The 60,948-nt window shown below is 35.7% G+C and overlaps 4 protein-coding genes and 1 long non-coding RNA gene across 7 annotated transcripts; 3 read left to right on the top strand and 2 right to left on the bottom strand.

Annotated features, from left to right (window-relative positions):
• Positions 1-1,257: 1,257 nt before the first annotated feature.
• On the top strand, positions 1,258-2,411 carry LOC133871280 (zinc-finger homeodomain protein 2-like). The gene has a single exon (XM_062308688.1). It carries the CDS (start codon positions 1,493-1,495, stop codon positions 2,249-2,251), a length of 759 nt encoding a protein of 252 aa, XP_062164672.1. The 5' UTR covers positions 1,258-1,492; the 3' UTR covers positions 2,252-2,411.
• A 6,040-nt stretch (positions 2,412-8,451) lies between these two features.
• On the bottom strand, positions 8,452-12,297 carry LOC133871918 (GEM-like protein 1). Its single transcript, XM_062309382.1, has 4 exons — positions 11,932-12,297; positions 11,728-11,829; positions 10,766-11,037; positions 8,452-9,179 (listed from the first exon to the last, which is right to left on the bottom strand). Exons 1-4 carry the CDS (start codon positions 12,215-12,217, stop codon positions 9,000-9,002), a joined length of 840 nt encoding a protein of 279 aa, XP_062165366.1. The 5' UTR covers positions 12,218-12,297; the 3' UTR covers positions 8,452-8,999.
• Positions 12,298-26,793: 14,496 nt separating this feature from the next.
• On the top strand, positions 26,794-30,576 carry LOC133870307 (transport inhibitor response 1-like protein). 3 transcript variants are annotated; one of them, XR_009900691.1, is made up of 4 exons: positions 26,821-27,587; positions 27,911-28,415; positions 28,505-29,462; positions 29,918-30,576. XR_009900691.1 is itself a non-coding variant. In XM_062307402.1 (3 exons), the coding sequence occupies exons 1-3, from the start codon at positions 26,968-26,970 to the stop codon at positions 29,267-29,269; spliced, it is 1,890 nt and encodes a 629-aa protein (XP_062163386.1). In that variant the 5' UTR covers positions 26,794-26,967; the 3' UTR covers positions 29,270-29,870. The 3 variants fall into 3 exon arrangements, 1 of the variants encoding a protein (XP_062163386.1); XR_009900690.1 differs by lacking the exon at positions 29,918-30,576 and adding an exon at positions 29,551-29,870; XM_062307402.1 differs by lacking the exon at positions 29,918-30,576 and having other exon boundaries at positions 26,794-27,587; positions 28,505-29,870.
• An 814-nt stretch (positions 30,577-31,390) lies between these two features.
• Positions 31,391-33,324, top strand: LOC133870417 (uncharacterized). Its single transcript, XR_009900721.1, has 3 exons — positions 31,391-31,518; positions 31,608-31,771; positions 33,166-33,324. It is a non-coding gene; the product is annotated as an uncharacterized LOC133870417 (long non-coding RNA).
• An 8,185-nt stretch (positions 33,325-41,509) lies between these two features.
• Positions 41,510-50,461, bottom strand: LOC133870100 (pyridoxine/pyridoxamine 5'-phosphate oxidase 1, chloroplastic). The gene is made up of 14 exons (XM_062307146.1): positions 50,200-50,461; positions 49,919-50,098; positions 49,786-49,824; positions 49,520-49,687; positions 49,333-49,438; positions 48,833-48,999; positions 48,474-48,716; positions 48,208-48,296; positions 47,248-47,298; positions 47,057-47,147; positions 43,699-43,803; positions 42,904-42,974; positions 42,425-42,520; positions 41,510-41,677 (listed from the first exon to the last, which is right to left on the bottom strand). The coding sequence occupies exons 1-14, from the start codon at positions 50,338-50,340 to the stop codon at positions 41,611-41,613; spliced, it is 1,614 nt and encodes a 537-aa protein (XP_062163130.1). The 5' UTR covers positions 50,341-50,461; the 3' UTR covers positions 41,510-41,610.
• Between the last annotated feature and the right edge of the window lie 10,487 nt (positions 50,462-60,948).

A 60,948-nucleotide genomic window follows, 5' to 3' on the forward strand; every position in this document is an offset into this window, starting at 1 on the left:
ATCTTTTCGTCAAAATACGTAATAGTTCAATGTCCTTTTGTGAAATTATCCCTTAACGTTAACATCTTTTGAATAGACTGAGTGAGGTGGCACTATTTTAGCTCTTAGATATATTTTTTTTAATAGGTGGCCTCCTCTTATATATTTAAAAATTGGAGGAAATGGAAAGGGTGTGGCACCCGAAATCTTTGACTCTAAACATCCTCTATATCTTTGAAATATTCAAATGTTGGACCAGATTTTAAACATATTCTGAAATCGACAGTCAAATAGAATTTTCTGCGAAACTTAAGTGTAAGTCATTTCTTTGAAAATTCACATTTCTGTCTCTCTCATTTGTTTTTAGATTCATGTGGCAAGCAAAATGAAATTCCCAAGTTAGTAGAGGCCAAAGTAGGCAATTACAATGTCAAGAAAAAACAAAAAATAGGAAGAAAAAAAAACAATGTTGTATATCATAAACATATTTTACAAATATCTTATAAAGTTGACGTGACAGAGTCAAATGATACAAATTTTATGTAGAACTCATCATTTAAAACCGGTTTGCATAAAGAGGGTGACCAAGATCGATCGAGCTTATATACTTATGGGTAAGTTTATACTTAAGCCACGTGGGACTCTTAGAATTGTAACATATCACCACGCTCCGCAATCGACATCTATGGCGACTCAATCTAAATCGTAGGTCGCCCTTCCATGACTCAAACCCGTAACATGATGCTTGGCTCTAATACCAAATAATACAAACTTTAGGTAGAACTTATTCTTTAAAATGGGCTTGTAATAAGAGAGTATCCAAGAACTCATATACTAACGGGCAAGTTTATATTTAAGTCATATAGAACGCTTAAAATCATAACATATAGTAGTTATTAGACCTTGACACATTAGCTTTCTACGTGTGAAATATTTATAAGATGTTTGTGTGGTTTAAAAAAAACAAAAACCAAGTAAAAGTGGAAGTTAAATTTACCCGTAAATCATATATTTTTCAACAAAAAAAAATATAAATTTATAATTCTTTTATATATTTTTTTACAATCTATTAACAGGTGTCAATGTTATTAAGAAGTGTTAAAAAAAATTTACGTGACTTCAACGATGTAAAAAAGTTTTATAAAAAATTTACAGATGCAGCCTTTTTTTTCTTTCTTTAATCCGGCCAGAAGAAGAAAAGGGGGTAAAAAAAGAGTGATTAATAAATTTTAGAAATGGTCACAAAATGGAAAGCATAAGAAAGGCTTTCTTCGAGTAAAGACACCTCTTTCCTGCAGGAAATTGATGACCACACTCTCCCCTCCTTATCTCCTCCTCCTTCTCCCTGCTTACAAGCTTAGATAAATAAATCAGTAATCATCGTATCATATGTAAAAATATATATATATATAAATAAAGTGAGGTTTTTTTAAAAAAAAAAACTAATTAATCTCCGGCAAGAGTGGTTGTTGATCGATTTTCTCAGTATAGATCTTCCCCCATCACAGAGAAAATGGAATTCGACGAGCACGAAGAGCAAGAAGAAGATATGATGGAGATTCCTACTCCACCGCCGGGGTATGAGTCGGTGAGTAACTCAGCCAGGCCCAAAATGGGGTCCAACCGCGGAGAGTCAACGAAAGGCGGCGACGGCGGCGGGAGCACGATGTCGTTCAGGTACAGAGAATGCCTGAAGAACCACGCGGTGAGCATAGGCGGGCACGCCGTGGACGGCTGCGGCGAGTTCATGGCCGCAGGAGAGGAAGGAACCCTCGACGCCCTCAAGTGCGCCGCTTGCAGCTGCCACCGCAATTTCCACCGCAAGGAGACCGACGGATCATCGGAGCCTTCCTTGTTGTACCGCCAATTCTCACCTTACTATCGCTCCGCACCGCCACCTCAGCAGGCAGGGTACCACCACTTCCGCTTGACGACGGCGTCGCAGCATCACAGGCCGCCTCTGCCTTTGCCGGCGGGCTCGGGGGGCGGCGGTCACAGCCGGGAGGGGGAGGACATGTCTAACCCTAGTAGCAGCGGCGGCGGCGGTGGCGGTGGCGGTGGCGGGAGTTCCGGGTTGAAAAAGAGGTTTAGGACGAAGTTTAGCCAAGAGCAGAAAGAGAAGATGCTTGCGTTTGCAGAGAGTGTCGGGTGGAGGATCCAGAAGCACGACGAGGCGGCGGTGGAACAGTTTTGTACCGACACTGGCACCAAACGCCATGTCCTAAAGGTCTGGATGCACAACAACAAGCAAACTCTCGGTAAGAAACCCTAATTTCTAATAATTATTTGTTCCACGTTCATGGGAGTGTGGAATCCATTAAAATCGTGCTGTAAATTGAACGGAGATCCATATAACGAGCTAGGGTTCTTTTCGATCATTATTATTGTTTTTGTTTTTGTTTTTCTAGTTTTCATACATATATTTTTCCCAAGTTTTTCTTCTTCTAGCTGATGGTCAGTGTTGGGATGGGTGATGATTTCTTGTATCTTGGTACTGGTACATATATTGTTGCCCATGATGAGCCCATTTTGCTCAAACTAGCTTCAATATTGCACTGAGTTGTATGGTGGTATACAATGATCATGATCATCATTCATCGTTATCATGATTGTGATTAAGGATCAAGAGAATTCCAAAAAAGTTGAATCAAACGTGGGTTGCATGCAATGCAAAAAGCTGCAGTTTCTGTGTGTCCCTATTCACACCTGTCATCTTCTCCTTCTTCCCTTCCATCTCACCGCTTCAGCTTTTACTCTCTCTCTCTCTCTCTCTCTCTCTCTCTCTCTCTTATTAACTTCATTCAACTTCCATTTGCACTCTGGACACTTCTGCAGTTACAAAAAATCAGTAAATTAAGAGTCAGATGACAGATGTACACAGTAGAGGGGTAAGGTGTATTTAGTGGATTGGGCCACGGACTGGGGTTAATGGGTTATATGCATCATCATACACCATTTGGTAGGTTATTTTCTTGAAAAAAATAAATAAAACACAACAATCATTTCTCTCTTCTTTTATAATTTTTTCGTTTGGTGGTGATAGTACCTCTCGTCCTCTATTATTTGCTGTTTTTTCCTGATCATCTGTCTTTGTGGCAGAAGCTCTGATTTTCTGTCCTCCCTTCGCTTTATTTCTCATGCTTTCCTTTGAATCCTATGCTTCCTCGTCTTCCTGATCAGCTACATTATTATGTTAAACTTCTTTTCTCTCTCTTTTCTTTTTCTTCCTTTACGTTTTTACTAATTACTAGTTTGTGAGAGTTTTACTGATCAACACGTTTAGTTGGGCTTTAATGTGACAGCGAAAGTTCTGACATCAAGCTGTCGGAATTGAAACTAACGGAGTCTTATGTAAGCAAGAAAATAGAGAAACAAATTCACATATGCAATACAAGTTGTGCCCTACATTGATGGCAAGTATCAACCAAAATCACTATCAAATTCAAGAATTAATGTGGATTTTTCAAACACTTTTAATAAAATCCCACGACCTATCTTGTGTACGACTGTGTTCTAAAAAAAAATTACAGTTTTGGAAATGCAAAAGAATTTATGATATGATTTTGCACATTAAGCAAGGGATGCGTTTTTTTTAAAAAAAAAATACACGATTTTAAAGATAATTTAAAGCATGATGTTTTCAAGCCTTAAACGTGTAACTACATTTTTAAAACATATATTTTTATTAACTGAATTTTCAAATTACTATTTTTTCAACCCGCACATTTTAAAATAGCGAAACGGACACTCGATCTCAGGAATCACAGCCATACAAGCCAATATCCAAGTCCCGGCCAGCTCAAAAATTAAATCTTGATACTCATTTTTTCAAAATTTTAATACACCCAATTAATTACCTAAATTTAATTGACATTTTCCAACGTTCGCCAAACTAGCTAGCTCTTTGAAGAACTCCACGGTCTACAAAGATCCTTCTGTTAATCACACATAATTAATTCTTCTAGCTACATGCATGGGAAAGACCATCTTGTGCCGAAGCCCTCACTTGGACCGATCGAAGTTATTAAATATTAATAAGCAATAATGATTTGTTGTCCTAATCAACTCCTATATCTAGCTTGGTAGATAACAATAAACACCATTTTATTTTATTTTTTCATAAGGAAGACAAATACTTTCCACCCACATATATCGAGAAAAGTCAAAAAGTAATTAAGTCAAAATAGAGCATTGGGCTTTGTGATCGTCATATGTTAAAACAACACGTTTTTAGAAGCTTTTGTTTTTTGGGTTAGTTATTTTGGACGCGGAAGTTGAGACTGTAATGCATTAACAATTCCACTAATTGTGTTTTAACTGGGGTAAACCAATAATTTTTTCACTGCGGTAAATTAAACCAAACTAGCTCATGAAACAAAAAGGACCTCAATGAATTAAGTTGATTTAGTTTCAAAGTAAAATATATAGATAAATAAGAGAAACAAACAAATGGTGCGCTTAGTTTGGGAAAGAAAATAAAATTCTCCCTTCTTCTCTTCACATTTTTTAAAAACAATCAACTTTAAAACATTCTAATTTTATATCACATCAATAATTGTTTTATTATTATTTAAATAAAAAAATTCACTATAATATAAAATTTTTTTTCTTTTTCATACAAATTCTTTTATTTTATATATATCGCATCTATTAATTTTTATTACTACTTTCAACTCCCACTCCTTTACTAAATGAGACCGGTGAGAGATGGATGGAGTGTGAGAAGAATGTGTGGGCAGAATTAAACTGAAAACAGTGGACATGTTGATGTTGGAGAAAGTCAAGTAAGGAATAAATAGTGTAAGTAAGGGAGTGTAGAAGCTGTCGGGAAAATGATCTTAAAGCTAGATTGCATCTCATGTTGCTGCTTTATTCTGTTGCACTAAGACATGTGGGCTCCCTCGTGAATGGATTGACATTACATTTACTTCCTCTATCCTATTTCTACCCCTATTTCCACCCCTATTTCCACCTTAGGTTTTTTCTAGACCTATTCTTTTAGGCCTTTCCACGTTATTTCTGGGGTTGAAAACTTCAGATCTAATTGTATAAAAGCCTAGGAAAAATGTAATATCAGTAGTTCACGTGATTTCACTGAGTTAGAAATAGTTTTTTTTTTTTTTTTTGATTTAATGACGGACTGAATTTAAGGGCGGTAATTTGTGTTTATATGTCGGATTTAGTTTGTATCAAGGTATAAATATAAGACTATATAAGTAAATTTTCTAACTCTACTTATTTAATTGAACGGGTCAAGTCATGGCCCTCAACCCTAACCTTCTAATTTTATGTTGGGCTCACAAGTAGTGTAAAAAATTGCTAATCATTACGTCTAGTATCGGTTGGGTTCGGGTCGTGTCGATGCATGTGTATAAGATTATGTTAGTAAACCCTGACCCGACTTAAACGGGTCAGAATTTTTAATCCTAATTCTTTAATTCCGTGTCTGATTCGAGAGTCATGTCAAAAATTGTTAGCCCTACCTGAAACTCTTTAGGGTAAAAAAAAAAAAAAAACAAAAACAAAAATAGGTCCCTAAATGCATTTTTCCATTAGTAAAATGAATGAAATTCGTTAATGTGTCATATCTTCACCAATAATATTGTAAATAAAAACTAATATAATCTTTTTTAAAAAAAAAATAAAGGGTGGCCGAACTCGTGAAAGAAACCCACGGGTGGGATTTTGTCGATTTGAGAGGGTGCCAATATTGTCTTGTACGGCGTCGTAGTTGGTATAGTGGAGGTGCTGATACTTTAATTACCCATGCCAAGTGGACCATAAGTAAATTGAAAGGTCTAGTGGTGAATGTGTCCGGAATAGACAGCAGACCACATATATAAGGTAATTTATCATCGTTTCAGCCATGGGTTGTTTGATAGATATGGATATATATGCACAAAGGAAGTCATTTTCTAGGTACGAACAATGCACCAGTTTCATGTCGACCCACCCTGGTTTACCTTGGGTCTCTTCCATTTTGACCCGGCTACGCCTGGGTCTTCTCTATGGAGACATTTTAGTTGGGGTGGTTCAGTCGCTCTTTAAATTTATTTTTTTATGTTTTTTTTTTTAAATTAAAAAAAAAAAAAACACGTGTCGCAGTATAATTGATAATGACATAACACATTAACGGATTTCATTCAATTGCTAACATAAAATGCATCCAGTGACTTATATATATATTGTTTATTCCAAAGAGTTTTAAAATCACTTATTTTCAAACTCCATTGAGCTATGTATTTACAACCCAATAAACCCATAAGAACTAGTTTTACATTTTTAATTCCCTAAAAACATTCCTTCAAAAAAATGACATGAACTGAAATGATCGAATTCCCTCATCTAAATTAAATCCGACCTCCTATTGCGTTTCATCCTGGTATGAAAACATTAAAAAAAAAAAAAAAAAACAAGAAAGCTCAGTAATTAATATTATTCCCCAACCAATTTAAAACTACTTGGGTAAAAATGTTTTTCTTTTAAATACTTTTTCTTTTAAAAACACTTAATTCAGCATTAAAATATATATATTCTTAAACTATTATTCGTAAAACAGAACTTTGAAAAACATCAACTTCAGCATGGAAAGAAAATACGAAGCTTAAGAAAATCTCTTTTTTCATCTTATACTACAGGTAAAAACGTTTTCCTTCCAAACCATTTTTCTTGAAAAAATAAATAAATAAATTAGCACCTAAACTTGTACTTAGGAAAAAAATTATTCTTTTTCTCTTACTATGGCATATCAAACCTTCGAAATCATGGCATCATTCGTGGCCACGAACGTGCCCTCTAGCTAAATATATACTACATGTATTTGAATAACATCGGTCGCTACATCTTTGAAACTTGAACATAGTTTTCATAAAATACATAAAGGTGTAACATGCGATAACATATATAAACAAACATAAACATTTTATAGCTGGAACAAAATCATACCATAAAAACATTTCATAATATGGACAAGATCAAAGCCTTTATCAAAGCATGCACGTAGATCGAAGAAGTAATATCATAAACCGTCACAAAAATACCCTGGTTGTGCAACTGAGGGCTAGGGCTTTTTAAAAGAATATTTTTAAACTTGGTTTAATAAATTAATTAATACGTGGCCAGGGTGGAGCCAGCTTTTGCAATTTGGGGGGACAAATTGAAAAAAAAAAAAAAAAAAAAATTGGGTGGGGGGCAAAACTAAAAAAACCATAAAAATTAGAGGCAAAATTTTAATTTTAATTTTTAGATTTTTTTTGGGGGGGGGGGGGGTGGGGGGGAAACCTTAGGGCTTGGGGGCCCTTGCTACGTAAATAATGAGGCTAAAGATGTGCTTAAAATGCTCTGAAAAATTATTTCCATGCTATCATTATTAATAAAAATTAACTAGCATATTAAAATTATGATTGTAAATGAGTGGCCCAAATTTCAGGCCTGACGAGTTTTCACTGCGCCAGTATCGGGCACTGCATTGATAGCTTTCTATTTTGCTGGCAAGCATGGGCCCTGCTTGAGACCTTTTCCTATTTGGTCGTGGCCCTACTTGATACTTGAGTGTTCAGTGCGTCTTCATTTCCGACAGAAATATGGGCCACTCACACGTTTCATATCATGTGCAAGAACGAAGATTGGTCCTAAGGAGGCAAGGACTCTTTAAAATATACAGTAAAATTTGTGAAGATCCTGATAACGGTTCGAAATTAGAGTTCCTCCCGTCGGGGATCATATTTTGCTGCAACTTTTTCTCCTTTCTGGGGCTTCATGCAATGTTTTGGTTCTTCTGTCTCTATTCGTGTAACACGAGCTTTTTACACATGTCAATGTCAATGGGTGCCCAACACATACCAAATTGTGCTCCTATCTGGCCTTTTGAGTTCTTTTTCCTTGTACACAAGGCCTGGGGAAGTTTAAGAATTGTCTGCCAAATACCTTTTTCCCTAATACTATGGACTCTACTACACAAAACGATTCTGCAAATCCCTCAATCTTAACCGTCCGGTTTGTTATGAACGGCTAAAAATGAGCCAAGCAAATTAGCAACATGTCTTTGTTCAAATGTAGCTCTAATCAAAATCTTCCCCTTCTGTCCAATGTTCCAAAAAATGGTCGATCGAGCCATGCACAACTGTGAATGATGTGAAATGCATCACTCACTTCAGATCCTCACAACTGTATATGATCCAACCAGCAAGCTAGGCAAGTCAAAAAACCAAGGCAACCAAGAGATATCGTTCTACATATACAATCATAAAGAATATAGATAGATTAAAAATGATCAATAGTCTGAGGTGGAAGACCAAAAATTGCCAATTTGAGACACACACACACACACAGAGGGAGGGTGGGAGGGAGAGACGGAGGGAGAGAACATTGTAAAAAGACTAGTGAACATGGTGAAAGCAAATTGAATCTCATTTACAAACTGAATAGAAGGCCAAAAGGGGAATGAAATAATAAGGGGTACATTGGTCATAATTATCACCCAAGAAACAAATACAATATAATTAAAAATGTAGAATGTTTGGACATGTGAAATAATTAAATAAATGATATTACAATCTTAGTCACCTTTCACCTTCACCACAAACTTAATAATTTATGTACAGAAATTTCCTATAAACCGGGTTTTAAGAAAATTCCTCCAATCCAGTCTTTAAAAGTGTCATGTGTCCCTTAGTATGTGAAAAGCACAAATTTTTATAATAACATGTACTTTTCACATACTTTTTTAATAGCATTAATAAAAAAAACATGTGTTTCTCACATGCTTAAAAAACACATGATACTATTAGGGACTGGGTAGAAGGAATTCCTACAACCCAGTTTCATCACCAAACCAATTATGTCGCAGAGCCTTGATCACAAAAAATGAGTTCCAACAACAAGGAATACCCAACAGCATACAAAAATACATATTTTTTTTCTAAGATATCCCACATTCTGAGCAAGATATTTTATCTACATCAACTTGTTCGCAATATCATCCTCCTCCTGTGACATGGTCAACAGTTTGGCCTTGTGCATCATAAGCTGTGGGGCTGCACTGCTCCTTGAAGATTTTTCACTGCACTATCATAGTGTACAAAGCCCATAAACCAAAATTCATGGTTGTCGACAGAGATAACCTGTATGTACTTTTCCCCTGGCTTGACTTTGCTTGTCGATGGATTCACTGCCCTCAACTGATGTAATGGAATAACCACCTGTTTATGCACAAGAGAAAGCAGGCACACCAATATCATTAATCCATTGAAAAGAAACTCAATGAATGAAAGCCCTTAAAATTAGTAAACAAAAACAAAACGAACAAAACATACATTATTGCTTACTAAAAGAAAGAGGGATAAAGTTTGTAAAGTCCATTCAAGATCTAATCATTAGCAGATTGACCAAATTTATGGAAAACAGACGGCAGAAGTTTGACGTGCTACTGCAGAGCACAGGTCGCAAGAGTGTCTTAATAACTTTCATTGCATCATATCTGTTAACTGATCAATCCCAGGATATACAATAAAAATCATTGCATTATATGCTTAGGTTCGTTACTTCGGGATGGGTAATGAGGCCAAATGGATCTACCTTCTCACAAACAGCATGCATTACTTTCCTATCATTGATGTCCTGGGTAACCTTCAAATATTCAAAAAAGCCAATGTATCTCCACCCGCCACATCTCTTCTTTTGTATTAAAAGAACACGCAAACCAAAAGGTAATGGAGCACAGTTTCAAATTACAACTCAAAATAGCTTCTGCGATTTCTTTTCTAAGTTTTACTTCTTCCCTCATGATGATATTCACATTGGGTTCGTCATTTTGGTGCACATCAATAGCTTACCTAGTATTACGTATTAAACTACAGCAGGTCTTCTGAGGCATTGCAATGTTGTAAAATATAATTGTTCTATTTGAAGATTCTGCTTTCTCTTGTTTAAACGTAATTGTTATCCTGAAACCTCTACAGGGTTGTGGGTTCAGAGTTTTCACATCTAAGACAGGAATGTCATATTTTGGCATTATAAAGCAAACTTTGAGCATTCTATCACTCACTTATAAATCCTTTATCTGGAAAAATTTGGGCCAAATCTTATTTCCTCCCTTCCTCACAACAAGAATATATCACTAAAGATACAATCGGAGAAAAATTTCTTGCCTGACAACATGTCCACCCTTTCCATGGGAACAAATTATCACCTTTTCAAGCAGAACCAGGAAATATAAATTCAATTCAGTGTACAATTAAATACATTTCTCCAGTAGATATATTCCAAAAGGAAAGGGAAAAGGCAACAAAAGGGAGGGGGAAAAAGTGGGAAAAAAAAAAAAAAAAAACACTAAGGACAAAACTTAAAGTCTGGTACAAAATATTGTCGCTTAACCACAAATCCAGTAATTTCCTAATTTGAATTGTGACTGAGATAATTATAGTAAACCTAAATGGGCAAACAACCGTTAAAAGCTTTTGATAACTTGAAGGGTTCCACTCAAAATGCATCAATTATCATGCATTGCAAACTAACAAGTAGATTCTTTGACATCATTTTATTACTTATTCCTATTTCAACAATAAATTACTGTGTATTGGTTAAAAATCATCCTAGCACCACAGTTCAGGGAAACTCAAAAATCAAGATATCAACTCACATCACAAAAAACATATATTTAGCAATCCATCATCAAAGATAGGAATAATGTCGTTAACTTCAATACACCAATAACTGGCTCCTAACACCAACAAAGTAAGATTATAATTAATCAAATGCCAAGAAGTATAAAGAGCAGTCAGTATACCTTATAATAGCTCCATTCTTTCTGGCCACCCGCGTCATAAGAAAGCGGATTGTCACTACAAAATGCAAGCTTCGCTGTAGACAGATACATAGTTCCCATCACCGGTCCAGCAGACGTGGACAGATAGCATGCAAATGACTTCAGAAGCTTCTCCTCGGGCACGGTCTCAAAACTTTGTCGAAAAATCTTCTCATACCCACCTTCCGTGAGAACTTTTGTTCCTTGAGCAATCCTCCCCACAGCAGCATCGGCAAAACTAGGACCTGTTTTCACTGATCCAAGAAACTTCATAAGAGGACATTATCAAGCTTCAAATTTAATAATCATTTCAAAACCTTGTACCCACTTTTATCACCTACTATTACTGCTACAACATAAAAATAACTTTTACAGCATTTCAAGCATAAACGAGTTGTGAATGAAGAACATGAGACAGAGAGATGATAGTATTCAACAAAACGAAACCAGTCAGCACAAAAGCTTCAAAATTAGCAACTCATCAAACAGTAGAATGTTACGTATGTAACGGATAGAATAAGCGTAGTTCGAGGAACCCTAATACCTCCCAAATCAACTCACAAGATGAATAGTAATAATCTTTGCTTACTTTATTCATCAATCCAATAGGTTTATATAGAGTTACAAAGAAATGTGATAAACATAAACTACTCTCATAAAAATGTATCCTAACACGAACACTTCATAGAGATGTATCATATGACTATCCTATCACTAACAACTATTAGTAAAGATAATACACAACTACTTGGGGATAACATACTATCCTTTTATTCTCTACTATTATCTACTACTAGAATCTTAAAAGAAATAGTACTCTCATTAGATAAATAACATCTATTTCCATATGACTTTTAGACTCCTAACATGGAAATATTTTCATAATTACCATAAACACAATGAACAGGACAACCTAAACGTTTAGGGCAAAGTATAATACTCACAGTGTTGCCACATGTTCCCAGCTAGATCCTCAGCCTTCTTGGTGGCCTCCGTCGCCTTCTTCCCCCACTTCCCAAGCACATCTTTCACCGATTCCATCGTATCTGACAGAAAATTCCAGAACCACTTTCAAACAATTTCACGCCACAATCACCACCAACAACTTCAGATTTTTTAAATAAATTACAAGGAACGTAAGTGCTCACTCTTGACGGACGAGGGTGCGGGCACCGGGGCCGGAGCGATATAGGGATTCGACTCCGGAGGCATCGTAGTGGCGGCGTCGCTGGAGATCGGAGCCCTGGCTTCGCTGTTCACCGTTTGCGGTTGGGAGCCCATAGGCACGTGGCTCCAATTCTCAATGATAGGGGGAGCGACGTCGTTTGCGTCGAGCTTAGGGTAGGGAGCGTAGTCGCCGGAGTGCGGTGGAACGTGTTTGGGATCGGATTCTGACGGTTTCGCCGACTGGGAATGGGAATGATCAGTGCTCATGGTTTTCTCTGTTTGGATCTCTCTCTGTTTGGCTTCACGTTGAAAGAAGGATCGGGAATTCCCACCCACATAACGAGACGAGAGGATCTTTGAATTGAATTTTTGGATCGGAGTGGGGTCAAATGCGTCAAATCGTCAAACGGTCAGACCAGCTGTCAGCCGCTGATCTGTTGCTGCCTCGGTCGTTTGAAATTCTTGGCAAGCCCAATGTGAGTCGCTCTTCTTTTCTTGGGCCTTGGGCACTCATTTACACGAGTTAGTCCAAGCCCAAAAGCCTGGTAGACTTCGCTCTCTTCTTTTTTGGGCTTTTTTTTCCCCGGTCTTCTGAATTTGTATCTCTTATTTTGGGGGAGTTTGAGCAAAATATTATAGGAAAATTGAGTTTTATTTTAGCAAAAAAAAAAAAAAGTAATTAAAACTTTAAAATGGAACGAGAAGTAATATATTTATGAAACAAATAAGTTGGAATGCTCTATCTATATTTGAAAATAATCATTGATATCGACTCTATAGTTTTATGATATAATAAAATAATTTAATCACAACAATGTAATACAAGTTCACAGCAAATCATAATTTTAAATTACATTTTAGATGAATAATAACACGTGATATGTATTCAAAATATTTTTATATAATCATAAGATTGATAAGATATAGATATCAATTCTCTCTTTTGACATAGAGAAGCCGACTACAGACTTTACTTTTTAAAAAACAAATATGAGAGGAGGAGGAAACATATTTGTTCCCTCTTCCTCTCTATTTTCATTTCTACTCTTCGCTCTTACCTTTCTTTTTCCATTATAGATTTTTTTTTCTTTTGTTTGTAAGTGTTCTTTGACTAGATCAACAATTTTGGCCTCTCGACTATGCATCCGTCCATCTACCTCCATGTTGTGTCGTTCAGCTCCTCCCTAACCGCTACTACTGTTGTTTGCTAGTTCTGTTTTGAATAAGAGATTTATATATGTTCTCATGGACGATATATAGGATGAAGGTTAGTCAAGTGTGAAGGGTTATTTCTCACGACTTGTATAGTTCAGTGTGATGGGTTATCTCTTATGGCCAGTTTAAATAATTTTTTCTAAGATATTTGGCTACCTTTGTCTTAGATCTAGTCTGCTCGGACTAAGATCTGTTCTTTAACTTTTTTTGTACGTAGGTTAGCAGAAAATAAAAATCATAGATAACACTTTATTATAAAAATTTTGTTTATATTTATAACTTTGTAATCTCATAGCATGTGGTTGCGATTTTGCAAAGCTTTATGCTTTGTGGTATAAGAGTTTTATACTTGTAAAATTTTGTTTATATATATATATATATATATATATATATATATCACCCATATATAACCTAGTTAAGATATGGATATCTCTAAGACATTTTTTACCATTGTGTTTTTTTTTTTTTTTCTATTATTATTTTATAAGTATTTCCTATCATTGTTAAAGAATATTTAACAATGGTAGCGTTAAACAAAATACTTTTTCACAATTTTGTTTAAAAATGCATTTTGACAAGCAAAAGTGTAGAGCCAAACGGAATAAAGAACACATCTATTAATAGGGCGCAAATATGTCTACAAGTGTTTTATTCCTTTTATTAAAAGTGGCCTAAAAAATACCAAAAAAACAAATAAAAATAAAAATAAAAATCTAGTTCATCCCTATCTATTATCATGTACTGCCATTGTAAAGTAACAGAAAATTTAACATGTGCTAATTTTTAAAATCAGGCACATGCCAAGTTTTTGGTGTGCGATTTTTTTAAAAATTGTAAATATTGAGATAATTTATTTTTTAAAATTATGCTTGAATTGTTTATAAAATTTGAGATAAAATTAGAAAATGTCAGATAAAATTTAAGTAGAATTTGATATTTGAAAATTTTTCAGACACCCAACCCAAACATGCCATAAGGAACCATGCGGCAAAGAATCAAAGAGTTCGCTTACCATATTTAAAAAAAAAAAAAAAAAATTAAAAAAAAAATAAAGAAAGAAAGAAAGAAATAATAAGCAAAAGAAAAAGTCCAGGTCCTATTCAATCCTTGGCTTCTACTTGCTATTCATTTTTGCGAAAGTGTCATGATAAATGATTGGGCCCTTAAATGTCAATATCAACTAGTGGGAGAGCTACCAAAAATATTTTTCAAAAGTATATTTCAATCTACTATCCATTACCTTTATGCACCTTCCACAGCCTTTTGGCTGAGTAGTGCCCCTTCCTAACATTTATTGTAAAAGTTTAATTATTTAGTTTATATTTTAATACTTTTTTTTTTTTTTTTTTAAGGTGGCTCAAATTCATGAGTTTAATCATTTAATTTATATTTTAAATTTATTTATCGCATGTGAGTTCAAACACCGACCACCTTAATAGGTGAAGACCGACATATGAACTCTACCTTTGATATCATATTAAATCATTACTAATTTCAAAAACTTAAACTTATAAAAAAAAAAATTGAATTTAATCATTTAATTTATATTTTAAATTTATTTATCGCATGTGAGTTCAAACTCCGACCACCTTAATATGTGAAGACCAACATATGAACTCTACTTTTGATATCATATTAAATCATCACTAATTTCAAAAACTTAAACTCGTAAAAAAAAAAAAAATTGAATTTAATCATTTAATTTATATTTTAACTCTAAACGCCAAATTCATACAAAACAAAAACTTTGTAGCTTTAGATGCTGTATGTGGAACGAATAATTAACTTTAAGCTTTCTAATCCAGCATCATTTAAAGCTTAAGGCATATGTTTCATTAAGTAAGATCTCATTATTAATATTCATGAGAGATGACTCCTCACACCAAAATTATTATGGGATGTGTTGGTTGCACAATCAAAAGTATACAACTCTTATACAACAAAGACACATTGGTAGATCCCACATTTGTCTTTGTTGTGTAAAAGTTATACACTTTTAGTTGTGCAAAAATTATTTTTCAATTACTATACTCTCTGACAGTGACAACATATTATTATTCGGACATAAATTTTCTATAAACTGGTTCGCAAGAAACTCATACAAATTCGCATATAAAAGCGACACATGTTCTTTAAACTATTAAAAAAGCATATAAGAAACACATGATATTAAAAAAAAAAAATATGTGTTTCTCACGTGCAAGGGACACATGTCACTTTTAAAAGTTGGTTTGTAGGAACTTTCCTACGAATCAATTTGTAGGAAATTTCTATCATGTTGTCATATTGCCCAAAGCTCCCGTTTATTGGGATTCTCTTAATCTCAAATAATTTAAAGTTTATGTATCTAATGGTGTGTATAAAGTCAATGTTGGCATGTATTATAAAATTTTTAAATAATATAAAATTATGTACACCATTAAATTAAACAACTTTAAATTATAACCATAAAATGAATATTATTTCAAATAAATGAAATATAGAATATCCTTGTCTGTTTTGTAAAAGATGACTTAAAAGTAATTTTGTATTTCAAGGATCCAAGCCATTTATTAAAGATGAATGGTTTGACCACTCATTTAGAAGTGACCGATCACCGTTTTATCTTTGAATGGTCACCACCCAAGTGATTAGAATTGCAGCAACCTTAATTCTTACAAGTTCAAATTACATGGAAAAGTTATGGAATCCCAACGCAACCTAACTCTTACTAGTTCAAATTACATGGAAAAAAGTTATGGAATCCCAACGCCTAGCCAGGTAGCTTTGCCACATGTTCATCTCTGCATAAAACGAGCTGTCAAGACAATCTGTACGTAACCCCCCAAGTTAATTCACAGGTGAAGTAGAGCTTCTTTTTCTTCGATCTTTCGGCCGGAAAGTAAAAATCTTTTGAGTTTTGTCAGTGAAGGGAATGAACCGAGGCGCACAAGTGATCGAACATTTCCTCAGATTATGAAAAACTCAGTAAAACTTTAATCATAATCGCTTGAGCTACTTTACAAGCGTGTTCCGTGAGTTTTCATGGACAGTGACTCTTCCTGCTTGCTTGCTTAGTACTATTTTAAGCTAAATCCAGTTTCTGAATCCTACAACAATTTAGCCAGCAAAAATGCATTCACTTTTACTTTTACCTATATATATATATATATATATATCTGTTTCTGATACATGAAAAAGAGCGATCGAAAGAAGGTACTTTTATTTCCGTTTTTCTTTTCTTTTTTTATCTTTAAAAATCACTTCATCAAATTAAAACAGATTCATGTTAGAATGAGTCAAGAATTTTTATTTATTTATTGGCTTTATTTTTGTGTATCTTGCTTTTACGTATTGGAGTTTGAGATACTACTGTGACTCAGTTGGGATATATACTACCGTTGGCAATAATGATAATAAGATGCAGCACATGTAGTGTACAGTGATTGCATTTCAGGTAGCACATTATAATCAACTTATGAGCGTAGTGAAAAGGGTCAAAAGACCCAAAAAAGAAAAACTAATTGGACCAGTAACATAATTAACATGATTGTGCCTTTTGTGTTTGTATTTTTTAGAGTTTTTAACTTCCAAAATTTCCCATTTTTCCTTCTTTTTCCTGCATATATGTAAGATCAATATGCAAGCTTGTGTGGACAATTTGACAGTGCTAATAAGTCATACCACCTGAATTATACAGTGATTATCGAGTAGGAATTACAATTCGTGTTTGCGTATTGGGTTTGGATTGTGTCGAAGCATGGGTAAAACTATATGGGTTAGGGGTGAACATGCGAGCAGTTAATAGCCGCCAACTAATCGCTAACCGCCTTAAACCGTAAACCACCCAACCGCTTTTGTAGGTGATTGAAAAAAAATTGCTAAGTTGCTAACCATCTAAGACATGACTGTTAGCGATTTTAGGAGTAGACGGCGGTTACTAATTGTTAACCACCACACACACATATATACAAAACAACGTTGTTTTATATGGGGTTTTAAATGATACCATACATTTGGCAAAAAAAAAAAAAAAAGCCCAAAAAGAAGTTCAATGAAGGCCCAACACCTAAAAATAGGCTCAAAATGCTTAAATTTAAAAGCGATTATACGGTGCAGTTATAGTTTTAAATAACTGCTAACCACCTAAGACGGTTACAGTTAGAGGCAATAACTGCTAATTGTAACCGCATTTTGACACTTAATAATTAATATAGGTAGGTCAACCATAACTCGACCCATTTAATTAAACGGGTCAAACCCTTCAACCCCGAACCTTTTAATTTTGTGTTGAGTTCGTGTTGACTTTGCAGATCGTCTTAAAAATTGTCAGCCTTTTATGTCATGTGTTGGGTTCGGATTTTGTGAATGCATCAATATAAGATTATATATAGGTCAATTACAACTCGACCCATTTAACAAAATGAGAAAGAACACCCTTTAATTTTAACCCTTTAATTTCGTGTTGAGTTTGTATCGAATTTTCATATATATATATATATATATATATATATATAATTATATAATTAATAGTAATATATAAAATCAATAGTAATATTTATAATTCGAAGATTAGACGGGCTGCAAAAGTATTGTTAAATCCCATCCCGGTCACGAGGGTGCTCCAAGCTTTTCTTGTCACTATGATATGAACTAGGATTTCATATTATAGTCCCTAGCAAAGCATCGACACTGAGATGACACGGGATGGACGGAGCTTGATTTTGCTAACGGACACATCGGTTTTATAAACTACTGCTGAAAACAGTTGAATTATAAGATCCTGCTTTGCTGTGAGATCGAGTCGATCGACCCCTATTCATTATTGCCTCTAAAGCTTACTATATATCTTTCATTATTGTTCATTTAAAACGATTTTTTTTTTTTTTCTACTAAAGAATTCATTGAGGATTTTGAACTACATTATTAATGATTAATAATATGAATATTGAGGTGATAATTATGTAAGAACTAATAATCTAAGAAAAAGATGATAAGAAAGATAGAAATAGAGAATCAATGTGGTTCATCCTAGGACGGAATTAGGGGGGCTGGCAGGGGCCATAGCCCCTGCCCTCAATTCCAAAAAAATAATAAAATAAATAAATAAATAAATAAGCTTACTCTACCAATAATTTTTTTTTGACCCTTAGCCCCTGCTCATAAGATCAGTTTCTGGCTCCATCCCTAGTTTAGCTTATGATCGAACATCCATACGTCAAATGTATATAATATTCTATTTATAAAGAAATAACTGTTATGTTATAAGTCTCTTTTACTTTTAGATTAACAATAATAAATTTAATTTATCACCTTATAACTCTTGTCTCTCGAATTTTTCTAACTATTTCCTCAATAAATTAAACCTATATGCATTTGATTTCAAGTACCATAATGCATGCTACATAAATGAATTGCTTGCATATGTATAGAGAGGGAGAGGGAGAGGGAGAGGGAGAGAGAACATTAAAGTCAGAAACATCGGTCTCCAAACGCGGCGGTCTTGTAGAGATGGAATCCCAGGTTAGGTAGCCCTGGCCCCCGGTCAGAAAATTCAAGATCCTAAAATCAGCATCCAAACAAAATATTTTGATTCTTTTGGGTTTTCTTTTTCTTTAAAACACACACAGAGAGACAGACATATGAGTCAGGACCCAAAGTTATCTGATTCTCTATCTGCGCGCTTTCCCTCATCTTCAACGCGTTCCTTATTGGTCGTTGAAACTATGGGGTGCGATTCACTTCAAACGTGTGGTCAATCCACCATTTTCACTCTTCCTTTTGGGTCATCAAGACTCAAAGGGGTTGCGCTCTCGAAAAGTGTAGGAAAATGCCATTTTTTCACATGTGGATTTTATTTGGATTTTCCAATCTGGTCAAGTAGAAGGATAGAATTTGCTACCCGTTACTCATTTTTTGTTTTATTATTATCTTACGATATTTCGTTGTTGGGTCGGTTATTGGGTGCGAATCTTTTATATTTATCTCTTCTACGAGTCTTGTTAACAGCGTGTTAAGTTGTTAAGTCGTGAGTGTATTATATAAAAGTGTTATTTTATGTGGGATTTTTATTTCGCTTATTTTAAATACCACTTATAAGAACTAATAATAATTTAAAAATAGATAAAGAAAATAAAAGAAACACAGATTTTAGGTGGTTCGGCATATGACATACATCCACACTTTAAAATTTTTTATTGGCTACATATTTCTTTGATATATTTTATTATATACAATACTTTATTTTTATAGAGAAATAGTCTAAACGTTATAAGTCTCTTCCACTTCTACACTAACAATAATAAATCTAATTTATCATCTTGTAACTCTGGTCTCAATACTGTTTTGTTATTAAATAAAATAAATCAATCAAATAAATTATCAAATATTGTGTTTGTGAGTTAAAAGCACATCTAATTGTTAAGTCTAAAATTCTTCAAAAAAATCCTAAAAATCTATCCTTCTTATTAATTTTGTACGCATATAAAGTTGAAAACTCCTCTGATTGTTCATAGGAAATCTATAATTCTTTAAAAATCTTACAAATCTTCGCATCCCACATTGCGTACGCAAATAACAGATATACACATTGAAATATACATACCCAAGGTAGACAGAGTAGTTTGATTGAATGAAAGGATGTTGTAATTCTCATGCACGCACACCAACTGTACGTATTTGATTTATATACACAGAGAAAGTAACCATATATTCTTCATAATAATTTAGCTAATATATAATTACCATGAATTTCACTTTCGTATTTCTACGATGGGTAAAATTTCGAGCAAATGACTAAGAAGAAGACGAACAGCTACAAAGAAGAGATGACGATTTGGTTCTACTATGAATGGAACTGTATTCGAGTTGAGTCAAGTCAAAATTAGGGTTATTGGATTCAGCTCGAATACATGGAATAGAGGCTCGAGCTTGGACCGAATTTTATGCTCCGTTTGTTTCGGCGTAAAATGATTTCGGCATTTTCTGGTATTTGGTAGGGGCGAAAATAATAATCAACTGGAAAATGATTTCTGTTTGATAAAAAATGCTTAGTAAATTTAGGAAAATGATTTACGTTTTTTAAAAGCGTAAATCATTTTCCGAAAACGCCAGACGCATTCGACCCCTATTAAACGACACAGTCGACCTTCACTTCAAGCAGTCGACCATAACCGAAATCTTGCCGGTACCCAAATCCGTCAGCATCCGGGCAATGTCGCCGGAATCCTGCGACAGAATCCGGCCATCGTTGCCGAAATCCGGTCAGCCCAGATTCCGGCGACCGTATTCCGGCCAGCCGGATCTGGCCCGAAAATTCCGGCCATAACGGCCGGCTGGCTGAGCAGATCAGGCCATTAACGGCCGGATTTCGGCGGTTCTAGCAGATTCCGGCCAGTATGCCGGAATCCGGCCAACCCAGATTCCGACGAAACTATTTGGATTCCAGCTTTTATCTTGGATTCTGCCTATAGTAGCCGGAATGGCAGAATTCGGTAAAAGTGGCCGAAATCCTATCGCTCAATGACAGAATCTCGTCTTCAGTAATTTTTATATTATTTTCCATTAATATTTATATGTTTTGAATAAAAATTTATTTTTATAGGTTAATACGATTGAATAAAAATATTAATAATATTTGTGATTTTCCATACGCGCCAAACACCGAAAAATGCTTTCAGCGAAAAATATTTTTCAGAAAAATGACTTTCCTGGAATTATTTTACGACGAAAATCATTTTACGTCGAAACAAACGGAGCATTAAAGTATTGTCCGAATTCGGTTTATTAAGAGCCTAGACTATTAGACTAGTTGTATGACGTCCTATTTACGTTAGGGGATTTATGGTAATAATAGTCAAAGTAGCTATTAAAAATGTATAATTCATTATTTTAACTACTTTTTTTTTATACTCTTTCCAACAGATTCTCTATTCTACTATTTACTTACATTTAAATATTATTTCTTATTTTTTTATTATATTTTTGTCAACATTTAATGAAAGATAAAATATTGAATTTTCACAAATTCTTTGTGCTATACCGTACGAGTGTTGCACCAGTTTAATATTTTAACAAAATTACATAATTTATAAAAGCAAAGCAACAAAAAACAACAATGCAAAAAGGAAAACAAAGCAACTATAAACATACAATATGACTAATAATTCTTAAGATTGACCATACAATTGCCACATGTACTTGATAAAGTCGGATTGCAGCTGAGAATGAGTTTGATCATCTCTAATGTTCACGTACCTTTCAATGAACTTAAAAAATCTAGGGGTATGCTTGTGAGAAATTTGTACATTAAGAGTTTCATCGATGTATTCATATTCAATGTCACTAGCATTGTTAGTATTATGTTCGTCTTCAATAATCATGTTATATATGCATTATTATGCACACTTTTATAATGAAAAGTGAGTGGGAGAGATAGTGAGATACGTGAATATCATATTGTTTTAGTTTTCCTCAATATTTTGTTAGTTATAAAATAAATAGTAAAAGTATCTCCAGCAATAATAGTCAAAGTAACTATTGAAAAAGTACAATTTTTTATTTTATCTACTGTTTTTTCTATACTCTCTCCAACAGATTATCTGTTCTACTCTTTATTTTCTTTAAATATTATTTTGTGTGAAAAATAGTGTGAAAGAAAAAGGAAGGGAGAGTGTGTGAAATAAGGAAATGAAGAGAGAGAACTATAAAAAAAAAAAAAAAAAAAAAAAAAAAAAAAAAAAAAAAATTGTTTTTAGTGCTGTCTATTCACTATTCACACTAGAAGGAAAAATGTTATTAAAGTAGAAACGAAAAATGGATTATAATATTCAAATTTAACTATTATGAGCCATTTGCCTATTTTGTTGCTTGTTGGAGATGCTCAGAATAAGCCTGCTGGATTGAAAAAAAAAAAAAAAAATTGATAATAATTAAATTTAACTATTTTGAAGCATTTGATTAGTTTGCTGGAAATACTCAGCGGAAGACCGGCACATAGTACAAGTTGATTTTTTTTTGTTTTTCTTTCTTTTATTTTCTTGTTGGAAAGTTGAATCTTAATTATTGGTATGAGTTTATTCAATAATTTTCTTCTTTTGTGTGTATGTGTGAAAAGAGGAGTTCATTAATCCGTACTAAAAGAAGGGTTAGAAGTAGATTTTATCCCCAAAAAGGTCATGCTCGCATGTAGATACCAAAAATAACCAAAGCCATTTTTAATATACATGTATATAATTTGAGGGTTAAATAAGTAATTTTCTTTAAAAGAAAAATAAAGCAAAGTAGATTGGATGTAACAAAGGTCCCATTATTGGTCCGTTCAATCAGCTACTCTCTTTTCTTTTACTTCTTATAACAAGAACATATTGTTGTGTGGTCGGAAAATAGTAGAGGTGGCAAATCCTTTTTGTCGTGTAATTGGTTGAAATTGTGTCTAAACATGAATCTAATATTGTATACATTAATTTTATTTTATTTAATTAAATCGGTTAAACCTCTTATGGTGCGTTTAGAATTGCAATTTTGTAGACAATAAGTACAATTTTAAACCAAATTACAAAATATAAATCGTTTGAGAATTGCGTTTTTAAAAATTGATATTTGAAAACGCAAAAAAATCACAGGTAAGTTTGCTTTTTGTGAAACGCATAATTTTAAACGTTAAACTACGATTTTACCAAATGCTTAAGGGTCCGTTTGGGTTTGCGATTTTAAAAATAACAATTTTAAAATGTGCTATTTAAAAAAGTAACTTTTAAAAATGCAGTTAAGCGTTTGGTAAAATCTCAGCTTAGCCTTTTAAAATACTGCGTTTTTAAAAAAGCACCCCATTACCTGCGATTGGAATAAACATTTTTCTGCATTTTCAAATCGCAATTTTTTAAAGACCCAGTTTCCAAACAGTTTATTTTATGCGATTTTGTTTAAAATCGCATTTTTTCTCTACGAAATCGCAATTCCAAACGCACCTTAACTGTGTTTTTAAAAATTAAATTTTCAAATAATACATTTTAAAATCGTTATTTTAAATAGCACTTTTTGAAATCGCAATCTCAAGCGGATTCTTTATTATAATTGATTAATTTTGTGCAGAATATATGAATTGTATACAAATTTACTAACAACAAATATTGCGTGTCAGACTGAAATCGAGTTGACGGCATGAATATATGACTGTATAAATTAATGCAATATATCACTCATGTGTTTTTATTTTATTCTCTAATTGATGTGGCTCTTAAAATTATCATTAAATTTATAATAGATCACTATTAAATTTTGATTAAATTATTAATTTAAAAGCCACGTCAATTTTAAAATGACGACGACGACAAAAAAAAAGAAAAAAAAAACACACACACACATTGGTGATAATAAAAAACTGTTAATTTTATATTTGATTTTTATAAGATTAGCGAGTGGTGTGAAAAAATTATCCGTACAATATATCTGGTAAAAGTTGGTTTGGGGCAAATTACAGCGCGTGAACGAGGCGTTTAGCACGGCCTACTAAATATAGGCTCTGTCAGCCTTTGTCCAATGTCAACAACAGTTGTATTGCTTTATGTCAACAACAGTTTACTGCTATCTGATTGGACCGTGGATTATACTTGCGTTAGAAAATGCGTAGAGATAAAGCTCAACGTTTAGGGATAAATCCAATGAGGGAGCTCTGAATAAGTTTCTCTTTTCTGTTTTTAGTGTATTTGTGAAAAAGTCCACTTTCTTGGTTTTAGTTATTAACAATTTCACCCATAGACTTAGAAATTATTTCGTAACAAACCCTCAATTCAAATTCCATTGTCAAATGTCAAATCGTGATTGCAAAAAAACAAAACCCCTCCATATGAATCACAGCACCTAGCATATGAACTTTGGACTGACATATTTAAATGTGAAATCCCATCATACTTGAAGTCTAGATTAGCTGTATTTCTATATTCTTGTAATAAAATACACATCATTTCAATTCTTTTTTCTTTTTTTTTGGGATAGAATTGGAACTCATTCATAGTGGTTATTTCCTTACAAAGATTAATGTCTTCTAAATCAGGTCATTTTTAATTACATATATAAAAATATATGATTATAGTTATAATATGGGAACAAATAGACCAAATTAAAATATTTCATGCAGTCATCACGCGAAATTCAAAATTGGGTCTCGTTCGAACACGAAGAAATATTCACATGTCAGCCGAGGGCGTGCACGAGAAAAAATGAACGGCTTGAATTAAAATGTACAAAATCTTGTTCGAACGAGAATGACATCTCCACGTGTCATCGCCTTGAGAGAGAGCACTAGCTAAAGTTTAACGACCATCATTAATGCACGTGCGAGTTAGATAAGATACGACACTTGATTTAATGCAGGTGTCATGTGTCGCTCGAACAAGAATAAATTTTAAGCATAAAATCGAGGACTTAAAAATTGAATAAAAAGGAAAATTTCACTTTTGTTTTCAACAAAAGCAAACCATCTCGATGATTTTTCAAGCATAAAATAGTAATACTTATAAAAGTTGAGAAACATGCTTTGAGAAAACAATACTTAACATTCAATGTTTTCGGTTCAACAAATGAGAGAAATATTTTATCAGAACAAAAAATGGCTTGCATCACACACATTTTGTTGGATTTTTTACTTAATAACCCGTTGACTCGCAATTCCATTTGTAAAACAACATTTTTCATAGCACACATCAATACAAAGAACGAGCAATTGGAGTAATAGATAGATGAGAGTTTCGAGAGTATTTTGATTGTGTAGTTTTGACTTAACTAGACAATTGTCATGATATGTATATATGATCGATGTAGTTGTTAGATGGATTATGTAAGGGGCATAAAATAGAGGGTTAATAGTAGTGAATATATTTGGATAACGGAAGAATATTAGTGAGTCAAAAAAAGGAAACCCAATAGTCTTCAAGCTAATTCGAGAACAACAAACCTCCCAAAGAACCATTTTCTGTATATTTATTTTCCTCGTTTTCCTTACCGTCTTGGTTTCCATTTCATAGACTCTAAATAATTGACATAGAGCATATTCTTCGGTTACAACTAATTCCCACCTAACTAATATTCTTCCGTTATCGAAATATATCAACTACTATTAACCTCTATTTTATATCTCTTACAGATTATGGTGTTTAATTAAGATTGTAAGTTGGACAGCTAATATAGTTATTTACCTATAGACTTATGTGATATGTTATATGTATGTGATATGATTGTTGGTACAGGTTTCGGTATGATGACGTGTCATTTCAGAATGCGTTCTCTCCTCCAGCTATAAGACAAAAAGATTAAACCTATAAGACAAAAATATTAAACATAGGAGCTAGTCGGGTTTGCCAACGGGATCTCGCTCCGATACCTAAGCCAGATTATTGTAGACAAATTTCAAAGAATATAAGAGCACATAAATTCATGGAGTTACGATACCTGAGGTATTGGCCAATTTATAGATCATGTAGTTTTGGTATATTGAGTATGTTCTGATTAGAGTTCAATTAGGATCCTAATCTCAGACCGTGTGAGATTAGATTTTATCCCTTGGGGAGTCCTGTTCGGGCAGGATTGGTCTTCAAGTGAGTTCAAATGGGTCTCTTATCCCATACTGTGTGGGATAAGAGGTTATCCCAGAAAATTCGAGATAAATACCCTTTATGCCTTTTTATGAATTATGAATCAAATCTTCCTATAATTTCTTGCGATAATTATGACATAAGGATTCCAGCATATTCCATCCATATCACATTGTGATAGTCTTGATAAACCTGTTCTAGGACCATATGGATATGGACATTCCGTATAGACTCTTCTCATATTCCAAGAATAATGATGTCTCGAGATTCATCGTCTATATTTATCATCGATTATGACAACCAGTTCATATTCATAAGATTATTTAAGGAGTATTCGAGGCAGTTATGACTGATTAGATCTTTATGGGTCTTTCTTCTGGTCGGATGGACCGACTAGGCCCACCAGCTCGATCATGGACTCGTTTGGGCTCTAAGAATGATAATTTCCTCATCAATGATGTATAAAAAAGAAAAATAAAATTATTACAACTTTTGCTTTCAGGTATTATCAAAGAATGGTAGTAACACCACAAAATAAATAAAAACATGCCATGAAACTTGTTATATATTTTCTAAATACATGAACTTTTCAAATATTAATCTTATAATTCATTAAATGCCATGTAATAATAATAGATTCCATAACTCACAAACGCTCCCTAGTTCAGAGTTCAAAGTGAGATTGAGCCAGAGCCTACTCATTTGGAAAATGATGCCATCAATGAAATCTTAAGAATGATGATAATTATTAATTAGGCTTAAGTTTGAACACATTTATAGATGAGTTAGTAGAGGTATTTACAAATAATTCAAGAAATACCAGAGAAAGAAAGGCTCCATACCTGGAAGAAATGAGCTGATTGATCTGGAAAATGAATAATGATGACAAAGAAGAAGAAACGCCTCAAAATAAAGTCTAGGGGTGTTAAATGTATTTATGGATGACTTTGTAGAGATATTTATGAATAACTCTGAGAATAAGGGCTTCATCCAAAACCCTCCTCATTTCTTTTATATTCATATATAAAAATGATATAAAAATTGAAACAAGAATAGGCTCACTGTTGCGACGCTTTCGGTACCAGGGTCCCCAAACTCACACACTCTCTCTCTCTCTCTCTCTCTCTGCCTCTCCACGCTACCAAAAGCTCGCGATCTAGTTTAATTAAAATAAGCCTTTTGTTATCAAAACCTAGATCAGAGAGTAGAAAGAGAGAGAGTGACTCACCTAGCATGAGAAAGGACCGGACTGAAATGTCCGAAGACGACGATCGCTCCCCGCCGTTAGATCTTCGCGGAGCGGACATCGCCGAGTCGTCCAGCAAGACTCGGAACTGCAGCGGAGTTACCGGGCCGGTGGCGGGGCCCGGGCCGAGCTCCATGGAGTTCCAGGCGCCGTACCCGGACCAGGTGCTCGAGAACGTGCTGGAAAACGTGCTCCAGTTCCTGAGCACACGGCGGGACCGAAACGCGGCGTCATTGGTGTGCAAGTCGTGGTGCCGCGTGGAGGCGCTGACCCGATCCGAGCTCTTCATCGGGAACTGCTACTCGGTGTCGCCACGTCGAGCCACGGCCCGGTTCGCGCGGGTCCAGGCTGTGGCCATCAAGGGCCGGCCGAGGTTCGCCGACTTCAACCTGATGCCGCTGGACTGGGGGGCCCACTTCGCGCCCTGGGTGAACGCCATGGCCGCCGCCTACCCCTGGCTCGAGAAGGTGTACCTGAAGCGCATGTCGGTCTCCGACGACGATCTGACCCTCCTCGCCGAGTCCTTCCCGTCCTTCAAGGAGCTCGTCCTTGTTTGTTGCGACGGCTTCGGCACCAGCGGCCTCGCCGTCATCGCCAGCAAGTGCAGGTACCCCCCTAAGCCCTGTCCTATTTAGATCCATCTCAGTATATGTGCGTACACGCGTGTATGTAAGCTATTGAGGGTTTTATTCCTATTCTGTTTGGGCTTCTGTTTTTTTGGTAAGAGGAGACGAGCGTGCAGATCTGTTTGGCGGATTTGGTTGGTTTGACGTGAATTTTGTGATGCTTTGCTAATTATGGTAATACGAACCCTAATTAGTAAGTGATGAGAGTGAGGAAATGTTGGTGAATTTGGGATGGGAAAGATGGTTTGTAGTGTTATATGTGGATGTTGAATGTGATTTTTTGCTATTTAACTTTTGTTGTCAGACATCTGAGAGTGCTTGATCTAATCGAATCTGAGGTTTCGGATGATGATGTGGATTGGATAGCTTGTTTTCCCGAGAGCGAAACGAGCTGTCTGGAGTCGCTGATTTTCGATTGCGTAGAATGCCCAATAAATTTCGAGGCATTGGAGAGGCTGGTGGTTCGGTCCCCCTCCTTGAAGAAGCTTAGATTGAACCGCGTTGTTTCGATTGGGCAGCTGTACCGCCTGATGGTTCGAGCTCCGCAGCTCACACACATTGGAACCGGCTCGTTTAGGGCACCAGAGAGCGTAGCTCAGGGTGATCCAGAGCCAGACTATACCGCTGCCTTTGCTGCTTGCAAATCGTTAGTTTGTCTCTCGGGCTTCAGGGAAATCTTGGCGGACTACTTACCGGTCATCCACCCTGTGTGTGCTAATCTCACCTCCCTGAATTTCAGCTATGCGAATGTTGACGCAGAACAGCTCAAATCGGTGATACTTCACTGCCACAAGCTCCAGACTTTCTGGGTAAGTTTCTGTGAGGGTGTTGTATTAATGTGCAAATTGGTGATCTTGTTTTTGACTTGTGAGGCTTACTTTTGCTTTTCATAATGCAGGTCCTTGATTCAATATGTGATGAAGGACTTCAAGCTGTGGCGGCAACTTGCAAGGACCTGCACGAGCTTCGGGTTTTCCCTATTGATGCTCGGGAGGATAGTGAGGGCCCTGTTTCTGAAGTGGGTCTCCAAGCAATCTCCGAGGGTTGTAGGAAACTACAATCAATTTTGTATTTCTGCCAGCACATGACTAATGCAGCTGTGATAGCCATGTCGAACAACTGCCCGGATCTTGAGGTGTTCCGCCTCTGTATAATGGGTCGACACCGCCCTGACCATGTGACTGGTGCGCCCATGGATGAAGGTTTTGGAGCCATTGTTAGGAACTGTAAGAAGCTCACTCGGCTTGCAATTTCTGGTTTACTGACTGATCGCGCTTTCAGTTACATTGGAAAATATGGGAAGTTGGTTCGGACTCTGTCAGTTGCATTTGCTGGAGATAGTGACATGGGGCTTAAATATGTGCTCGAGGGCTGTCCTAGACTGCAAAAGCTTGAGATCAGGGATAGCCCATTTGGGGATTCAGCTTTGCTTTCTGGTTTACATCACTATTACAACATGAGATTCCTCTGGATGTCTTCGTGTAGGTTATCTCCCCAAGGTTGTCAGGAGATTGCCCGAGCATTGCCTCGGCTGGTGGTTGAAGTGTTCGGTGGTGAAAATGGCGAGCTGCACGGGGATGAAACTGTTGACATATTATACATGTATCGGTCTCTTGAAGGGCCAAGAGAAGATGCCCCAGGATTTGTGACCATCTTGCAGTAAAAGAAGCTGATTTGGCTGTTTGGTGGCTACTGAGCAAGTTGAGAGCATTTTTTGGGGGAAAATTGAAGACAGCGGATGGCTTTTATACAACCCGAAAGGAGGTCCATGCAATCCGTGTCTGTCAAACAAAGATGAGTGAACAACTCCTGTTCCTGGCTTGAGCAGTTACAAAAGCATCCAAAGCAGAGGCAAGGTATTGGACCGTCCAATATTGTTCTATTGGTAGCGCTTCTAAATTTTATGTTTCTTTTGCTTTCATATTCATTTTATCATAAACCAAGGCTGCCAGAAGGGGGAGCAGTTGTGAAGCTGGGAGGGGTTGTCAAGCTGCACTGAGAGAAATTGGATCATATTATTTATCCTTTGGGTAAGAGATGGTGATGGATCTTGAAGAATTGGAGGTTCCGAAGGGTGAAAATTTCGATTTTCTCTTCCATGCCACCAGTAGAGAAGCAGGAGCTAGTGTTCACTATTGGAAAAACTTAAAATTCTGTTTATTTTGATTCAAATGGTAGTTAGTTTAAGCTGTAGCTGCTGAGAACTAAATGCCCAGGTTATTGCATCTCTTTCTCTTTCTCTTTCGAAGTGTTTGTTTTTTTCAGTTGTGTTGTAGCACCTGACTGTTGAATTTATTATTGTTATTGTTAGCAAATGTGAGATGGGTAATAAATGCCAAATATGCATGGACCATATGCCATATATACTTGGTGGGATCTCTATCTTTGCCTCCGTTTTTCTTCTTCTGGATGTGGAATGAATGATCAATTGACAGTGAGGTCCATTAATGATGTGCTAAAAGTGCCGTGTACAAGTACAAGCTGCGGGACTCCCCCCTTCCAATTTACATACACCATCAGAATCCCAATTTACATATGCCTTCAGTTGTGCCTTCCTTTTGAAATCAAATTGGAATAGCAGGGGTTTTACTTGTTCTGTTTTAAAGCTCGATCTGCTGGATTTCATTTTTTGAGTTGCTTCTGACTTTCTTTCCAAGTATGTGGTGCCATTGGTGGAGGGTGGGACCTATGATGATTTGTCACAACCCCTGCGTTTGCGTTATAAAGCAGCCAAGGTCCACCAATGGTCTCTCTCTCTCTCTCTCGCTCATAATTAGGATAGATATCCATCTGCCTTCTTTGTTGGTATTCTCTCTGGCAGGACGGTAAAAAGCAAGCTTATCATCAAAGTGGGATCTGACTGTGCAATTGAATAAGTGATGGGAAGCAAAGCTTCGGCTTTCTTTCTTGTCGATCCATTTGCGTCTCTCTGTATTCAGTCGAAATTCTAATGGGGATTTTTCTATTCTATTCTCTCTCTCTCTCTCTATGTTTTTTGTGTATGTATGAATTATGATGAGAGGCTGAGGGCCAGTTAAGGATAAGGAGGATGTGGGTGGGTTCAGCAGAAACGATAAAACGACACACAACATTGGGGGTTTTCAGTACTTGTTGGCTTGGCTTATCCACATTGCTTACGGTGGGAATAGTCCCCTGGACGACCATTGCCAATGAATCATAGCCTCTGCTTTTTAATTATATCTTCTCACTTCACCTTTTTATTTTTCTTTTTCAGCAACCATCCCTGTCCCCATGAGAAAAAGTGAAACTACAACAACAACAACAACAAAAAATGATAATGACCTTACACAAAGACGACGACGATTTACATCTCTCCCCATCTTCGCCGTCTGATATTTATGAATCCCATCATTTCGCAGATAAATATTCACCAAATTATGTGGTCCTGAATGAATAAGCACATCAACCCCATTTGGTTAGCACATGCATTATACTGTTTACTAAGCACATACACAATAATAATAATAATATGGTGCAATGACAAAAGTTAGGCTCTCTGCCTTTGGGGTTGATTGGCCAAGACCCATCTCAACCTCTGGGGACTGCCCCCACCACCCGATCATTCAGTATGTGGGCCACGTGTACGGTATGGGAGGTGGACATAAAAATATATATTAAATCTACATCAACAACAACAAAAAAAATATAAAAAAAAAAAAAAAAAATCATGCTTTTATTTAAACATATATACGTACAAGGGAACAGACAACAAAACCAACTAATTTGCAGGTAGGTGCAGTTGCTAGTCCCAGTGGGTGGAGTGGTGGGAGAGAAAGAAAAGAAAGAAAGAAAGAAAAAGTCGGTGAAGCCAAAAGGGTTTTGGGGTTTTCCCAACTTTTTTGTCTGTTAAGCACATTCATGGCTGAACTAAGCACGAGGTCAACCACTAAAGTATGCTTTCTTTCTTCTTCTTCTTCTTTTGTTTTTCAAAGAAATATATATTAATTGCCCTCTTCTTCTTTCCCCAACACTACTTCCAGGATTGATCTTCATTTTTATGCCCAATGGGCAACACGAAGCTTCATTGAATTTAGCATGAAAATTCACTTGGAAGCATCCACCCCATTAATTTAAATTTGCTAGTACAGTAGTACTACACACAGGGAGCTCCGCCGATCTCCATCCGATCGGATCACGGAGGGAGGTAATTTTATTAATCTAATCTTTTTATACATACGAGATGAGCGACATAGATTAATTAACACTGAAAAGATTACATTTAGAAATGTAAAACTCGAATAAAACACGACAAAACTCGTGGAGGAAGGAGATAAAGAGATAAAGAGATAAAGTGATAAAGATAAATCTTTGGAAATTGTGGGCATAATAAACATCACCGTAAAAACAAAAATCTTGTCTTTGACACAAACATATATTATTATAATAATAATAAAATTCTAAACGAAAGAAAAAGAATTGCTTTTTTGTTACGAAGCTGCAGAGAAACAGAGTATCTTCAGAATGGTTTGAAAATTTTGAAACAATTTTTTTTTTTTAATGGGTTAATAATTTAATCAATTAACGAAATGGGAAGAGTGGTGTACTAGAGTTATCATCAGCAGTTTTTTTTCTTTTTCTTTTTTCAATGAATGAACCTAAAAGAATCATCATTAAGGTGTCATTCAAGCAACTAATCACCTGTTTTAAGAGCTTTATCACTCAAATCATGGATAGCAAAACTCAGCGCTTCATTTCATCATATAAATATAGGTACATATTTATCCATATACTCAAGAGAGTTGCTTATATAAATACGTCTTTTCCGTGAACGACAATATTCTTCTATGTCGTACGTTCGCTAATTATCGCTCTGAGTGACTTATAACAACTGAGCACTCTCTCTCTCTTTACTGAAATTGAAATTAGGATTATTCTAAATTATTTGTTTGAATTTAAGAGAATTTGGATATAAGAAATTTAACTCATCAAATAAAATTTGAACTGTTTAACTATTTATTTAGTCAAGTAGGTCTCATAAGTAATCTCTTACAATCACAATCATATGTTCAAATTTTTTCGAATTCAAACAAATAATTTAGGGATAACTTCACTTAAAGATACCGAACTTTCATCATTTTTTAAAGAAGATACCTGAACTTCAAAACGTCTCAATTTAAGGTATCTATTTTTTAGAAAGTTTCAATTAGAGATCATCCGTTAAGATTTTCTGTTAAATCCTATCAAAATTTTCAAAATACCTCTGTATTTATTTTTTTTAAAAAAATTATATATATATATTTTTTTATGATTCAGGCATGGGTATTTTTTCAAATTTCGTTAAATTCTAACAAACACTTAAATTCTAGCAAGTTTTTTTTTTTTTAAAAAAATAGGAGTATTTTTGAAATTTTGATTAGATTTAATGAAAAATCCTAATGAATAACCCTTAATTAAGATTTTTTTAAAAATAAATATCATAAATTAAAACGTCCTAAATTTTACATATTTCTTTTTTAAAAAAGAGCAAAAATTTAGTACCTCAAAGTAAAACTCACTCAATAATTTAAGAGAATCTGATCTGCCGAAATTTTCTTGCAGGTTCAAACTTTGGATTTGGCGTATCTCAAAAGGAATGGGTCAAACTTGCATGGAGATGCCTCTGACATCAACCATGGTTAAAAAGAAGTGTCAAATCTGACAGTAGAAAAATGATAAAAAGGCATTTATTTTTTATCTAACGCCAGAAAAACTTCCCTGCCACGTTTTTTTTTTTTTTTTTTTTTTGACAACCCCAACGTAAATTTCTATTTTCTACTGACGTCTTTATATATTGTTGCCCCACATTCTTGTAGCTTCCATCTTTTACACTTTACAGTATACTATTCGTGCTATTAACAAATTCCACCCACGCGCCTATACGTGTCAAAAATGTGTAGCCCTTTTGCCGCTTCTGATATGCGTTGTGCGGATTTGAGATCCTGTGTTATTAATCATATGTTTGGATACTGAGTTAAATTTTTGATTTTTTTTTTTAATTTTATCTTACAAAGTTAAATTTAGAAATTTACACAGTAAATTAAATTTTAATTTAAAAAATATTTAAAAAATCTAACACCCAAATGAACCATATGAGTATTGGACGGACTGCAACACACTTAATCTTGATCGTTCTTTTTGAATGAGTGGTCTGATTTCTGCCGCTTCATCTATTCACGTGAAAAAAACTTTGCATCCCATTTTCAACATGGTTGGCCACTTGGCCCCACCACAGCCTCTCACTTTAAAATCAGAGAAAATTTCATTTATAATTTATAAATTTTCATAACTTCTATAATTAAGAAAAAAAAAATAAAAAAAAAATTCATGTTTGAATATTTTTGTAAATTTCATTAAATTCTGACTAACATTTTAATCCCTGAAATTTTTTTTTTCCTAACGGAATGTTGAAATTTAAAAATTGATACCCTAAAGCGATACTTTTTAAAGATCGATACTCTAATTGCAAAAGTGATGAAAGATTAAGGGTTATAAATAAAGTTCTCCCTTAAAATTAAAATACGTTGGCTTTTTTTTAGTTTAGGAAAAACATTGATATAATTGATAATTTATGGAGGACCATTGACAATAAAGTGGTAATTTGACAAGAATATACATATATTTTTCCCTTTTAAATTAAATGTATTTACTGCTTTATGTAATGCTTAAGTGATAATGCTTTTATACTTTACATGGAATAATGGAATAGAATTCTTTGCATTTTAAATGAAATAGATACTATTTATTTTATGGGAAAGATTTAAAGTCCATATATTTAATGGTGTACTTAATTTCACATTATTTAAATTTTTAAAAGATATATTAACATTAACTTTACTTTGACCGTTAGATGCATTAATTTCAAAGTATAACATTTCATTTGAAATTGATAGTCTCTATTTCATTAACTTCAAATCCTAACTTTTTATTTGAAAATTGATAGATTCCATTCTATTTATCTAAATAGAGAGGATCCTATTCCCTTTTATGGTACTTTCATAAAGTTTCTAAACATGGATGTTCCATTTAAGAAAGTTTCAATTTTTGGAAATTTCTCAAATAGTACTATTTAAGGAAATATTTCCATTTATGAAAAAAATTCTAAATATGAAAAGTATAGAGATATAAAACCTTCTCATATGTAGCCCTAAAAGAGCACTAGCAAGAGACATTTAACAATTTTTCTTAAATTTAGAGAACTAAACTACTTTTTATTTTTTTATCCAAATACACTCCACAATAGAATCATTTCATTTTTCCTTATTTCATTTAAATATGGACAGAAATTTTCTACAAATCGATTTGTAAGAAATTATCTATAACTTACTTATAAGATTGACATGTGTCTCTTGGGCATGTAAGAAGCACATGTTGTTTTAATAGCATGTATTTCTCACATGTTGTCAATCTTATATATGGGTTGTAGAAATTTTTATACTAACTAATTTATAAGAAATTTATCTCCTTTAAATATTATTTCTTTACTTTTTCTTTATTCTTTATTTTTCTAATTTTTTTTTATTCTCTCCCAAACCACTTTCTCACTCTCACTCTCTCTCAAATCTCAATCCCAATAGGGGTGAAAAGGTGGTGGCGGTTAGCGGTTATTGGCCAAAACCGCTAATCGTAACCGCCTAAGCGGTTACCGAAAATCACAAACCGCCTAGGCGGTTGGCGGTTAAAAATCGGCAACCGTTTATTTTTTTTTACATTTGGTCGTGCGGAAATCGACCCCTCTACCGCCGACGTCATCCTCTGCCTCTTCGTGGACCCAGCCACCACCACCACTTCAGACTCCGATGAGTCCTCATCCAACAACAATGACCTCTCCAAATCTACCCAACCATCACGACCGCTCCAGATCTACCCAACCACGACCACCACTCCAGATCTACCTTCACTCCCACGTGCTCCACCGCTAATCGTCCCTCCAGTGCCACCTAACCGTCCTCCAACTCCTCTATTGTTTCAATCTCTCCAGTTCCATCAATAGAGCTTCCACCGCCCTCGATCTCCTCCCCATCACCCTGGAGCTTCTCTTCGAAGACTGCGTTAAATGACTGGAGAGGGAGACGAGAGAGAATAGAGATGAGAATCATGAGAAAGTTGAGAGAATGGAGATGAGAATCATGAGAGAGTTGAGAGGTGAGGGCATTGAGGGGCTGGCGGCGTGGAGAGGGAGACGAGACAGAATGTAGATGAGTCTAGGGTTTTTTTTGGTTTTTAATGTCTAGGTTAAATTTCCAAACAACATGTTTTCGGTTTTGGTGTTTTTATATCTAAATAATAATAATATATATATATATATATATATAAAATAATAATACTAAAGGCGGTTAGCGGTTACTGGTTACCGATTTTTAGGTGATTTTAACGGTTTTACGGTTATACAATTAACGGTTATGGACGATTAGCGGTTAGCGGGCGGTTATTGCATACGGTTATTTTCATCCCTAAATCCCAACCCCAACTCTTTAGCTGTACTGATCAGATATCCCTGGAGGAACCCATATATCGAATAATCGCAAAGCTCGATATTATGGCTCAGTGCGAAGACATCCCATACAATGCTCTCCATTCCTTCTGAAAGTCTGTATTCTTAAAGCCAAATAGGCAATGCATGGCTCAGTGCAAAGACAGAAGAAATCCATGGGTGAATTTATGTTTTTCAGATATATACAAAAAATTTGCCCAATGGATGAGTTTCTTTGCCCATTTTGCCCAACTGTTGAAGAAGAAACTCATCCCATTTTTTGATTTTTCTCTCAACGGATGAGAATGGCTCACTGCAAATACGTCGTACAGATGCTGAAGCAAAGTCGCAGCTTGAACGAAAGGGGAATGGTTAATTTGAGAGGAGGAGGAGGAGGAGGAGGAGGAGGAGGAGGAGGAGGAGGAGGAGGAGGAGGAGGAGGGGTGCGTGTATAGAAAGGAGTGCAAGGACAAATATGCTTCTTTTTTTTTTCTTTTTTTTTTTTATGATTATAATAACGTTGGGTAGCATTGTAGCTACCCAATGGTTTAGAAAATGAGATATGATATATTATTACTCTAAGATATAATTTTTGAATATTTTTGTCAACGTAACAACAATTTTTAATTAAAAAAAAAAAAAATCATAAAACTAGTTAAGAGACCACCATACCACATGGGTAAGGTGGTCATGAGTTGTATCTTGGGTGGCAAAAGATCATATCTCTTAGAGAAGACATAGGATATCTGCTGCAGGTGGTTTTTTGTAAGTTTTTTTTTTTTTTTTTTTTTTAAATTTTTTTTTTCTCTATTTATAAAGAAGGAAAGAGGCTTTAGGGTATTGCTGCTAGTGCTCTAAGACGATTCATGACAGGTAAATGTATGGGAAACATTTTATTATTATGAGAGAATGCATGTGGAGGAATTTATTTTGGTCCCATGAATGTTAAAGATGTACGAGCTTGGTACTGTTCTTAGATGAAGACGTAACTACTGAAGGAAACTTACTTGAAAGTGGTACCTATCACTATGTTATACAGCCACATAGAGTACACCTTGGTTAATTGACGAGTCGGTAGACTTGTGGCCACAGGCGCTACTATGGTCATAAGGACCACACAACCTTAGTATACAGGGCGTAATAGTATATATGTGACATACTACAATAACTGTGACGTCCCATATCGCCTGGGAATGGGAATGTGCTTATATATATAAATGCACCATTTATGACACAACGCATTTTAAAGCCGTGATGGCGATGAACCTATCAGAACTTCGCAGTTAAGCGTACTTCTGCGAGAGCAATCTCAGGATGGGTGACTTCCTGGGAAGTCTGGTTTGGGGAGCCAAAAGCGGACAATATTGTGTCATTAGGGGTGGGTCGTTATAATAACGATTACTATAAGTAATACGTGTTCTAATGAAAAGAAAGTAGTCTTCATTGTAATTTTCATAGAAAAATGCGTTTTAAATAAAATGAAGTTAACTCTATTGTTTTATGGTTGGAAATTTTATTAATGAGTCTTTTTTTGCTCACCACGCTTTGTATTCTGTTTTCAAGTTGTAGCGTCATGGATTAGGAGGCCGGGATGAGGGCTTAAAAGAGCATTAAAGTTCATCTCATGAAACTCATGTTTATTTTAAATAAGTGCACTAGCACATAACTTACATTTTTATGAATAATTTTTAGTGAAGGGTCTTTGATGTTATTAAGACCAAATGTTCCGCATTAAACAAGATTTTAATTTAATGTTATTTTCTTATCATGCATTTAATTTAGATTTTAGTAATTGCTCTAGCAACCTTATAAAGCTTTGTGCCTCGAAGTGAACATGTCGAAGTGCCTAACCTTAACATGTTGGGGCGTTACAATTTATGCTTGTGGTGAAGCTTCAAGCTCCATAGATAGTTCCAATCAGCTTATTTTCAATGATGAGTTATAATTTGGTGGGATTTGATGAGAATTTCATGGGCTGATTTCATAGAGAACAATACAATTGAAAAAGGAGCCAGATCTAATGATCAGGAATAGGAGAAAGGAGGTAGAAGTTAAGGATTTCTTGAGTAGAATGGGGATCAAAAAGGTTTTAGATTATCAGGGTATTCCAAGTTCACATTGCCTGTATTCTTTTACCTTAAGTTTTTAAGTTGAGTTTGAGGGAGATGTTAGAGTATTAAACATTAATTATACTGCCATACTGCAATTGTATTATGTGTATTTCTACTTGTACTTTTCGAATATAATATATATTTCTTTTTATAAATCCCTTCATGTAATACACAATAGTGAAATAGTGATCAAGTCAATAATAAAAAAGATGTTATCTATTAGACTTTATAGGCCATGGGTAGGTTTAATAGACTGAATCATGTTAATTTATTGGGTTCTTTTTTACCACCTAATATTTTATACTTTTTATTCTATTTTCTTCTTATATTTAATCACCTTTTTTCCTTTGTTTATTTTTATGTTTGTTGGTGTCCATTGAAATTAACTTTGACTTATGGCAATACATTAGACTTTAACCTCTCAATTTAATGCGGAATCTACTGATTCCTTAGGTCCCCCTCTCACTCAAGCTCAACTAAAGACGCCAATCCGGGCCAAAGTTGACGCCGTAGTTTTAACTAAATTTTAATTTATTTTTATTTTTTTAGAAGAACTAATTAAATGATTGGTTAAAAATTATCACATCAGCATTGTGAGATAATTATAAGATAAAAATGTACTTTTTAGCATTACTTATCAGAAATAGAGATGTAATCTTTTGCCACTCAAGATACAACTTTTAACCACCTTGCTTATGTGGCAATGTGGTCCCCTAACTAGCTTTAAGATTTTTTTTTTTTTTTTAGTGAAAGTAAAAGTTATTACGTAGGTAAAAGTCGTCAAAAATTATCTTAAAAGGCAATATATCATATCTCAATAATATATACGACACCAATATCTCACTTGCCTTCGTGACTGATTCTAGTAGCCATTGCTCATTAGTTCGGTCATTGTTAAAAAATATTCAATGACTACCACGTCACTGCCTCCTCAGCATAGCAAGATATTTGTGATATATTAAGCTCACCCGAGAGGGCATGGAAGAGTGAAGTATCTTATCAGCAGACATCAGTGGTGTTTGGAGACCTCCTTTAGATGCCTACGTGCCCAATTTCTATGTCGAGATGTGGGGGGTCCTCCCCCTTCTCCCCTTCTCTATTTTTCTTCTTTGTTTATGAGGGACACCATTATTTGACTCTAGAAGACTCAGATATGAACCCACTTTAAATGTTCCTACCCATTCAAAAAGGCACTGAAAGGAAAGGTCTTATATCCCTTATCTCCAATCTTCATACCCCCCCCCCCCCCCCCCCCCCCCCCCCCCCAACGAGTGTCCCAACCGCCAATTGCTACAAACTCAGCATTCCCCACAAATTATTTTAACCAATTCCAAGCAAAAAAGTATTATTCCTTTTGACCAAAAGAAACCCAACTTCCTCCTATCAAGTGGGACATGGAGAAAGAAAGAAAAAAAATCAATTAAAAAAAAAAAGGACGAAAAAGGAACTAGGGATAAAGATTATTAGAAGATCTTGAACTAAATAAGGTGAAAGCGGTTGGATGCATATATATATATATATATATATAAACAATTACAAAACGGAATCGTTTGGGACGTGGCAGTTGCAGCACAAATTGAGGAATCGGGTCAACATCCATTAGTGGGACTGTTTTTTCCAACCAATTTCCAGGGTCAATGGTCTTTGCAATTTGCGTAGATAGAAACAAGTGGTGACGTGGATGAAACAGGTTTGCCCACTTGTTGTGGATATATATTATATTAAACCAGCGGCTCCCAAGGGATATATGAATGGGTCGTATGCATAGATAGATAGATAGATAGCCCTTTTTAGATGCATGATTTGAAAGAGAGAGGGAGGGAATCTGCTAATCATTTTCCCTTTAGAACTCAACAAAATTCTTCTTCTCATCTTTTTAATGTGTTTGATTTTTTCACAAATAAATATGTTATTTTGGTATTTTTTTTTTCTTTTTTTGACTTGATATTGTCAATTTATTATTGGAAAAAAAATTAATTATATATAAAAAAAAAGATAAAAGAAAAAAAAATAGTATTTCTCTTTTTTCATGTGAAAAATCTTTTTATTTTCCACTCATTGAGGAGGAAGACCAGCATTTCAAGAAAAAGAAAGTGGGGTGGTCACCCACCATCAACTTGCCTTTCAGATAAAGTAGTGTTTCAGGTTTCAGCTGGTCAAACAGCCTTGAAAAGAATTTCCTGATTTTTTTTCCATGGTGGAGCCTGTTTTGGTCATGATTGAAACCCCGCCCCCCTTTCACCTTTCAACATAACCCCATATTAATATCCAGAACCGTCCATCGAAGAAACATCCAAGCTCCAAAAGAAGGCTACACCAGTATGAAATAGATAAAAGTAAAGTTAATCTTGTGGGAAACTACACTTCAAAAAGGTTTGATTGGGTCCCCAATTTCAAATCGTAATTTACGATTTCAAAATCGTTCATTTTTAAAAAGATATTCATTGTCTGCGATTTGAAAAAAAAGAATAAAAAAAAAAAAAAAAAAAAAAGATTTTTCCAAATTCAAATCATTATTTTTTTAGAAACGATACATTTTTTGCGATTTAATTTAAAATTGTATATGTGGTTTGTGAAATCCTAGTGCCAAATGCCATCTTAGTCCTTTCAATCTATTAAGCAATTTGTAATGTTCCTTCGATCTATTAATTTTGTTAATGTACCTACCAATTTATCATTGGGATTGTAATGTTCCCCTCTATTAATTTTTTTTTGTTAAATCCTAATGAAATGAGAGTATAATAGACATATTCAATCGACTTATTTATTTGTTTATTTTGAAAAAAATGGAAATGGAAAAAGGGTCAAAATTCAGAAAGGGGGGGAACAAAACTAAAAGAACGCAAATAATAATAATAATAAAAAATCAAAAAATAACTAAAATAGGCTAAAACATTTAGAAATAACAAAAAAAAAAAAACGCTGCTGACTCACGGCAACCTAATCGTGGGTTAGGCATCTACATATATTGGTCTAACACTTTCTTTTTAAGTTAAGGGGATAATTGTAAATTTAAAAATTCTAGAAGGTTATAATGGTCATTTTGATATGACGTGTGTCACAAGATAACCATTGGAAAGATACATTATTAACAAAATTAGTAAATTGAGATTAATAGGACGTTTGAGATTGCGAATTGGTAAGTGATTAAGGCAACAGCCTCGGGCACTCAGATATTTGGCATTTTCATTATTTCAAATATTAATCCTCGAATTTAAGCGTAGATGATGATTCAACAAATTTAAACTAATATGACATCATTTACACCATTAAATCCATTTAGTTCATACCAAATTTCAGATTACGCATTAAAATTAATTAAAATTAATCACTCTTGGATATAAATGTAGGCTCACAATGCCATCAATCAATAACAATGAACAGATCATCTACAGTTGCTTCACAAGGAAGATTAAGCTATACTCAAGGAGCCAATCGCTCAATTTCCCACACTCGTCCTCCATTGATCTCCCGAGGAGAATACTGCAACCTGTCAAGAAGATATCACTATTATAATGATGAGCATTGGAGAATCTTTGAGATACCTTTCAAAAATTGTGAACACAGATTTCTTATACAAAATGAGTTCCCCATATCAAAGATGGACAAGCAGTAAAATAGGGTATGAAACAGAGATATAATGATTGGAATCCATGAAGATCCAGCCCAAATGTTCAGCAGAAATCTGGATTTGTAAACCAAGATTTAAAAATTGTGTTCTTTTGCTCTGCTTCGCATCAGGATCCTCTTGAATTATTTTTTTGAATTTAGAAAAATTCGAATAGGTGATTGTAAAATACTACTTATAGGACCAACCTTATTCGGTCAGGTGAGTCTCGTAAGTGATCCCTCACAATTATCTATCCGAATTTTTTCAATTCGGACAAATAATTTGATAGGATCATAATCCACTCCTGAATTGAATCTCTGGGACAACAGAAAACATGCACGTAAACCTACGACATAGTGGTGTTCACTTCAGATTTACCATAATCAAGATCACTCAAGATCCAAGACAAACCCAACTGGGCTTTTTGAATTTACATCACAGGCCCAACGAAATTCTACTTGAAACCTCTATAAAAGGTTGAAGCCCAGGATAAATGAACCCAAATTTAACTGAATTTGGCCCAAACCAGCTCCCATTCATTCGTCACAGGCCAATCGGCAATCACAGAAATAGTAGCAAGAAAAAATGGAATAAAAAAACGCGTTTCATAAATGGGATGAAAACCACCTGTCATGCAAGCGAGACTTCTGTCCTTGCCAAAACTCAAACAGCTCTGGTGTAAGCCTGTATCCTCCCCAGTGTTTAGGTTTTGGAATCCAACTTCTGCAGAGGCAAAACAAGAGATTTTTTATATCAAATTTCTCCCGTGGTATATATATTTATATAAGATAGATCTCTTTTGGGTGTGGGTGGGTGGGAATAGTACTTAATATCTTCGACATTTGTGATAATTAGCTTATAAAAGGTTTAATCCAAGGAAGGTTTGGAAGAAACGTAAGATTATTGCAAAAATATTGTACTTATGGTCCACAAGCAAGAGACCATCATCTGAAGGACTTAATCAAGTGTCTTTAGCAGAATACTTGAACAAGCCAAATTGTCAAGAATAAAAAAATTCAAATATCTTACCCTTCTTCAGCTATCCATCCCCCCACCAAAACAAAACACACACATACACATAAAGAAAAAAGAAGATTAAACCTTACCCATCAGAAAATTTTTCCTCCAGTTCTTTATATTGTTGGTGTAGAACATGCCTTCCAGGCACTACAGTACTCTGAAGAAAGCAAGGTAATGATATCATACATCTGTATGAATATGTTATTGATAACCTTGCGGAAAATAAATCTCAGTTCAGAAGAGAAGGGCAGAATAGGAAAGATGCTAAAGTTTCTCAAACAGCTTCCTTCCACCACAATTTAACTACTCGGAAATTCTGACAACATTACCTCCTTAACCCACTTATCTTTTTTCTTTTTTATTAATAAGTTACACATGCATTCAGCAAATATGGACCATGACTTTACCTTTCACCCTATTCTTACAGGAAGGGGAGGTGATATTTGAAATTTTTACAACATCACTTCCTTAACCCACTTATCTTTCCTCTCACTGCATTTATTTTATATTATTTTCATGTTGGTTTTAGTTTTAATTATTTTAAGACTCCTACTAGCCATTGTAACATTGTAATAATCTGAAAATTCAACAAACATAAAAAGGAAAAAAGAAGAAACAGATTAATATAACAAAAAATCACGGCAAAAGAAGAATTATGCTACAATTTGTGGATCGTCTCTACTACTCATAAAAGGTTTGCTAGAACTTCTTTTACCACATATTTTTATATATAGCTGAAAAATTAAAAGCCTCTAGAATTACTGCAAGAAACACTTTTTAGGAAAGAAAAAAGAAAAAAGAAAAAAAAAAAGACTTTGCACATGCTCCTTGTGTACAGTAATGCCAGTATTCAATAATCATAAAAACATAGTGAAATAAACCTGCTTGCTAACTATTGCTCCAATCTGGCTTCCTCGAGGACGGCTATGAAAATACTGCTCAGATTCCTCATCAGAAACTTTCTCCACAGATCCTTCAATCCTCACCTAGGAATCAAAGTTGATGTTAAATTTGGTTTCATCCAGGAAGACTGATAATGAATTGTGTGTTTTTAGTGCAAAAGTTAATTAAATTCCCCTTTTTATGGCAATTTTGAATTGAAAAATGACAGCTTGGTAAAGATTAAGTTACATAGTCTAAAGATCTAGCAGACTTTCCCATACTGATCTACAATGTTCTTTCAGAATGCCAAAACAGATTTAAATCACCGTAAGGATTTACTAAGGAAATTTCAAACATGAACTAATTGCAAAAGTGCATATTTCACAATTCATAAACATGGGGTGTGGCAAGGCAGAGACCTCACAAATACCTTAGATGATTAGAAACAAATTCCTGTAAACTAAACCTCAGGTCTGTAATTATGCCTGAGCCTGACCAGGTGTCAGCATAATGCTATCATTATCTCAGTCACTAACCACATCAGTAAGCTAATATTTTAACTACTCGTACCAATGTTTGATAATTGTTTTAAAAAGTGTTTTTTTTTTTGGTTTTGGTTTGAAAGTGTTTTGATGTGATATGAAGGTGAGAAGTGCTTTTTTGGTTTGGTTTGAGTAAGTGTTTTGATGTGGTATAAAGGTGAAAAGTGTTTTTTGGTGGAATCCACATTTGAGAAAATGTTATCGGTGAGGTCCACTTAAGAAAATCTTTGGATTGTGTTTTCATGAAAAACAAGTACTAGATATGCTTATTTTAAGAAAACACAAGCAGGTATATAACGGACTTCTTACTTACGTTTTTTTTTTTTTTAAAGAGAGAGAGAGAGTAGCCACCCTCAACAGATGAGAGGGGTGGCGGCGCTGGCACCCCTAGCTGGTCAGGGAGGCCGCATGGCTACCTCCAACCCGTTCTAGTGGCTGTGCGGCCACCCTTATAGTAAGATTCAACATCAAACAAACCTCTCTTAGAAGGAATCCAACACAGTTTGTCATCACTGCCCCGTCTCACTTTAACGGAATACAACAAAGTGAAGAATGAGGTAAAGTGATCCATCTCCCAATCATGAGCCGCTCTAAGAAAATTAATATTTCATTGATGGGAGGCACTAGAAAGCTCCAAATGATTCTCCACAACAGCGTCCTTAAAACAGGCAATGCTAAACAAGTCCAGAAAAAGATGTATTGAGAGTTTGAACCTCACACCAAACATCATGCCAAAAATGAATTTTGGAGCCACCCCCTATCTCAGATCTAGTGCGGCTAGATAGCTCCCCCCAACCCCTTCTAATATTCTTCAAGAGCCTCACCCCATGCGACCCATGAACCTCATTAGAACACCACCCACCTCAAGCACTGCCATATTTAGAATCCACAACAATCCTCCATAAGGCCTCTCTCCCATGAAAGTAGCACCACAACCACTTCCCTAAGAGAGCCTAGTTGAAGACAAGTAGCGCCACTACAACCTTCCTCATTATTTCCTCCTTAACTAAACCTCTCTCTTCTTCCAAACCTTCAAGGACCCGTAAATCAACCAAAAGAAGCTGTTTCTTTCTCTCTATATTGCCAAAAACTTCTTCATTCCATGCTTTTAAATTAGACTTTAGAGCCTTAAGTTCTGCCACCCCCATATCCGACCAAAAGGGGGTGGCTCTTTGGGGTGGTTTCAGCCACCCCCTCTGGCCAATTTGAGAGTGGCTTGACAACCCCAAATTTGTTATATATATTTATATTTATAATTTTTCTTTTTCGGTGTATTTTTTTTTTACATTTTTTATTAAATGGGACACGTCATCTTTTGAATGGATATGACGAGGCAACAGCATTAAAAATTTAACGGAAGGTGGACGAAAGGATCTATCTCATAACGGCTATAACCTTAGGGAGTAAATTGATAACTTTTGAATCTTAGGGAACAATTTGATAAAAGTCCATACCTTAGGGACCATTAGAGCATTTTTCCCTAATCATATCCAAGTTATTTCAGTAGAATCTTCAATCACAATAATTCACATATCCCATGGGTCATGGCTTGGAATTTAACTTCTGCACTAAATCTAGCAACTTTGAATTGTTTCTTACAACGTCAAGTAACTAGATTTCCTCCCACAAGAGTGCAATATACTGAAGTGGATCTACGATCGATGACTAACCCAGCCCAATTTGCGTATGTACAAGCTTCTACTTTTAGGTGATTATGTCAGCCAAAAAACAACCCTTTTTCCCTAGTGAAGATTTCATATATCGAAGTATTCTTCCAACTGCTTTCATATGAGACTCCCATGGTGAATGTATAAATTGACTCACTACACTGACTGCATAGGCAATGTCTGAACAAGTGTGCAACAAATATATTGACCTGCCAACCAATCGTTGGTATCTGCCTTTATCCACCAAATAACTCTCATCACTTTCTTCTAACTTTTTATTCTTCTCTACTTGGTTGTCAACAACCTTACAACCAAGCATCTTTGTTTCCTTGAGTAGATCAAGAAAATATTTTAAATTGCCTGTCTTTTATCTCAAATTCACTGGCCAGATATTTTTTCAACTTCTGTATTTCCTCATCATCATTTCCAGTCAACACAATACCATCTACATAAACAATTAAAGCAGTTACCTTTCCTTGTGACAAATGTTTGATGAACAGTGTATGATCCGCTTGACTTTGTCATACTTGTTTGACAATATAGGGCTTGTTTGGCAAAGACATGTACAGAACAGAATAGTGGGTTGCTAATTTTGAAATTAGTAAAAAGTGATGATATGATATAAAAAAGTGAAAAAGTTTTGTATGGTAGTGAATTTTTTTATTTGAATAGTAAAAAATTATTGATGTGATATAAAAAGTGAAAATGTTTTGATGTTGATTGGTATTGGAAAATATAAAAAAAAATTTAAAAAAAAGTACATAAACAGTACACGCATTACTGTGTACTGTTCTGTAACTTAACAAACAAGGCCTATATTCCAAAAATAGGGGCCATATTTCAAGAACTAAGAATACTTTCTTCAAGCACTATCGGTCTATTTCCAAGTGGCTCAAGAAGATTATAGGATGCATGATTCCAGATCAATTCATGCAGCAGTAACTCTACTGGCTTTCAGCATCATGTTAATGTAATTCTAATTTGCATAATAATCCAACTCATCAAATTTCTAAGCAAGATAACAATTCTCAAGATTGTTTTAAACTGATGATAGCATACCACTAGTCCCAAAAGCCTAGCCTAAGCTAATGGTAAGTGAGAAATTTAATTATGTAATTCTTATACTAACAACTGAGAAGTGCAGTTACCTGTCGATTAAGACCATCCCAATAGAAAAGCAGTGATGCATGGGGATTATCAGATAATTCATGTCCCTTTCGGCTTTCATAATTGGTGTACCTGCGTATAGTAACAGCAGTAAGATAAGAAAAAACAAGCATTTTCAGGAAAACATTGTCAACAGTATGTAATACCACAACAGTTAGAGATTAGTACAAACCAGACAAAACCATCCCTATCAACTCCTTTTAGCAACACCATTCGTGATGACCTATAGAAGAAAGTAAGATGACATAGAATGAGTTAGAATAGGTCAAAAAGTTCCATATAGATAAATTCAACATACATATAAACATTCAAAATTATACAATGGGCATGAAACTTGTTTATTTTCATCAAATCCTCATCCATTTCTTTGGAGAAACCCAAGAACAAAGGCGATATATATGTTCTGAATGCAGCTCCTTCACCAAATCATCATAAAATGAATAAAAAGGTTATGCAAGAGTGCCCATATACAAGCAGCGGAAAAACTGGGCCTTTTTTCACTAAATATGGGGGAAGTTTTTGAAGGTTCAGCACCAATCTCCTTCATTTTAAAGGCCTGAGACCAACCCCCGAATGAAAATATTAACTGGCTGTGGTGCATAAGTGCATACTGGGCTTCCCCCTATTTAGGAAGGGTGCCTTTTCTGTTATCCTCTGTATACAAGAACCTAAATAAGGAAAATATAGAATAATGAATTACGGTGGCTGACTCAACCAACTAACGCATTACAACAAGATAAATTATTTCTTGATATCTGTGCAAATATGTTGAATTAGAATGGCACTGATTGCCGAATTTGACACAGTTTAGAACATTAAGACTTAGATTCCAATATGAGTCAATATCCAACAGGCTGACTAGGTACTTAGTTAGAAGAATTATCGTGCATATATTAATATCAATAAAACAAGCCAAAACAGCAAAGGAGTGAATCTTGATATCTGTGCAGATACGTTGAATTAGAATGGCAACAAATATAGAATTTGACACATTTAAATCTTTAAAGTACTAAGATTTAGGTCTCATGTAAGTCAATGTCCAGAAGGGTAACAAGGTAGTTAGAAGAATTATCAAGCATATATATTTAATATCAAGAAATCAAGCCAAATTAGCAGAGGAAGTGAATCTTACGGTTTTCCATCCTTCCCAGCGGTTGACAAGGCCATAGCATTTGGTTCCCTCAAGCCAGCAGCCACGGCATCATCAAACCATTTGCGAAACTGCAAGAAAGTTAACAGTTTATTTCTGATGTGACTGATGGATTTTACAATTGATTGTGACAAATCATGGCAAAAATGTCTGTTCTTATATATAAACCTTAAAATTAATTATTCAGCTCAAAAGCATAAAGAAAATAAATATATGAACCCTGATTACAGCTTTACATGAGCTAATACCTGATCAATGGGATCAGCCTCCACCTGTTCCTCAAGGAATTCTGGAGAAATATAGTTCTCTCTGAGTGCTGATATATCAATTTTTGGAGGCTTTCCGATTCGAACGCACATTGAAGTGCCAGGATATGGTGGAAGACGAAGCTTATATTTTTCTGCAACAGATGGTGGGACAAATCTACCACCTAGAAAGTGGAGTGGGCCACAAAACTTCTTTGCACACAACTTTGGAGCAGTTAAAGATACCTAGAAAAATACCAAAGTTGCATTTCTGTATTTATTCAATATGTGTACGTTCATGTAATTCACTAAGAACGTTTTGATGTACGTTTGCCCAATTGAGATTTCTATTAGAAACGTACCAACATGTCAGGTTTAATGCCTTCACCATCAATGTCTCCTTCTTCGACATGCCACCCAGATGGAATGTCTATAGAGACAATAACAGGGAATTTTTGACGTACTTGGTCATAATCTCGTAAAGAAACCAGTCTTTGTATTAGATCATCAAAAGGTGGCCTTGGGGTACCTAACGGATTAAAAAAATACTTGAGTTTGAAAATGCACAACACTATATGAGTAGGTTCCAATGAGACAGCACCGCAACCATCAACCATGATCATTCACATAATGGAGCGTGAAACTATCAAAGAAGAGTGTAATGGTTACAACACAATGTTCAGCTTTGTTCACAGATGTGCTATAGACATTTGAAACAATTAGGACTAAGTTAGTTCTAAATAACATCCACACTACAACTACAAACCATAAAAGCTAAAATACTAGCAATAAAGAGTACTGGCCTATAGTAGACATTAACACACAAAATCAACCACCACTTAAAAAGAAAATGACTGGTTACCATGGAATGAGAACCCAAACATTGCATCAACTAGAATGTCAAAATCCTTTGACAAGTCCAAAGGCAGATCTTCCACTGACAAGAAAGGGACCGACAGCGATTCCAGCTACAAAAGTACTAAATCAAATAAGATAAATTTCCGTCCAACCCAAAATTCAAAAATAAAAAGAAGGGGCACTATCTAAACCTGAGTGACCAAACCAGAATAAAGAGGCTTCGGAGTACGCTTTGGATAACAAACAAAGGGTTTGTAACCAAAGTGATGCAGATGACGAGCAGCCACAAGACCATCACCACCGTTGTTTCCAGGACCGCAAATAGCGAGAACACGGTTATACTCACTTGCTTTGTAAGCCTGTCCAAAACAGATACAATTTTTTTGAATTTTTTCATACAGAAAAGCAAAGCATCATCCAAATTCTGAATGCAGGCCTTGAATTCCTATAACATTACCTCTGCTATGGATGTGGCCACGCTCAAACCAGCCAATTCCTAATCGCACGAACGAAAATGATTCTCAGCAAAAACAATACACAAAACAAAAAAGAAGGAAAAATTGGAAAATCAATCGGTGGTTAAGAATGACCATAAGCTGATCGACGCTAAACCCGAGAGGACCCATGAGGGTCTCATCGATCTCGGCGGCTTCTCGCTGCGTCAGGTACGATATAGAGTCCGGGTTTTGAGCCACTTTGTCTCCCATTCCTCCACTTCCCTTCGAACAAAAAGCACGAATTGCAGGACTCGGAATTGGAAAGCAAAAACCCTGAATTGCGAGTGGGTTGGTTCGTTGATAGTTAAATTGTTAGTTATAGTGATCGAAACCTTATGAGAGAGAGAGAGAGAGAGAGAGAGAGAAGGGCTTACCGGGGAGAGTGTGGCGAGAGGGTTGTGAAGAGAGCGAGAAGGTTTGTGAACGTTGGAGGGGTTAAAAATGGGAGGGAGTGGTTGTGGAGTGAGAAATAGGCATGTCATAGTTCGGGTTTTGCGTACCAACGACCGCCACATTCTTTAAGGTAGCGTTTGGCCTGGGTGTCTTGCATCTCTCCCTCCCTCCAAAATGGTTGTTGCTCTTTTTGGTTTCTTGGATTGTGTTTGGAAATATAAATGGGTGAGTTGTCTGGCTCCTGCTTTTGTTGGCGGCCTCTATCACCGTCCGCAGTAGCTTCCGTCATCTTCAGCTGCCATTTGTCCACTAAATTGAACCGTCTCGTCATAAAAGGACGAAAAGAAAAAGGAGGTAATTAGATAAAATAATATGTTTGAGAGTCTCATCTTAATTTTAAATTAAATTTTAATGTTTTAATTTTATATATTGATCCTTTGTGGTTCTCTGATAACTAAAAAAGCAAACAAACTTCAGGATCATTATGAACAAAAATTTAGTGGGAAAATTATAATATCTGTCCATGGGATTTTATTGAGTTGTAAATACTCAATTTGGTTAAAAAAATGACTGAAAATTCATTTTGGTAAGTAAAAAATACAAATAAGTCTATAGACTTTCTTGTCTTTTCTTTTTTTTTTCTTTTTTTAAAATATTGCAACACGTGTCTTCAAATCTCCACTGCCAACAAGGAAGGCAAAGGGTTAAAGTATCATGCCATGTAAGGTACCCAGTGGAAATAGAGTGTTTGAGTGACATAAATGAAAGAAATAACAATGAAGAAATGGAATTAAAATAAGGCAACGAGCACTTCGAGAGGCTCTACTCTCTAGCAATTACTATTTTATACTTGAATTCTTCTTACCCTTCTACGATTGCAATGCCTTTCTTAAATACCCCAAAACAGTTATGAAATATCCTAACAGAAATGGCATAGGTGGCTGATTCCTTCCACGAAGTATTTGGGGGAATGCTTTACAAGATACCAAACGCCCAATGCTGACCTATTAGAATTTAACAGAGCATAAGAAAAACAGAAATGACAAAGCACCAGAATCCTTCTAGAAGCTTCCCGCATCTCCACTGTGATGAGCACCTGTAGCTAGCCATAGTGCCCATAACAGGTTCCCCACCTTCAAAGCACCTTGCCCGCAAGGTGGGGGAACTGCAGTTGAAGTTTCCAGAGGATCTCCCAATAGTCATCTTTAGTCGGAGCACCCTTCCAATGGACAAGAATTTCAGTGATAGCACGATCATGGCTTTTAACCATGCACGTGAGAAATGATGGACTCCGGTTCTGGTTTTAGCTCACCCTTATTGTCAACAGGGAGGGCAAAGTGGAGAGATGAGTGATATGGCATCCCAGTTTCAGCTTCAAACAGGAAACATGAAAAACTGGGTGAATACGAGCAGTGCTCTGTTAAATATATATGTATTTATTTTAGGGTCTCTCAGTGAACAAATAACGGTAATAGTATTTTTTTTCTTGATTTTTTAGTTTTTTTTTTTTTGTTGCTTTCCTTCATTTCTTGTTGTTAATATATAATTTATTTTTACTTTCTTAAGTTTGTTCTTTTAGCAGTGAAAATGGTGCATCTTTATTAAGCTCTACAATTTCATGGACTTTGTGACTGAAAAGGAAAAAAAAAATGTAATTAGAATTTGAAATGTGATATTAATGTAGATGGGGCTGTGCAGATTCATATTTAGTATTGTGTTTGTTTCTGCCTCGTACGTTTGATTCAATTTATTGACGTACACGCAATAAAATGAGCAAACCCAACTGCCTTGTTTAGCCATTCTCAAATTGTTATTTCATATGAAGCATGTGTTATTGCTTATAATTTGCTTTTAGGGCCATCATTTTTTATAGTTCACTTGTTTAAATAAGGCCTAAAATTGGTGATGCTTCTATTTTCGATGTACTAAATGATGCTTAAGTTGTAGGTTAGTTCACTTCTATTGTTCTTCATATTAAGTATTTTGCGTGCCTTTGAACTGCCCTTTAAGATATCATGTGATATTGGAAAATGCCAAAATATTTGTTTATTGTTGTTTGTGCTTAAATAATTAACATTATTCATATATAGTATCAACAATATTTTGGTTGAATTTGTTATGCTATTATTGGTGGAGAAGTAATGTATAAATGTTATGTGGATCAAATTTTGATTTAGGTCTTTCATAACACTTGAAATATAAGAATCGACTACAGGAATATACCTTGAGGTGTAGAATTCCACTACCAAAATACCAGACTATCAATGAAGGATTCCAATATGCACCTAAGTTTAGGTCAAATGTTTGGATAGATAGAGTAAGTTATACCTCTCCACATATTTTTTTTCATAAAAAAGTAGACGAACAGGGTATTGCCAAACTTGCGCTGGAGGGAATTTTGAAGTATAAGAGTCGGCTACAGGAATATACCCCAGAGGTTTGGAATTCCACTACAAGTATACCAGATTATCAATGAAGGATCCCAACATGCACCTCAATTTAGATCAAGTGTTTGGATAGATGAAGTAAGTTATAGCCCTCCACATACTTTTTCTCATTGAAAAGTAGCCGAACAGGATGTTGTCAAACTTGCGCTGTAGGGGATTTTGAAGTATAAGAGTCGGCTACAGGAATATATCCAGAGGTCTGGAATTCCACTACCAATATACCAGACTATCAATGAAGGATTCCAACATGCACCTCAATTTAGGTCAAATGTTTGTATAGATGGAGTAAGTTATACCTCTTCACATACTTTTTATCATTAAAAAGTAGACGAACAGGATGTTGCCAAACTTGCGCTGGAGGGGATTTTGAAGTATAAGAATCGGCTACAGGGATATACCCAGAGGTTTGGAATTCCACTACAAGTATACCAGATTATCAATAAAGGATCCCAACATGCACCTCAATTTAGATCAAGTGTTTGGATAGATGGAGTAAGTTATAGCTCTCCACATACTTTTTCTCATTGAAAACTAGCCGAACATGATGTTGCCAAACTTGCGCTGTAGGGGATTTTGAAGTATAAGAGTCGGCTACAGGAATATATCCAAAGGTCTGGAATTCCACTACCAATATACCAGACTATCAATGAAGGATTCCAACATGCACCTCAATTTAGGTCAAATGTTTGTATAGATGAAGTAAGTTATACCTCTCCACATACTTTTTATCATTAAAAAGTAGACGAACAGGATGTTGCCAAACTTGCGCTGGAAGGGATTTTGAAGTATAAGAATCGGCTACAGGAATATACCCAGAGGTTTGGAATTCCACTACAAGTATACCAGATTATCAATGAAGGATCCCAACATGCATCTCAATTTAGATCAAGTGTTTGGATAGATGTAGTAAGTTATAGCTCTCCACATACTTTTTCTCATTGAAAAGTAGCAAAACATGATGTTGCCAAACTTGCGCTGTAGGGGATTTTGAAGTATAAGAGTCGGCTACAGGAATATATCCAAAGGTCTGGAATTCCACTACCAATATACCAGACTATCAATGAAGGATTCCAACATGCACCTCAATTTAGGTCAAATGTTTGTATAGATGAAGTAAGTTATACCTCTCCACATACTTTTTATCATTAAAAAGTAGACGAACAGGATGTTGCCAAATTTGCGCTGGAGGGGATTTTGAAGTATAAGAATCGGCTTCAGGAATATACCCAGAGGTTTGGAATTCCACTACAAGTATACCAGATTATTAATGAAGGATCCCAACATGCATCTCAATTTAGATCAAGTGTTTGGATAGATGGAGTAAGTTATAGCTCTCCACGTACTTTTTCTCATTGAAAAGTAGCCGAACATGATGTTGCCAAACTTGCGCTGTAGGGAATTTTGAAGTATAAGAGTCGAGTACAGGAATATATCTAGAGGTCTGGAATTCCACTACCAATATACCAGACTATCAATGAAGGATTCCAACATGCACCTCAATTTAGGTCAAATGTTTGTATAGATGGAGTAAGTTATACCTCTCCACATACTTTTTCTCATCGAAAAACAACCGAACAGGATGTTGCCAAACTTGCGCTAGAGGGGATTTTGAAGTATAAGAATCGGCTACAGGAATATACCCGGAGGTTTGGAATTCCACTACAAGTATACCAGATTATCAATGAAGGATCTCAACATGCACCTCAATTTAGATCAAGTGTTTGGATAGATGGAGTAAGTTATAGCTCTCCACATACTTTTTCTCATTGAAAAGTAGCCGAACATGATGTTGCCAAACTTGCGCTGTAGGGGATTTTGAAGTATAAAAGTCGGCTACAGGAATATATCCAGAGGTATGGAATTCCACTACCAATATACCAAACTATCAATGAAGGATTCCAACATGCACCTCAATTTAGGTCAAATGTTTGTATAGATGGAGTAAGTTATACCTCTCCACATACTTTTTCTCATCGAAAAGCAGCCGAACAGGATGTTGCCAAACTTGCGCTAGAGGGCATATCACTAAAGATCAAGGAGGAAGTATGTCCTTTCATTACTCATGACTTGTTGTAATGTGCTTGTAGATTTAGACCTTGAATGTTTAGTGACTCCTTTTTGGATCAAATTGTAATATATTATGTTTCCTAGTAGAACCAAGGTCTCAAAGTAGTTTTCAATTTCTTTTCCCATACTATTTTAGTTGCTAAAGCCAATATGCCGCCTTGGAAAAATTTCTAATTAAATTTGTAGGAGCATGCACAATGCTGACCTATTAGAATTTAACAGAGCACAAGAAAAACAGAAATGACAGAGCAACAGAATCCTTCTAGAAGTTTCCTGCATCTTCCATTGTGATGAGCACCCGTAGCTAGCCATAGTGCCCATAACAGGCCTTTATATCTCAGATTTGGCTTCTATGCGGTAGTGTAAAATGCTGCTAATTTAAACGACGTCGTTTGTGCTTTCATCCAATTAATCAAATCCTGGAATCAGAGTAAAGAGAGAGACAAAGGGGAGTCTCGCTTTGTGACCTGCTTGCCTTTAGACTCTCAGTATCAACAGTCATTTCAATTTTCACACCCACTATCTCATTGTTTTTGCATTGTCCACTTGCTATATGATGGATGCAACCGAGTCCGTCAAAATGTGGCAATGGTTAGGTACTCTTGTAACCCTTCTTCAGCCTTAGTTCCCAGCTCCAGCTGCAACTACAACTGCGGCTTCGGATCCGGCTTAGGCTTCGGCTTCGGCTACTTTTGTCGCAAAGTCCACTTCTTCTAGTGAGTAAAAGAAACTTCTCCACTGAAGTAAAATTTTAGGGGTTTTATTTGTTTTCTTCTTTTTTAATTAAGGGATAATTGCACCTTTGGTCTCTGGGGTTGGCCTAAATTACAAATTACTTCATGTGATACAAAAAGTTCATGGAGGGTTCTTGAGGTAAACTATAATTACGAATCACTCCCTGAACTTGTTTTTTGTCTACCACGTTAACAGATTTTATTACTTTACCACGTCATCCCCAATAATAAATCGACATGTGTCCATTACAATAAAAAAATTATAAATAAATAAAACTTTAAAATTATTATTTTTTTTAAAAAAAAATAGAAAATAGCAAAGGGGTTGTTGCCGGGGGTGGCCCGGCCACGTATGGGGGTGGCGCACGGCCTCTCCTATGCCTAGGGTGGCTATGTGTCGATTTCCTATTAGGTATGATATGACAAACTAACGGAATTTGTTAACTTGGTAGACGGAAAATTGGTTCAAAGAATGATTCGTAATCATAGTTTACCACAGGGACCCTCAATGAACTTTTTGTACCACAAGGAGTGATTTGTAATTTAGGCCAACCCCAAGGACCAGTGATGCAATTATCCCTTTAATTAATCAGTCGCTAGTTTGAAAGGAGGTTACTTTTGTTAATTTTTCTTTGTTTTGATTAATGTTCCTAGTAAAGAGAGTTCAAAACTTTAAATTTTTACTTATTCTCTGTCCAAAAATTGTAGTAAAACGAGCTTGGATATATATATATATATATATATATTTATTTATTTTAGGGTCTCTCAGTGAACAAATAACGGTAATAGTATTTTTTTTTCTTGACTTTTTAGTTTTTTTTTTTTTCGTTGCTTTCCTTCATTTCCTGTTGTTAATATATAATTTATTTTTACTTTCTTAAGTTTGTTCTTTTAGCAGTGAAAATGGTGCATCTTTATTAAGCTTTACAATTTCATGGACTTTGTGACTGAAAAGGAAAAAAAATGTAACTAGAATTTGAAATGTGATATTAATGTAGATGGGGCTGTGCAGATTCATATTTAGTATTGTATTTGTTTCTGCCTCGTATGTTTGATTCAATTTATTGACGTACACACAATAAAATGAGCAAACCCAACTGCCTTGTTTAGCCATTCTCAAATTGTTATTTCATATGAAGCATATGTTATTGCTTATAATTTGCTTTTAGGGCCATCATTTTTGGTAGTTCACTTGTTTAAATAGGGCCTAAAATTGGTGATGCTTCTATTTTCGATGTACTAAATGATGCTTAAGTTGTAGGTTAGTTCACTTCTATTGTTCTTCATATTAAGTATTTTGCGTGCCTTTAGAACTGCCCTTTAAGATATCATGTGATATTGGAAAATGCCAAAATATTTGTTTATTGTTGTTTGTGCTTAAATAATTAACATTATTCGTATATAGTATCAACAATATTTTGGTTGAATTTGTTATGCTATTATTGGTGGAGAAGTAATGTATAAATGTTATGTGGATCAAATTTTGATTTAGGTCTTTCATAACACTTGAAGTATAAGAATCGACTACAAGAATATACCTTGAGGTGTAGAATTTCACTACCAAAATACTAGACTATCTATGAATGATCCCAACATGCACCTCAATTTAGGTCAAATGTTTGGATAGATGGAGTAAGTTATACCTCTCCACATACTTTTTCTCATCAAAAAGTAGACGAACATGATGTTGCCAAACTTGCGCTGGAGGGGATTTTGAAGTATAAGAATCGGCTACAGGAATATACCCAGAGGTTTGGAATTCCACTACAAGTATACCAGATTATCAATGATGGATCCCAACATGCACCTCAATTTAGATCAAGTGTTTGGATAGATGGAGTAAGTTATAGCTCTCCACATACTTTTTCTCATTGAAAAGTAGTCGAACATGATGTTGCCAAACTTGCGCTGTAGGGGATTTTGAAGTATAAGAGTCGGCTACAGGAATATATCCAGAGGTCTGGAATTCCACTACCTATATACCAGACTATCAATGAAGGATTCCAACATGCACCTCAATTTAGGTCAAATGTTTGTATAGATGGAGTAAGTTATACCTCTCCACATACTTTTTCTCATCGAAAAACAGCCGAACAGGATGTTGCCAAACTTGCGCTAGAGGGCATATCACTAAAGATCAAGGTGGAAGTATGTCCTCTCATTACTCATGACTTGTTGCAGTGTGCTTGTAGATTTAGACCTTGAATATTTAGTGACTCCTTTTTGGATCAAATTGTAATATTCTTTAGTTCAATCTTCTACATGTTATATTATGTTTCCTAGTAGAACCAAGGTCTCAAAGTAGTTTTCAATTCCTTTTCCCATACTATTTTAGTTGCTAAAGCCAATATGCCGCCTTGGAAAAACTTCTAATTAAATTTGTAGGAGCATGCATTACTACCATATCAGTGAGGAGGTCAACCATTATAGTACCAAACTCAATTCACATTTTCTTGGCATTGGTAATTTGTATCCTTTCTTTCAACATGGTTACTTGATTTAGGCTTTCCTTTTTCAACCACAAACAACCAATATAGATTGCTTGTTGGTGTATGTCCTTTTTAATATTTTGGATAAGGTCACCGCTCAATGCTTTCTTAAGTAAATGGCAACTGCCCTAGCCCTTTTTGTTAAATTCATATAGGGGTTCACATTTTATGTTTAGCATAGTGTAAACTAAAATGAGAAATAGGGTAAAATGCCTTTAGCACTTGATGCTAAGGTATTGTATTAGAATTGTATATATAGAGTTTTTACAGAGGCTGTGTATCTTAGTATTCTATAATTACATAGGTTAGATATGGTAAGTAGGATTCTGTCCTAGAAGGCAATATAGCCGTTGGGGTGTATATAAGGAACGGAGTTAATGAGAGGATCTGGAGGTATGTAAGGTATGCTAGCTGTAGGTTATGTGCGAGTATTCTGTTGAGGAGAGATCCATTGAATCACGGCTGTAATTTATGGATGCTGCCTGCTGTCATTCGGTGAGAGCATTATTGGAGTAATAGCTTGATTTGCTGAGTAGGATTCAAGTGTGTTGGGTGAGTTTACTATCTTATCCTTAGTACCCCCTCGCAAACTGATGGGAGGGACAACCGGAAGTTTGTCACGCAAGTAGCAGAAGCGATCGGCAGGGAGGCCTTTGGTGAAGAGGTCGGCAACTTGATCAAGTGTGGAAAGGTAGCAGAGCTGGATGTCTTTGTTGAGAACTTTTTCCCGAATGAAATGAACGTCGACTTCGATGTGCTTAGTGCGAGCATGGGATACGGGATTTGTTGCTAGGGCTAGAGCACCAGAATTATGACACCAAATTGTGGGTGGAGAAGGTAGTGAAAGCTGTAATTCCAGGAAGAGCATGCGGAGCCAGTAGCGGTCTGCAATGGCGAGGGACATGGCGTGGTATTTTGCTTCAGTGTTGGACCTGGAGACGACATGCTGTTTCTTGGCGGACTAGGAGATGAGGTTAGGGCCGAAGAAGATATTGTACCCCGTGGTGGAGCGGCGATCGTCAGGATTGCCAGCCCAATCCGAGTCACAGAATCTTATGAGGGTGAATGAGCCTTTTGTGTAAAGGAGGCCTAAGTTGGCGGTTCCTTTCAAGTACCGAAGAACCCGTTTGGCTGCTGTCTAGTGAACTGAAGTAGGGGTGTGCATGTGCTGGCAAAGCTGATTGACGGAGTAGGCGATGCCCGGACGAGTGAGTGTGACGTACTGGAGAGCACGGACGATGTGGCGATATTCTGTGGGATTGGGGAGAACTTCACCGATAAACTTGGACATTTTGGAACTAGAAATGCAAGGTGTGCGGTAGGGCTTGGGGTCCGCCATTCCAGCATGGAGGAGGAGGTCTTGTATGTATTTTGACTGCCGGAGATGGAGGCTAGTGGAGTCCCGAATTGTTTGAATGCCAAGGAAGTAAGAGAGGGGGTCGAGATCCTTCATGGCGAAGTCACCCTGGAGTTTGACGATGAGGGACTGCATGGTGGATGCATTGTTACCTGTGACAATTATATCATCGATGTAGACTAAAATAAAGACGTGAGAGCCGTTAGTATGATAAATAAATAATGAAGGATCAACTTGAGAGCTAGAAAAACCAAGTTCAAGTAAAGAGTGAGAGAGACGTGTGAACCAGGCCCGAGGAGCCTGTTTCAAACCATAAAGAGCTGTGTGCAATTTGCACACATGGTTAGGAAAGTTAAGATCCACAAACCCTTGGGGTTGTTCCATGTAGACATCTTCATCAAGGAAACTGTGAAGAAAAGCATTGGAGACGTCCAATTGCGTGATGGTCCAGTCAAATTGGACGGCCAATGCTAAAAGTAACCGGATTGTAGCCGGTTTAATGACAGGGCTGAAAGTGTCATGATAATCAGTCCCACAAAGTTGGTCAAAGCCTTTGGCTACTAAACGAGCTTTGTATCGCTCAATACTTCCATCGGGGTTTTGTTTAATTTTGAGGACCCATTTGTTGAGAACGACATTGTGGTTGGGAGGGCGAGGGCAAAGGGACCAGATTTGGTTGGGGAGGAGAGCTTGGAATTCTGCTGTCATGGCAGCAATCTATTCTATTTTGGATGCTGTATGGCGGTATGTGGAGGGTTCAGGGGGAAGGAGGACACTGTTGTGGGTAAGAAGGGGATACTTGCTGGCAAGGAAGGTGGTGAAGCCGGGGAAAGAGCGTGGTTTGGAGGAGCCGGTTTGGGAGCGAGTGACGGGGCGATTGCTGGGAGCAGCAAGGTGGGTAGAGAGGGATGGTGGTAGGAGATGAGGGCTGGGATTATCAAGGGTAGTTTGTACGGGAGTAATAGAACTATAATAATTTCTGTGTAAAAACCTCTTTTGTTCCTTACCACTGAATGTGGTTTATATTCATATATATAGGAAATACAAACATAGTCCTTATAGGAGATTAAATCTACATGCGTTGCTGTCAAGGTAATAGCAACCTAATAGAACACTAAGATACTATCCTAATGAAACTCTATAGCTATGATAGCTGATCAGATATATAACCGAGATATACTGTTATTATAGAATTACAGTTAAATATAAACTCTAAGTAGGACTCTTGATAAATACAAAGTTACTTTGATAACTATAAAACTGTGATAGATATCACTTAGGATTTATCTACTTTAACACCCTCCCGCAAGCTCAACGAGGGAGAGCGCACGTGGAGCTTGTAGCAGAAGTCTCGAAATCTGGTGGCAACAACTGGTTTGGTCAATACATCGGCAAGCTGATCTTTACTCGGAATGAAGAGAACCTGAAGAGATTTATCTGCCTCTCGATCACGAACAAAATGAAAATCAATTTCCACGTGCTTTGTTCTTGCATGAAACACTGGATTGACCGAGAGATATGTTGCTCCTATATTATCACACCACAGTTTTGGTGGAGAATGTAGTTTTATACCAAGATCACGAAGAAGAGCTTGAATCCATAAGAGCTCGGCAGCAGTATTTGCAACAGCCTTGTA

This window comes from Alnus glutinosa, chromosome 6 (assembly GCF_958979055.1).
Source record: "Alnus glutinosa chromosome 6, dhAlnGlut1.1, whole genome shotgun sequence".
NCBI classification, from domain to species: domain Eukaryota; kingdom Viridiplantae; phylum Streptophyta; class Magnoliopsida; order Fagales; family Betulaceae; genus Alnus; species Alnus glutinosa.

Bases quoted from the DNA above. Each gene is read 5' to 3' on its own strand.
- LOC133871918 (XM_062309382.1), bottom strand. From the start codon at position 12,217: ATGAGCACTGATCATTCCCATTCCCAGTCGGCGAAACCGTCAGAATCC. The intron at 11,038-11,727 runs GTGAGTATTATA...TTCTTGGATCAG, and splicing joins TGGGAACATGTGGCAACACT to TGAAAACAGGTCCTAGTTTT. The intron at 9,180-10,765 runs GTATACTGACTG...GTGCATAAACAG, and splicing joins AAGAATGGAGCTATTATAAG to GTGGTTATTCCATTACATCA.
- LOC133870307 (XM_062307402.1), top strand. From the start codon at position 26,968: ATGAGAAAGGACCGGACTGAAATGTCCGAAGACGACGATCGCTCCCCG. The intron at 27,588-27,910 runs GTACCCCCCTAA...TTTTGTTGTCAG, and splicing joins GTCATCGCCAGCAAGTGCAG to ACATCTGAGAGTGCTTGATC. The intron at 28,416-28,504 runs GTAAGTTTCTGT...TTCATAATGCAG, and splicing joins ACAAGCTCCAGACTTTCTGG to GTCCTTGATTCAATATGTGA.
- LOC133870100 (XM_062307146.1), bottom strand. From the start codon at position 50,340: ATGTGGCGGTCGTTGGTACGCAAAACCCGAACTATGACATGCCTATTT. The intron at 47,148-47,247 runs GTTTGTACTAAT...TACTATACGCAG, and splicing joins GATAGGGATGGTTTTGTCTG to GTACACCAATTATGAAAGCC. The intron at 42,521-42,903 runs GTAAGGTTTAAT...TTGCCTCTGCAG, and splicing joins GAGGAAAAATTTTCTGATGG to AAGTTGGATTCCAAAACCTA.
- LOC133871280 (XM_062308688.1), top strand. From the start codon at position 1,493: ATGGAATTCGACGAGCACGAAGAGCAAGAAGAAGATATGATGGAGATT.